This window comes from Triturus cristatus, chromosome 10 (assembly GCF_964204655.1).
Source record: "Triturus cristatus chromosome 10, aTriCri1.1, whole genome shotgun sequence".
In the NCBI taxonomy this organism is placed as follows: domain Eukaryota; kingdom Metazoa; phylum Chordata; class Amphibia; order Caudata; family Salamandridae; genus Triturus; species Triturus cristatus.
Genome location: NC_140593.1, coordinates 151,443,412 through 151,515,500, shown reverse-complemented (window position 1 = coordinate 151,515,500; position 72,089 = coordinate 151,443,412). Strand labels below are relative to the sequence as shown.

The window sequence follows — 72,089 nt, the reverse complement described above, 5'->3', positions numbered from 1 at the left end:
GATGCAGATTCAGGGAGCCATTTTATCTACCCCTGGAACTTCTGTCTGAGGGCCTGGAGCACAAAATGGTGGCCACCTGTGACATCATCAGAACCCACTGGAACCTACCAGAACCTTCTGCAACATTCTGGAACCCTGTGACAGTTGGAGGTGGTTTGGAATGTTGGGAAGCTAAGCCAGAGTTGACAGTTGGAGCTGGCAGTTGGCACCTGACTGGTGAAGAGAGAGCAGCAGAAACCTGAAGGAGGAAGGAGTGAGGCAGCAGGGGTGGAAACTTGTGCCTGGAGTGGGGTCCATAAACCCACCCTTGATACTAGTCCCTACTGACTGAGCCCAGCCTGGAGCCCTGTGTGGGACAAAGCAAGAAAAACCATCTTAAGGACCTGGACAGCAGGAACAGGCCTTAGAAGTAAAGAAAAGCAAGAATCTGACCTGTCTATTGGTTTCCCTGGAGTCCGACGTCGAGAAGCCTGAGACCTGGAGCCCGAGGTGGAGAAGCGGCGCTGACTGGAAAGCAGACGTCGTACCCGGAGCCGCCAGAGGTCGAGAGAGGGCGCCGACGGAGGTCGTGGAGAGTACCAGAGGTCGAGGAGGAAGACACCTGAGGTCGAGTGAGCGGCGTCGACGGGGGAGTGAAGTCCGCCCTCCGGAGTCGCTGGAGACCGAGGTGAAGCGTGCCGGAGGTCGGGAGTGGAGATCGCACTCCGGAGTCGCCGGAACCTCAAGAGAAGTGTGCCGGAGGTCGGGAGTGGAGGTCGCACTCCGGAGTCGCCGGAACCTGAGGAAAGGAGCGCCGGAGGTCGGGAGTGGAGATCGCACTCCGGAGCCGGCCGAAGTCGACATCGAGCCAAGACTGCCCGACGTCATCGAACCGGAGGTCGACATCGAGCCGAGGCCGCCGACATCGAACCGGAGCCGCCTATCGGCGTCGTCAAGAACTGACATAGCGCCGAGGCCACCGACATCGAACCGGAACCGCCTCACGGCGTCGACACGACTCCAGCGGCGTCGGAGCTTCATAAAAAGGGCAGTAAGTGGAATAGAGGGCGCCTAAGGCCCTGTGAAGCCCTAAAAGACTATCCTAGGGGCTAGAGAGGTGCTGGAACCAGCTTGATTGTGCCAGGGGTGAGCTGAGACTAATACAGAGGGGTTGTGTAGTGTGGGAGAGCCAGATCTCTAGATTCCCCCTTTATCTACCTCAGTTTAGGCCTCAGCCTTGTCCAAGCCAGGGAGTATACCCCTCAGGCCATCCAAATCTCTACAAGCTGGGATTGGGTCAAATCATCCCATAGTACCTCAGGATTGTGAACTGATTTACAAGTGTAACTGTTGGCTTTTATTATTTATTGAGAGCACTGTATTTCTTGTATTTATCCTATTTATTGCCTCACAGTATTTATTGTTTCACAATATTTATTGTCGTACAGTATTTATTGCCTCATAATATTTAATTGCCTGTAATGTAATGCACTTATATTTATGCCTTGATTATTTATGATCTACCTTATTCATTGAATCGTTAAGACAGTATTTAGTTGACGTACCCTTCCACAGAAAAAGCCTTGTGTACTGTGATTGTCTTATTATTTATTTAATCAGCAACTAAGAGAAAAGAAGATAAAGAGATATATTTTCAGTATAATTTTTAAGGTGTAGTGTCGTTTTTGGAACGGATGCACGCATGGTTATTGTGTGGGTATGTCGTATGCTTAACACGGTGCCTGACCCCTGACCACTCGAGCCAAGCTACCACAGTGTATGTCTGGGAAAAACCCCATTACCACTACCTCTTCCGGTGTGGGAGAGGGGTTTTTTTCTAACATAATTGGTGTTCAGCGGCGGGATTGAGCTGTGCCTACGTATACTCGACAATAACCGTGGGTAGTCCATAGGCCTACACCTGGAGTTTTCTCAAAGCGGCCTTCCTAATTGTGAGTTTTTGTTTTTCCAAATTTACTCTGGTGGTGGGAGGAGGTATTATATAAGGTACCCCCCTGCATAGCTTCTGCAAATAACTGTCCTCTGACCTGAGTGGGCAAAATGGAGTTTGTGCTAGAAGACCTGGAAACCTATACTGTGGCCCAACTCAGGGAGTTTTGTCAGCGGGAGGGGGTGTATTGTCCCCCAGGAGCAAAGAAGGGTGCACTCCAAACCAGCTTAAGGGCTTGGGGGGAGGCACGACGAGAAAGCAAGGCTGAGGAGGAGGACAGGGATAGAGAGCCCGACAGTGAGGGAGCTGGTTTGTACCAACCTGAGGTGGGGAACCTGTTAGCGGGGCCCAGGACACTTTCCAGGAAGGGCAGCAGTGCCTCTAGCGGTGGCTTGTCTGAAGTGGAGTTAACAGACCGGAGGGAGAAAAGACAGCTCACATGGGACTTAGCAAGGCTGGAGAAAGAGAAGGAGGAACAGAGGATGGCTCATGAGTTAAGGCTGAAAAAGATAGATCTTCAGATCCTAAGAGCTAGGGCACACCCTGTTCCTAATGGTGGCAGCGAAGAAAGAGAGTTCACCAGGGAACCCAAACCCTACTTGCCAAAGGACATAGTGGCTAGCTATGGTGTGGGCGACGATATTGCCAAGTGGCTAGCGGCCTATGAGGTCTCGTTAAGGGCCCATGGGGTTCTAGAGAAGTACTGGGGAGGGGGATTGTACAGGTACATGCCTCCAGCTGGTAGGGATGCTTTATTGGCCCTAGAGGAGGATGAGCAGACCCACTGCCCCACCATGAAAGTGGCGCTCATAAGAAAGTTTGGACTAACACCCGAAAAGTACAGACAGAAGTTCCGGGGTAGTCACAAACTGGGCACACAGAATTGGGTGGACTTCCTGGACTATGCAAAGAAGGCACTAGAGGGTTAGATTCAGGGCAGTGAAGTGAGGAACTACGAGGGGTTGTTTGATTTAGTACTGAAGGAACACCTGCTCGAAAAATGTTTCCCTGAACTGCGTCAACACCTGGTGGATAGCAAGCTGACCAATCCCCGGAAGCTTGCTGAGGAGGCGGACATTTTGGCTAGTACCCGGGTGTCCACAAGGGGGACTGGAGGGGATACTCAAAAGGCCGGACAGGGCGCCCCCCAGAAGAAAGAGGGAGGGGAAAAGAAGAAGGAGTTCTCCAAAGGCCCCCAAAATAACTTCCAAGGGAAGGGAACAGGATTCACCCCTAGGGCTAACCCACCCAGAAACCCTAATCCTGGCCAGAGTCAGCAGCCAAGGGTTGTCCATTGCTACGAGTGCGGTGGCGTTGGACACTACAAGGGAGATGCGAAGTGCCCAAAACAACCACCCCCTCCCATTGGAGGAAATGCCCCCGGAGTAGCTAGTGTAGTGCTCGGGGAGGAGATGCCTTTAATTAAGGGAAGGGAGTGGGCGGGTGTCACTTTAGTGTCCCTGGGAGAACGGGAGATGGTTCCTAAGATCCAGGTGCCCGCGAATACTATAAAGTATGGGCAGTGGGTCACCATCAACGGCCAAAGAGGGGAGGCTCTGAGAGACACAGGAGCCAGTATGACTATGGTGCGTAGCCAACTGGTGTCTCCGGAGCAGGTAATTCCCGATGTACTCCACCCAGCCGCGATGGCTGACGGCAGAACAGGCCACTATCCGGTGGCCGAGGTTCCCTTTGAATGGGAGGGGGTTGCAGGTTCACTTCGAGTTGCCGTAAGCCCTGCCGTGCCAGTTGATTGTCTGCTGGGGAATGACATGGAGCACAATGCTTGGAAGGAGGTGGAATACCGGACTCATACTGAGATGCTGGGTACACCTGACTGGGCCTGTGTGAGCACAAGGTCCGCGACTACCCGGAGAGGGAGTTCGTTTCGGCTGGAGCCTGGAACAAAGGCCCAGCCAGCTGCCAGTCAAGGGAAGAACCGAGGACAGGAGGAGCCTGCCTCGGCGTCCGCACCCCGTAGGACGGATAGGCCACCGGAGGTGGTGGACCAGGAGTCTGCGGTGGGGGATGTCACCGAACTGGAGGACCTACCCATCCCGGCCGAGTGGCACGTGGAGGGAGGGCCGACCAGGGAGGAATTCTGCAAGGGCCAGAGGGAGTGCCCTACCCTTGAGGGACTGAGGCGACAGGCCGAAGCCCAGGCAGCAGGGAACGTTGAATCCCAAGTTGTTGAGGTGGTCTATCTCCCTACAGGGAATGGACTTTCAGGTGGAACATCGGCCTGGAGTGGACCACGCCAATGCAGACGGTCTCTCAAGGTATTTCCGCCTTAGTGATGAGAACTCCCAAGGGGTTGGGTAGCTCTCCCCACTTTCAGCTGGGGGGGACGCGTGTTAGACCTGTCAGCCCTTTGGGTGGTCCCTCCTCATCATTATTTATTTTGTCCCAATTTTGCCTCAAACCCTGTTAGTATTTTTATTCCTTTTTGGTAACCACCAGACTTTTTAGTATTGATGCAGATTCAGGGAGCCATTTTATCTACCCCTGGAACTTCTGTCTGAGGGCCTGGAGCACAAAATGGTGGCCACCTGTGACATCATCAGAACCCACTGGAACCTACCAGAACCTTCTGCAACATTCTGGAACCCTGTGACAGTTGGAGGCGGTTTGGAATGTTGGGAAGCTAAGCCAGAGTTGACAGTTGGAGCTGGCAGTTGGCACCTGACTGGTGAAGAGAGAGTAGCAGAAACCTGAAGGAGGAAGGAGTGAGGCAGCAGGGGTGGAAACTTGTGCCTGGAGTGGGGTCCATAAACCCACCCTTGATACTAGTCCCTACTGACTGAGCCCAGCCTGGAGCCCTGTGTGGGACAAAGCAAGAAAAACCATCTTAAGGACCTGGACAGCAGGAACAGGCCTTAGAAGTAAAGAAAAGCAAGAATCTGACCTGTCTATTGGTTTCCCTGGAGTCCGACGTCGAGAAGCCTGAGACCTGGAGCCCGAGGTGGAGAAGCGGCGCTGACTGGAAAGCAGACGTCGTACCCGGAGCCGCCAGAGGTCGAGAGAGGGCGCCGACGGAGGTCGTGGAGAGTACCAGAGGTCGAGGAGGAAGACACCTGAGGTTGAGTGAGCGGCGTCGACGGGGGAGTGAAGTCCGCCCTCCGGAGTCGCCGGAGACCGAGGTGAAGCGTGCCGGAGGTCGGGAGTGGAGATCGCACTCCGGAGTCGCCGGAACCTGAAGAGAAGTGTGCCGGAGGTCGGGAGTGGAGGTCGCACTCCGGAGTCGCCGGAACCTGAGGAAAGGAGCACCGGAGGTCGGGAGTGGAGATCACACTCCGGAGCCGGCCGAAGTCGACATCGAGCCAAGACTGCCCGACGTCATCGAACCGGAGGTCGACATCGAGCCGAGGCCGCCGACATCGAACCGGAGCCGCCTATCGGCGTCGTCAAGAACTGACATAGCGCCGAGGCCGCCGACATCGAACCGGAACCGCCTCACGGCGTCGACACGACTCCAGCGGCGTCGGAGCTTCATAAAAAGGGCAGTAAGTGGAATAGAGGGCGCCTAAGGCCCTGTGAAGCCCTAAAAGACTATCCTAGGGGCTAGAGAGGTGCTGGAACCAGCTTGATTGTGCCAGGGGTGAGCTGAGACTAATACAGAGGGGTTGTGTAGTGTGGGAGAGCCAGATCTCTAGATTCCCCCTTTATCTACCTCAGTTTAGGCCTCAGCCTTGTCCAAGCCAGGGAGTATACCCCTCAGGCCATCCAAATCTCTACAAGCTGGGATTGGGTCAAATCATCCCATAGTACCTCAGGAATGTGAACTGATTTACAAGTGTAACTGTTGGCTTTTATTATTTATTGAGAGCACTGTATTTCTTGTATTTATCCTATTTATTGCCTCACAGTATTTATTGTTTCACAATATTTATTGTCGTACAGTATTTATTGCCTCATAATATTTAATTGCCTGTAATGTAATGCACTTATATTTATGCCTTGATTATTTATAATCTACCTTATTCATTGAATCGTTAAGACAGTATTTAGTTGACGTACCCTTCCACAGAAAAAGCCTTGTGTACTGTGATTGTCTTATTATTTATTTAATCAGCAACTGAGAGAAAAGAAGATAAAGAGATATATTTTCAGTATAATTTTTAAGGTGTAGTGTCGTTTTTGGAACGGATGCACGCATGGTTATTGTGTGGGTATGTCGTATGCTTAACACGGTGCCTGACCCCTGACCACTCGAGCCAAGCTACCACAGTGTATGTCTGGGAAAAACCCCATTACCACCACCTCTTCCGGTGTGGGAGTGGGGTATTTTCCAACAGGACGTATGTGGCATTGTCTGAAGAAGAAGAGGCAGAAAGTCAAGGAAATCCAGAGGGGACCTTACGGGAAGTGGTTGAGGAGGAGAAAACTGTTGGAGTCCTGAAAGTTATCTTGACTGACATTGGAGAAGAGTCAGATGCTCAGGATATTGAAGATCTGATACAATTTGATGTTGCTGAAGAAGAAGTGAAAAGTGATGAAAATCCAAATTGAGTGAACTAAAGGAGTCACTTAGAGAAGAGTGGAAAAGAAGAAATCTAAAAATTAACGGATTGAAATAATCTAGTGTTCTAGAGATTCAGTAGTGGAGTAGTGGAGGCTAAGTCAAAAGACACAGCCAAAGTAGTAAAATGGCTAACACAGAGAATAATCAAAGTAGATGTGCCTTTCTGAAAAGATGGTGTAGAATGTGCTGCAGCTGTACAGGATTATTAATGCTACTATGGAGTGTACTTGCTTTATTAGTTACTTTTAGAGTTACAATAGACACTTTTGGAATACATACTGAGAATATGACTAACATAGAGAAGAGTTCACAAAAAGTAGTGCCAACTAGAATTAGTAATATATACATACATAAGGATAGGTCAATTAATGATTTTTCTAGCAATGTTTTTTCAAAGTTGTTGTATGAATATGTAAAGACAATGGAAGTAAGGGATTGCTACGTCTGTATGCAATTGCCTGCATCCGTTTCAGAGGGAGTTACTTATCATCATCTTCCGGCTACGTATGGAATTTCATGTAGTGTGTTAAGTAGTATTTTTTATCTATTAGGGAAAATAGATTATGAGATGTCTAATAAGGATAACAGTTTTGGGCAATTGCCTATGAATAAAAAATTGAATCCTGCTAAAGAAGCTAACATTTTTGGTGAGATTTTTATTGAAACAGAAGAATTAACATTAGATTACATTTTTAGAAACAATTTAACCTGTAGTTTGAAAGAAGAAGAGAAAGCTTTCCTAGACATGGTAGAGAAAAGGAGAGTGAGCATGCATGAAAAGGCAGGAGGATACAAAATGAGTGAGACAGTGTGGGACATTGAAATGGGAAAGGAGTTGAAAAATGGGGCCAGTCCAACTTTGGCTTTAGATGCACCACAGAAGGGTAAACTATGCATTACCAGAAGGAAATCCCAATATGATTATCATTTTGTTGGGACTAGTGAGTGCCATGATACATATTTTATTGCAACAGGATGGGGATTTAAGGGAGGAGAAGATTCAGTTTTCCCGGGAGTGTATTATATTTGTGGGAACAAGCCTTATTATAGGTTGCCTGACCATTGGTATGGCACATGTTATGTTGGCCTGGTCTTTCCAAAGATTTTCCATATAGATAAAATAGAAGATGCAGAACAGATTATTCTACTAACACGCTTTAAGAGAGAAACTTGGTCAGAAATTGTAGGAGATATTTTTGGAGCTTTGATTCCAGCAGTGGGGATTTCATTAAATGCATATGGAATTTGGAAGCTGTCAACAGTGGTGGATCGCTTATCGACAAGCACCGCTGGAGGGTTTCTATTGGTAAATACGGAGATGGTTGCCTTACGCCCCATGTCTATGCAAAATCGACTTGCCCTTGATATTCTATTGGCCAAAGAGGGTGGAGTTTGTGGAATGCTGAAGGTTCAACATTGTTGTACTTACATTCCGGACGAAAGCAGAGATCTAAAGGTCTATATCAAAAATATTACTGATTTGCACGAAGAATTAGTACCACTGGAAGCTGAAAGTATCTGGACTAAAATGGCTAATAAGATGATTGCTGTTAAGAATTTTATTGCTAAGATAGGTAGTACCATTTTTGGTAAAATATTATTTCCATTGACATGTGTGATTGTTGCTTTATTGATTCTTAGATTAGGATGTTTATGTTGTAAATACAGAAGAAGTAAAAAGAACATAATGAGAGAAAATACTGAAAAGAGACAAAAGAGGTCAAGGAGAGACCCACAAGAAATAGAATTAGAAGAATTTAGAGACAGCATGTACTTAGAAACCAGAAGAGATGATGAAAGAGAAACTGGTGTATAATGTAACACAAAAAGACATTTGAATTTCTCCTAAGAAATGGGAACTACATTTTTGGGGTTGGATTTTTGTGGTGATAATATATCACCAAAGGGGGGATTGCTGGAGCAGGGTTTTCTGTTTAAACCCGAACATCAGCTTATATTTTTTGTATGTCATAATTAAAATTACTAAAGAATAATTATTAGATATTAATTTTGTCGAGTTTTCTGACTAATCAACCTTACTAATGAAAGAATTACACGTGGGAATGCAATTGCATGGCTTAAATTAATGCGTGAACTAAGTTGGTGAGCAGATTAATTAAATATGTGTGGCTAAAGTGCTATTTGTTATGTGTTTGCGCTTTGAAATAATATGCTTTAATGCTTTTTCATGTCGCAAATGGCTAGATAATTACATACACATAAGGGTATTATTGGGAATTAACACTGTATAATTATTACGATGTAGTAACGTTGTTTTGTGTTTCTTTTAATTAAGATTGTCCACTTTGGCCTATTGAAAGATGGCCGACATTTACAGCCTGCATTTGAGTAGATGAAATACGAAGAGAGGCCTCGCTGAATATGGTTGAAAACCTGACCTCGGCCTCTGTCTGTGTTAAAAGTTTCCGTGAGGACAGCAGCTCTGGGCTCATCGCCAGCTATCCTTGGAAGAGAACAGTAGCCACAATGAACATTTTGATAAACTTGCAGTGGCTTCACTATAATTTCGGAGAATAGCATCCATGAATGTTGCAGATTTAGTTTATGCTTCCTTCTTCCGTGTTTTTATTTTTGTGATATTCGAGAGCGGAGGTTTTTTCTAAATGTTGCGAGCCAACATCCTTTCCTGCTCGCTTTGTTCAACGGACGTTTAGAGCTTGTTTGTAACTTTTAATGTGTAAGTTTTAGTATAAATATTGTTAGACTAGAGAGGGTCTAAGGCCACTTCTTCCCGAACTTATGCTCGAGAGGATCGATGCTGATCGAGAGGACGGCGACTCGGGAGACTCTTTGAGAGACCTGTCCTGACATTTAGCTAGAATAGGTAACTATGAGAATAATGATTTTACTATTAGATGACTCTCATTTGAATTAATTTAGATAAAATAACCTTGGTTTGAATTACAGTGTCGGGTGGTTATTTCTTGTCATTTATTGAGATCTCAAATGTGTTTTTATTGTTTAAATCATGACTCGAGACAAATCAATTAGGTTGCATTGACCTCAGTTTAGATGCAGATTGATTTAGGAGTTCTCTCATATATTCAGTGTGAATAGAGTAATAGAATGAATATTGGTGTGATGGGCCCCAGTGTATGATGAGTGTATGTGCGTATGACTTTAAATTACTCTATCCGTGGAAGTAGGGAGAATTTATAAGTTCTGATCTGCAGCACATGCACCCCAGTTCCTGCACGGCATGGACTTTTCAGTTCATGCCATGCAGGATTTTTTTGTGGAGTTCCCATTGCGGTGCCCATTTTTAGACGCACCACTGTGTGAACTTTAAAAAACAGCCCGCCAAACAGGAGGAAACTCATAATCTGGCGGGTGGCCAACCATGGCAATGGCACTGCAGGAGCATGTCTGTGGCATACCGCCCGCTCCTGCTGCACCAAAAGTCGTAATCAGGCCCTCTATCACCTTGTGCCTAAAAGCAAACCTGCCTTTGTGTAATGTAACCGGTGCTCATGTAAAGCAGATGTCTCAAAGGCTATGAGATAAAATGTACAAGGTGAGGCGTTCAGCCTGGAAAAGGCACAAGTCTCCTGGTGATTGGTGAGCCAAAGGTTTAGAACACTTGTGAGTGAGAGAAGCCTTGAGTGAGGCACCCAGGCCTTAGGCTATGACTAGCACGTAGGCGAATAATGAAGTTGTAATGATGAGAAAAAGTGTGACTCAGTTCTTCAGTGGTTCAGATGTGGTGTCAGGAATCCAGAAATGACAACAGGAATCTCATGGAATGGACAATCATGTTTATTCCTTACTAGATCACCAACAATTAGCTCTCAATTTACAAGTCTCTTGTGAGAAAAAAACAACATTCTAAGAATAGAACCAGGGCAGGGGGAATTGAAGGGAGATACCAAAGGGGACCTTAAGGAAGGTGAAATTATATAAGGGACAATAAATCAGATTTTTGAAACAAGAAAACATTACTTCTCAAGAGTACAACAAACATTTTCCTTTAGGGATGAATGACCTCATTATATAATCTCTATGCCATAATGTTTTTTTGCACTCCTCACATCTGGAAGTGGTCCTGAAACCATCCCAACACAGGTTCTGCTTAGGAAAGGAACTGTTAGTGGCATTATTGCTGATAGAATATATGAAGACACATTAGCAATTCTATCCATGCTCCATGTTTGACCAATATCTAGTTCTACAACACTTTGCTTAACCTTGGAATAGAAACTGTAAGTCCCACTTTGTTTGTCAGGTTTTTTTATTACCTGCTATGTTATGTTAAATTAATTTTATAATGCGCACAGCTACCCAACAAGGGTTTCCCAAGGATACCTGAACCGTATTCCCTCCATGTATCTTTTGAAATGTAACTCCATCTAAATAATCATATCTCATTTTGTATTGTTGTTGGTGTGATTTGACCCTGCCCATGGCTTCCTTTCTGACAACATTAGAATACCCTCCACCGTTTAACCATCAGGGTGATAACTTAGTTCTTGGAAGCCTATATTATAACCACAAACTATATTCTAGAGCCTTTTCAATCAGAGTATGATTAGCACAAACCACTTGGATATATTCTTTATGCATGCGTTTGATTCTTTCAACCTATCCATTCGCTTTGGGACCATATAACGTTGTTCTGAAATTATGTACTGACATTTCTTGTATAATGTAACTCCTTCATGGGAACTGAATTCAGTTGCACACCATTATCTGTGACAATGCTGTCAGGAATACCTTCACTGAGGAAAACATCCCTTGGAAACTTTGTAAGAATGTGTGTGGTAAAGTCCTGTACAACCCTGGAGACTGTCCAGCTGGTGTGATAACCCACCAATTCAAGAATGCATTTTCCTTGACACCACATTTTTTTGTAGTGCCTATAATGTCCAGAGCCAGCTTGGCCTAAGGCTTTTCAGCGACTTCTACCAGAGATAAGGGAACCTTCCTTACCATCTTTGATTTATCAATATTGGCACAAAAAGAACAAGTTTTAACTTTGGATCACACCATAGAGTTCAACTCTGGCCACCAGTAATGTAATCTGAATTTACCTTTGTTTCAAGGCATACCAAGGTGCCCCTCATGCAAGATCAATAATTATTTCCCTCGATTGTACAGGAGAGACTAATTTGTCACCCAGATAAATCTTGTGATTAAAAATAAAAAGTTCATCCTAACTTCACAGAAACTTCGCAAGTCCTCCAAAAGTTCTCCATATTTTCTGGGCCAACCATTGAGAATTCGTTTCTGAAGTACACTCAAAATACCATCCTGTTCCAATGCCATATTCCACTCATCTTCTCGGAACCCACAAAGGCTCACAATCATCACCAATTCCTCACTCAACTCCTCACCCTGATCTATTAGCAGCATTCTAGAGAGACAGTCCTGCAGCTTTACCGAGTCTGGCAGTCAGTCTGTACCATAACTTGGGGTTTTTGCACTTCTATTTTTGGCCTTGATATTCTTTGTGATTGGTAGGATCCTAGTTTCTGGGTTCCTGGAGGTGCGTATTGTGCTGTTTGGGTTCTACAATGCCACAGCTCTGCCCCTGAAAGGCCTGACATAGAGAAATGTTCTCCCAGGTTTTGGTAATTCCATGTTCAGCCTCTTGCTTTTCGGCTTAGCAACATCTCGTCTTCAAGCAGCAATGAGGAGGAAAAGAAGAATTATTCCAAACAATCTGAGTCCATGGTCTTGGGGCAAATCAACAGTGCTTTGGACTTGTCCTTCTTTGGCTGTTATGACTTCAGCTACATGAAGACTATCAACAAAGAACCATTTGGGTCAGGATCAATGACATGTCCTACCTCTAAAATAGTACTACAATTACTTTAGTAACTTTGTCTTCTAATATAATCCTTATATATTTCTCATTAAGATAACCCCCCTTTTGTATTATATATGTTCATATATTCAGCTGCACATTTCAAAATGCAAATGCAAAATTGCTAATTTTGTTAACAAATTTGTCTCATTACAATGTAATAAATCAGCTTGTTTGAGTATATTATTTCATATTTTCCCTCTCTTTTTATCAACATATAAATATACAAAATGCACAAAATTAATCCGTTGATTAATTTAATGAAAATACATATTTCCTATTATGCCACATTATTCCTTTGTATAAAATCAAAGTTTAAATTCGTTTTATATCCCATTCTACCCCCCAAGCCTATATATACTATTCAACCACATGCTTTCTTCTCCAATCATGGCAATACATATTCCTTTAATAAAAACAAAACCAATGAGACACCAAGTGATGCATTGATATAAATTCCCCCTCTGTTTGACACACATACTATGCCCACTGCTGTTCTTTATTCTGCAGGACAATTCAGAGTGTCTGTCGAAACGCATTTCGGTGGCGGGCACTATAAGAAGCAGCCACCTTCATCCGTCCACACAAACATTACATATTCTGACAAAGACTGAGGTAGGGGCAGTGGAAGGAGGGCTACTATATAATTAAAAATGAGAAAATATAAATGAATACCCACCCTAGGTAATAATTCAGGAAATTATGTTTTCATAATGTGATCCTAAATTGATATATCCCTTGAGTGTAGCAATGTGCAAATCACTATTCCTATGTTTTTGATAAATGCAACTTCCTACACATAAAGCAGAATACAGAGGCCATCAATTTGTGTGGGGAACAGCCATTACAACGCGGTTATTACCACGCTGTGCAGTTACATCGCATGCGTTACAACGCATGCGATGTTACAACGCTATGCCATTAGAACGCAAGTCTGTACATCGACTTGCGCTAGATGGCGTGCTAACATTACAAATAGTGTAGTTTACTATCCCAACACCTTCCCTACTGTTAAGTGGATTGGAGTTGGAATAGTAAATTACACTTTTTTAATGTCAGCACGCCATCTAGCGCAAGTCGATGTAAAGACTTGCGTTCTAATGGCATAGCGTTGTAACATCGCATGCGTTGTAACGCATGCAATGTAACTGCACGCGTGGTAAAAACCCGCGTTGTAATATCATACATCCATTTACAGTATAATGCATCATGTCGCAAGGAATGACAGATACGTCAGTATTACTGACGTATCTGTCAGCGCAAAAGTGGCGCACTGCTGGAGTTGTGTCGGATGAGTGACGCAACTCCAGCAATGTTCCTTTCACATGGGGCAAGCCACGTGTGAAAGGGCCTGCGTCATCCTTACACCTACCATGAGGCAGGCGTAAGGTTTTGATCCATTGGCATCCTAAAAGTGGCACAGCAATATCTCATAGATTTCACTGTGCCACTCCTACGACCCTTTCTTGCAGGGGAAGTGACACATCTGCCTAGATGCGTCACTCTTTTTAATATGGCGCACCATGGCGCATTATTTACGCAGCCGCTGCATCACTAAAAGTGACGCAACGGCAGCTCAAAAGTGACGCAGGCCTTCATAAATAAGGCCCTCAGTACGTAAGGGAAAGGAGACAATGCATTTACCAAATGAAGCCATGAAGGAGTGCCATCAGAAACCATCACTAGTGCATCATAGAGTGCCATAACCTGTGTCATGCCTTTTTGGCTATCACCCTATTAGCTATAGTGAACTAAATACCTTCAAAGTAGGCAGCCGATTATTACCAATATTTTCCACTAACCTGATCCAGGAATTTTCTAAAAAGCTAGAACCGTATTCTTCCAACTTGTCTAAAGAAAAAACAGCCACATTTTGCAACAAACCTAATCTGCTTATATGAGTTAATGGCTAACAGATACTATTGACTGTCATGCTAGAAATACCTCTTTATATGGGAATTATGATCAGCACTGTGCACCCACTTCAAATTTGTACCTGCCCTGCAGTCAAAAGAATTGCTCTTATTCTATTACAGCTTCATGAGAAGCAGGGATTACACAGACAGTCGACCCATAACCCAAACATCACTTCCTCACGTACTAGAAGCAAAGATTCAATGTAAATAAAGGAATGAAGCGACCCACCTACTGAAACAAGGAGGACCAGAAGTATTCCCTCAGTTCTCTGAACCCAATAGTGCCTTCACACACCACAAATCATGATGTAAATACGTATTTATATATTGGGTATTAATACATCAGGTTTAGCACGTGCGCCTTGTCATGGTCCCACTGCCCCCAAGTAGCAGTGGCTCTACATACTGTCCACCCAGCCTCAACCAGAAAACAATTTTACCCTAAAAAGATGACTCAACTATACAAAAGCGTTAACATGAGACCGTCAAATTCATTATAGCCAAACATATTAAAGATGAAGGCTTACCAGGTAAATGAAACCTGTCACCATACAACCTCCCTGAGTCCGTTGATGGCATACTCATGCTAACAGCCCACTTACCATTACACTTACTTCTCTCTTGTGTGTCAGCTTGCACATACTCGCCAAATAATAACCCTAGTGTCATCAAATTGGTTAGTTAAATACCCCACAGTGATTGTAGGTGTTAGACAGGTGTAGGCCTACTCACAGATCACATGACCATCACAGGTGAAATGGTCAGCATCTTAGAACTATGTTTATCTACTGTATGCCAATCCATGACCTACTGGTCCACCATCAGAGGTCCAAACTGTGAATGCATAGTCACCTAATGTCTCAACACTTATTTCCCTCTAATGAAGTGGCCATCATAGCTTCAGCTTCAATTCCTCCAAACTAATGTCCAGGTGACACCACAACCAGCTGACATACTTTATGATCGCCATATTGTAATAGTGTTTTATTGGTGTATACCTGTACATAAACTGCATTAAGGCATTGTTAGTTAGAGAGGAACTTCAGCTTTAGCTGTAAACACCTTTCCTTGTTGACGAATGCGAAGAAAGCTAATCAAGTCCTTCGACAGCCTTATCTGCCTGAAGACAATACGGCCACTGTGGCAAAGACACTGTTCCAACAGCTGTCTCGTTATTGTAGTTGTAGTTATTTCACTTGTTCTGAAAATGTATGTAGGTGTGAGCAGAACCAAATAAATTGCTTCTGTAAGGGCTGTTTTGGTTCTAAGATTAGTTTATTTAGCCAAAGAGAAGGGAGGGTTTCTCAAACCAATGCAGAAAAATCTTAAATTACTGTTAGAATGTTATAATAATTGCTATTGTTCTGTCTAGTTAGAAATATAATTGCCACTATCTTATTTTCATAATAACTAATATTCTTATTGGTTGCAATGGGACATGTTTTTGACTTTAATGAAACATTAAGACATATTGCTAGGGTGGATTCTTTAGTTTGTCTGTTGATGAAAAAAGAGGGCTTGGAGTCCACAAAGACTGCTCCTGTAAGTCTCACGGGACTGATAGTTACCTAACACGAACCTTTCTCAAGTAATGCTAAGTGGGTTGTGGGCCGGGTTCGCTGTCTTATGTTGGTGCACTAAGGTTTTAGTATCAGAAGGTCCAGAGAATCCTTTCTCAGGCCATGTTCTGCAGCAGAAATCCACAGGACATATCATTGGTGCTCATACAGAGGGCCCTATCTTTAAGCAATGAAGTTTTTGCCAATTCTTACTAATGGTGGAGACATCTCTCGTAATATTGGTCTCTTCCATCAGTTCTCGCTGGTGCTCCCTCTCTCCTGTGGGTTTGTCAGGCACTTGAGTAATTAAAGGTAACTACCTATTAATTTCAGTTTTGAAGGTTATGTTTTGAATCTGGCAGTGGTGCAGAAATCTATCCCTACAGGAGTAAATTTCACCCCACCTCTTACTCGACACCTCTTGGCTAAGGGTTTTCCTAACACAGGAGTTGGGGTAAATGTCACTGTAAATACTCATGCTGCATGCTCTTTCAAATGTTTCACTCATCAGTGGAGTTTGATGCCGTGGATCCCTATACGGAGAGCTTTCATTCATAAAGACCTGCTGCATTATCTGCTAAGTATAATCCCTACCATGACGTGGAAGTCTCACTGGAATATCAAAAGCACCAACCGTGGTTTGGTGGATATCTACCGCATCTAGTTCAGAGTATCAGAGCTGGTCCTTTGATTAATGAAGGGGCTACCGGGCACACATTAGCCGTGTATACACCATATCCAAGTCCAGATTTACGACATTTGCTAACCCAAATAGTAGCCATGTATAGGCAACGCTGATAGTTTGTTTTACAATCAACTGTGATCGGGTATTTATTTCCGTCCCTGCACAACAAGTGCATCCGCCAGTGCAGGCAATTATTAAACAGACTATTAATGCTTTCATGAGCAAAGAGTCCACAAAAAAAAGACAAGTTTCCATGTTGGATTGCTCGTAAAACTATCCAGCTAGAAGCAATGCAACACCCCAGGATAAGTATATGATGTAACCATGTGTATTCTGCTTGGTATGGTACCACACATACAAGTATGTACTACATGGGGTACATTGTTTGTAAGTATTTATACTACTACATATGGTACACCCTCATTGACAGTGTTACCAGAGGTGTTAAATCAAATACAGAATGAGCTGCATTAGCTCTTGATTTAGGAATTCAATTAATAAGTCAATTTAGAATGGCTTTCTCAATAGTTCTGAGTAATATTTGTGGAGAAGCCGTGGTTGTGGTATTGCGTCATCACTTGACAGCAGTTCATGAATAGATTATGAAAGGGAGCTTCCGAAAATTATTTCAAAATTCTACACCTCTGTGAACCATAAAACTCTAGGTTCTCAAATTATAACAACCATTGGCATAGCCAATAGGTCTCGCTTTTGGGACCTTTTAAGTATTTAGTTATGCAGCACAATATCCTTGGTCAACCACATCAACTGTTGCATGGCTAAACACTTATAAGGTCCCAAAGGCAAGACCTATTGGCTATGCCAATGCTTCTTCTTTCTTATGATCGTCTACATAGGTTTCAATTTAAAACATGTCTTGCATACCTCCAATGTACATTATCTGTCCTCACTGTACCATCATCTCTGAGAAGCAAACTCCACAGAAAGATATAAGGAAATTATTGACCGGCTTAAAGATCCAGAATGTTGCATCTGAATTACAGTGTACAATCTATCCTTGACTGCTGTATGTGGCTCCTCTTACAGTGCAACTAAAACAATGGCAAGCATGCAGTGTCTTACCCTGTAGTGTGCGTCCTGTGAAATGTCCTATTCCGAAGAGTATGACACAAGCTCTCTATCTGTTGGGCATTCCGAGTTCAAGCCCACCTACGTAGCGACCTAATTCCTGAGTTGCGACATGTTAGTATAGTGCTGCGCTTGCACGTTGCACGCATCAGATACCACAAGCCTTTAGTTATCCAGGTCCCAGTCTTATGGGGTTAGTAATCGGGGAGGTAAAAGGGCTGAAAGGAATGGCTGAGGGTTTTTGGAAAGAAAAAGCAATGACGGGAGGGTGAGGGGTGCGGGAACTGAAGAAAAGTAAGGGAAGGATGAAAGCAGAGTAATTGAACACAGCGACGGGAGGGGGCACGATTGAAAACAAATACGTAAAGGCGGAAAGGTTAGAAAGCAGCAAAAAATAATAAATAATGGCAAAATCAGCAAGATTGAAAACTCACCAAGAGCACTCTGTAATATCACATGGTGACGCGGGAAAGCGAAAGTGTTCTGCTTCTGCTTAATGAGGAAAAGGGGGGGCGGGTTGGCGCAGCCCTGAAAGTGACGCGGGAAAGCAAAAGTGTTCGGCTTCTGCTTAATGAGGAAGAGAGGGGGGGCGGGATGGCGCGGTCCTGAAAGTGACGGCACACGCGCACACAACAGCAAAATTGAAAGCAGGCTGGCAAGTGGCAAATGGCAGCTGTGCACATTGTGCATGTTTGTGCGCCTAACAGCAAGCTGGTGGCTGGCAAAAGCATGTTGGTAGCGCTTTGAAAACCCGCTTACTAAATGTCTCGCCAGTGTAGCGCATGCGCTGGCTCAGGCGAGACCTAATGAGTATTACACTGAGGCAGCACGTGGTACTCTTCACAGAGCAGAGCTTAATTACTGTCACTAAATTGGAAGCAAACCTGGGTTCTTCAAACATGCAGTCTATAATGTAATAAAATAAAGAAATAGCACAATCTCACCCACACTGATTAACAAAGTATGGTGGACAATCTGTTGCATCAGTTCTCTTGGAGTATCTCCTTTAAGTACTGTACATGACAGTGGGGGATGGCAAAACTAACATTTTGGAAAGAGAACCTGTCTTCTCGTTGTCTTGTCCAGGAGGGGGTGAGGAGCCCTACCCCACCCTGAAAGAGACCAAGATGATACTAGAATACTGCATGCCCACCCCTTGCCTACCATGGGTGGTTCCTGTGCCCGACATGTGGTGGATCCTGTCCCCCCCTGTGATGGCTCCTGCCCCTCCCCGTGATGGCTCCTGTCCCCCCATGTGGTGGCTCCTGTCCCCCCCCCCCCCGCCTGTGATGGCTCCTGCACCCCCCCTTGGTGGATTCTGTCTCCACCCTGGGTGGCTTCTCTCCCAGTTATGGGATGGCTCCAACAGCAAGGGGGAAGTTCTTGATGGGCCTCTTCTGCAACTCTGCAGACAAAGGCTCAGCTCAAAATTAATATGAAAAGGTGGGTGAGTGAGTAAGTGAAGGGATGGCTGGATGTATTAGTGAAAGGGTGAGTGAATGAATGAATGGAAGATTGAATAGATGGATAATGAGAGAGGATGGGTGAGTGAGTGGAAGGATGGATGAGAGAAAAGGTAAGTAGCTGGATGTATGGGTGGAAGGGTAGCTGGATGGGTAAAAGGGTGGATGGATGAGTGAAAGGATGGATGGATGAGTGAAAAGATGGATGAGTGAAAAGCTGGATGATGAGTGATTGGGTGGATGGATGGATGAGTGAAATGATGGATGGATTGATGAATTGATAAGTGCAAGGGTGAATGGATGGACGGATGAGTGAAAGAGTGGATGTACGGATGGATGAGTGAGTGAAACGGAGGGTAAATGGACAAAAGGATGAATAGATGAGTGAAGGAGTGAAAGGATTGATAGGTGAGAGAAAGGATGGATGAGTGATAGGGTCAATGGATGGATTCATGAGTGGATGAATAGATGGATGGGTGGGTGGATGGATGGAAGGAAGGATGGCTAACTGAAAGGGTCGATGGAGAGAGAAAGGGAGGATGGATGACTGAAAGAGTGAATGGGTGGAAGGATGAGTGACTGGGTGAATGGATGAGTAAGTGAAAGGAATTATGGATGGGTGAAAGGGTAAATGGCTGGATGGATGAGTGAATGTATGGATGGGTAGAAGAGTGGATGGATAAGTGTACAGATGGATAGGGTGAAAGGGTGGATGGATGGATAATGGATGGATGCGTGAAAGTGTGGATGGAGGGATGGATGAGTGAAATGATAGATGGAAGGATACATGATGGATAGGTTTACAAATGGTTGAATATGTTTGGATATGGATGGGCTTACTTATATACTATTGCGCAACCTCCTCTGATGTATCTGTAAAACTTACCTTTTGTCCTGAAGTTTTGTCCTGAATTTTGACCTCCTGTCCAGAATTTGTGTCCTGAATTTTGACCCTATGTCCTGAATTTTTACACTCACCGTCCTGAATTTGCACCAATGCCAGTTGGTCACTCTAGTGTGAGGGGGCCTGAAGCTGTCTCGAGAGGCCGCAACTTTAAACAAAACGCGCGTCACGCAACAGACGTCCTTCCCGCAGGGGGTGTGCTCGTCGCACTTCACCCAACTCCCTGACTGAACACCACAAGCCCCTCCCTAGTACCTCTGAACTAAGGGCCGATGGTGACGCAATGTCCGTTGCGAGAGCTGTGATGTCACAGAGCAACGTTTGCTCTCACGCAGAGGCTCTGCACTCGATAACTCCTTGACCCTCCGGTCACTTCTGCCCCAAGAACAAAAAAAACTTGAAAATAAAGGAATAATGGGTGAATGTCGTTATAGTCAACATACCTATGTGTCACCTGCAGGCCAGAGGATTGGATTCCTTCCGGTTCACTCTTTCTCTTTTCTGAGGTCGATAAAGTAATAACAATAACATTAATAATATTAATAATGATAATAATAATAGATAATTATTATAATAATGATGACACTAATAATACATATTGTATTAGTATTACTTCACCTACTGTCACTACTGAAGCTAGCATGAATAACTAATACTAGTAATGTTCCCATTATTATTACTATTAATTTCCATTGTAGTAATAATACTAAGAGCACAAACATGTATACGAAATTGTAATACTATTAAGAGGAGTTACTAGTATGCGCTATTTGATATTATATATATTTACTGATAAATATTACTGAGGTTATTATCGTTTCTAATTGCTTTTGTATTACAAACCTACCTACAGAAGGTGCAGCCGCTTAACACGACTTGCAGGTTTTCGTCTCCTTTACTTTGAAACCTGCCAACATATTCGAGTACTCTACAAAGCACAATAGACCCGTTGGAGTGTGCTGGTGGTTAATTTCGAGGCACAAGTAACTGTTCTTAGAAGGCGGCCGGTCCCGCGCATGCTTGTTAATAATGAGGGGGAGGGGGAGGGAGAGGGGCACACGGAACAGAGCCGGAGAAGGAAGGAAGGAGGGCTGCACGCCCCCCCACGCACTCTCCACTTCCTATTTGCTCAGTAATCTCCGCCATCCTCGCTAAGTCTGGGAGCGTTCGTGCACTTGGAGTTGTCGTTGACTCAACGTCAAAATTCAATCACTGGGGGTTTTGCATCAGCCGGGCCACTTATTTGTCTAATAAATCCGTCATTTTGTAAGAAAAATATTTGAGGAGCTGCTCTTGACCCCTCGCAGCCGGCGAGTCCCGTTCACCCGGCCGGCTCTCAAAGAAAGAGAGGAGCTTCCAGCGCCCGACTAGGAATGTTCGCTTCAAAGCCCCCATCCGCCTACAACCGGACAAAGGCGGACGTGGCTCCCTTCAAAACGCCCATCTTAAGTGGACAACTTATTAACACCACCTTCTAAACCTGTCTAATAAAAAAAAAGAAAAAAAGACAGAAAAAAATACAAATAACAGCTGCGGCCTGTGTGGTGTGCGCTGATATTCTGTTTAGCGCCATAATAGATAATAGTAGTTATTTTACTGGCATATTGGATTTTTATTCGTCAATACAACACTTACCGAAATAGAGAAAAATAGCACGCCTTAATAATAAGCATCATTGACCTCTACGACGTCGTCCGGTCAGATTATGTCTTCCGGCCCCTCTGACACAAACCTGCAGCTGGGGCTACCAAAATATAGATGTTTAATAGCTGTGTTTTCCTGCTGGAACGCGGGCAGTTTGTGCACGTTTTCCCTCACACTATTTCTAACAAGCACTCGATATGACGTTTTCGTTTGCCTTTTACTGCCGTCCCACTTGGACGGCCTCGCCTGCTAAAAGGTTTCTTATCTTTATGGGGCCATGTGTTTGCCACCATAAAGATAAGAAACCTTTTGCGATGCAAGTAAGGCAGACAAGCCCGTCCAAATGGGACGGCTCAGAAAGACGAGCAGAAAGTCACAAACACCTCTTTTCCAATGGCTGGCCACCGTTTAGCATAAACGGTGACGCCGGCCAATTGAAAAGAGGGGCGGGGCTTCATGCCCCTTACAGAAAATAACCAAAGTCATTAAATCTCGCCAGCGAGACTGCGCATGTTCGCAGCCTACGCTAGCGAGACCTAAAAACGAGAATGAGGGCATCCAGCAACGGAGATTATAAAAAAGCATAAAGCTAAACAGAAAAACAGAACTGAACATTGCAGGAATTTAGCATGGTTGGATATAATTTGAGGTACTGTAATAAATCGGAATGCCATATTGGTTTCAGTATTATTTTCATTCTTTGCAGGTCTCGGGGGGGGGGGGCGCTAAAAGTACAGTAAGAATAAACGGACTGAGTATCGCAGAAAGGACAAATATGTCTGACAGAAAAGTGAGCCAGCATGTGAGGTTGAAGTTAGTGTGAAGAATTAAAAAAATGGTTCAGACTCACTAATTTAAGAAAAAGAAAGTGTTTGTTTTAGCCAAAAAGCATGCCTCAGTAAATACTTCTGCCGAACAGGAGCGTTTCTAAACAGTAGCACTTCTGGACAGCATAGCAGAAGTGACATTAGATCTCCAGACTCTCAAAAGCATCTGGGGTAAATCCAATGAAAATATATGTACCGGTTGAGACATCAGTTAGACACATATACTCTGCAGAGACAGTTTATGAGGTAGAGATACAAGTTGAGGGGGACATATTGGGCACATTTAAAAAAAAAAAAATTAAAACTGTTTTTATTAGAAACAAAACTGCAGCAATAATGACATTACATAAGCATCTCAGTTGGGGATACAAGCATTTTAGCATTACAATGTGACTTGCAATCCACCGGGAGCACTCAAAAGAACGCAGAGGAAAAGGCAGAACAGTAAAATGAGGGTTACAATTACGCCTTCGGGTCTGGGAACACCACTTACACACATTGTTCTTGGTGGCTTGGAGTCTCATGACATCATGTCTGCACTTGCCTCCTCCAGTATTGCGAGTCTCTCCCGTCTAAGTTCCACCGTGGGCGAAATACAAATGTCCCCCCTGCATATTGGGCAAAATTAAAACAATATTCTGGTCTCATTTAGTAGATGCCCATGACATCATTCTTGCAGAAGGTGATTGGCCTCCATCATTTACAAGGGATGCACGTCGAGGTGAGGAGGTTATAACGCAAGACTTTTCCTCATTAGTACTTAAATAACTCAGGGAAAAATATGTACGGAAGTGGGCTTTAAGACAAGCTCTGAAGTTGTATAGAAACCAAGCAGGGTGTATAAAGATTCTGTCCCCATGTGATTACCTTCAGGCTTAAAATCCTTTAACGTCAGAAGCTAAACATGATATGAAAACTATAGTAGATCAATTACAATATCAAGGTGTAATTTTGCCTAGTCATTCAATGATAAATACTCATCTTTTTCAGTGTTAAAAACATGATACATCACATACAATAGCTTTAGATTATAGGAATTATAAAATTATAGTTTCTATCTACAGTAGAAGCAGCAACAAAGTTTGTATTCACAATAAACATACTCTATATCTTCAAGGGTGAAGTTGGCTACTTCTCTAAATGCAATCGACGTAAAATTTGAATATGAGCCAACACTTAGGACTAGATTTAGCTGCAAAGACAGTAGATCAAACTGTTAAGGTAGCTGCTGCAACTTGATCTCAAATTTAGATTGATGCCAACATTTTAATGGCAATACAAGCAACATTGAAAGTGGAAAAGCCTCCTTATTGTTTCCACTCCAAGTCTTCTCACAGTCGCACTAAATATAACATTCCTATGGCTGTTGTACTTGGGATCGGGGATAGACACATTCCTAATGAGCGAGCTGAATTGGATTTAGCCAGGGCAGCTCAGGAAGGGATAGGCTTGGCTCATGCTGGCATCAGTGCTGTTGTATCAATGCTACAGCAACAATACTGTTGGCCATATTGTACCAAAACCTACATAAAATATGTACAGCAATCTGACATTTGTCAACAAATATAGTATTCAACTTTTGTAAGCTGAGAGCCTATTCACCTTACCATCACTGACAAACGGTTCGGAATAATTTTCATCAACAATATCGGTTCATTACAGAGTGTCAATCAATATAAGTAAATATTGGCTGCTGACAATTCATTCTAGATTCCTTTGTGTTTAGCCATAAAAACTGCGACTGTTCGAGCCATCATAAAAGAGTTGCAGTGCCTAGTAGCAATGGGAGCCATTCATACCTTTCATTCAGACAATGACCCGGCATTCACCACTAGGAATTCATGGATGCCTTGTCTGCTGTAGGAGTACAACCTCTATATTCGCACCTGTTCTGAACAGTATTTGTAGGAAGGTGGGGTCCTTCTAGTATGGTTACCCACACTTTTTGTCTGGTGTCAGTGTGTTTTTGACTTAGTTTTTGACTGCTGTATCCTGCTAATCAGTACCCCCATAACTGCGCTTTGCCCCCTAAATTGACATGGTAAGTACTTTTGGTACCTTCACAATTGGCTACTGGTGTACCCTTGTACGTCCCTAGTGTATGGTACTAAGGCACTCAGGGGTCTCCCATGGGCTGCAGCATGTACTGTGCCACTCATGGGAGTCCACACAAACTGTGACTACAGGCCTGCCTTTGCAGCCTGTGTGAGTTAGTGCTAGCTCCTCTCACAACAGATATACGTTTGCTTATATCTGAGGTCACTGCCGTTAAAACCTATAAGTCACCGCTATGGCATACTCTTCAGTCCTGAGGGCAGGGTGCCTGGTTATAAGTGTGAGGGTGCCCCTGCATGAGCAGGACACCCCTACAAATCCCAGAGTCAATTCTCCAGGCTTTGTAAGTCCAGTCAGACATTTTTAGACAAATAGTGGACATCAGTCATTACGAGATGTCTAACTATATAGTGGCTGCACCGAACCGGTCATGTTTGATATCAAACATGTTGGAATCATACCCCAACACCAATTTCAGTGTTGGAAGTATGATCCCATGTACTGGGGTACTATTTGGGGGATCCCCCTGTACTACCAGAAAGAGTCTTTCAGGGTCTGCAAGCAAGCTAGTACTACAGAGGACCACAGACACGATTCTGCCCTCCTGCTGCTGAGCTCGATTAGGGGAAGGTAGAACAATAGGTTTCCTGTCAGAATACTTAGTGTACTGGCTGGGGCGCTTGCCAGTGCCACCAGACTGCTCTGAAGGTAACAGATGTCGCACTTCTTACACTCTCCAGTTTGAAACCAGTTCAGGAACCCTTGGTTCCCACTCTTGTGTGAAACTGGACAAAGGACATGGGAGTGTCCTCCCCTCTGTCCAGCCCTACCTCTGGTCATTCCAATCCTTTCCTTAGGGTACTTAAGGGCTGCTCTGTGGGTGGGTCCTCGGATTCATCCCTCATTGGAACTGCTGGGACCAAGCCTCTGTGCACTCTTAGATTCTTCGTAGTACAAGACTCAACCCTAAAACTACTTTGCTCTTCAACCGTCTGGACACTTGGACTTTGTTGGACTTTGACTGGAACCGAGACTGCACCAAGAAGGACTCCTGCTGCTCCTGGTCTCACTGTTCTTCAAGTCTTTTTCATCCTCTGTGTCTGTGCTTCATCCAGGTTTTCCAGAAGTCCTGTGGGCATCAAGGGCATCCAAAGAAATCTCCCTTGGAGTGAAGAAGTCACTCCCCTGCATCTGCAGGCAGCGCAATAAAGCTGACCGGTCTGCTGCTCCTGCCGTCCAAATGACTTCCCGAGGTGGTGGTTGGGCAACTCCCTCGAGGCCTGACCTGTCCTCTCTGTATCCTTGTTGGAACTACTGGGACCAAGCCGCTGTGCACTGCATCGACTTGCTGTTGCCAGGGCTTGTTGGCTCTGCACTCCAGAATCTTCAGGCTACAAGAAGCTCCAGCACCTTACTTCCTGAAGTAGATGCAATGATGCAAGGACTTTAGGGAGGATTGGCTTTAAAGAAAGCAGATAAAGCGACAAAAGATATTACAGCTTCTCAATAAAAAAGACCTGCCCTTATTTAAAAGACGATTTCTACACACTTAACTCCACGCTTAACAAAACTAACACCTGGGGGAGATTTAAAAAACAGACAAACGTTATATTTTCAGACTCATCAGTTGGTTCGCATGATTCTGACCCACAGGAGGGTGCCAGCAGCGATTTAAATTCAGCACAGCAGACCTTTTTAGGGAGGGGACAAAGAGGTAAAGTAGGCAGAGGCAAACAATGAGAGACACCAAACCAGAGGGAAGTAGTATAGATGGGGACCAGAGGGTCTGTGAAAACTGTTAAACATATAAATACTTCCCCTTGGACAGAATATCCAATAATAATCAGACCAGTCCCATTTTTAACTTGTCACAGCATCTCCTATCCTCGGCACAGGTTCAGCTTCTTAGCAAAGGCCATCTTTTGTTATTCCAGAGAGAACCGATGTTTTTGCTCTACAAACAGAATTGCAAAAGTTCTTGCATAAAGTTTGCTTTGGATTCTATTTCGCTTATAAGGAAGATTCCACTGCTGGTTCAGCATCAGGACTTGGGCCACCCTCCTCATTCTTTCCTCCTACCAATGGAATGCCCCATGAGATACTTACATTCGAAAAATGAATACTTGTTGTTTTCCTTCTTTTTTTTCCTTTTCCACACTTGTAGGTGTTAATACATACAGATGCAAGCAACACGTTTCGTCCCAGACAAGGGCTTCCTCAGGGCATTATCGCTTTTAAGCAGATGGTGATTGACGTAAAAGAAGAAAGAAAGTTCATACTGTTTAACATACCATTACCAGACAGACAGGCTCTACAGACCCTCAAAAAAGATTCTACCATTTTTGTGAAACCTGCTGATAAAGAGGAGATATAGTCATACAATCTGTTGAAGACCACAATGCAGAAATTCAGAGACAATTTTCCAATTCCCACCATTATCTGAAAGTATACCAAGGTCAAACTTTTTGAAGTAACTAGAAAGGCAAAAGAGGAAGGTTTTCTCTCCTCTCAAAAGAATTTACTTTTTGAACAAGCCATACCCTAGGACGTCAGTCCTGTATACGCTTCCTAAAGTACATAAGAGTTTGGAATGCCCTCTTGGCAGACATATTTTATCCAGTTGTGGTTCTATAGCCTTTAGGCGAGCACCTTAATGTGTTTATCAAAGACATATGACCTAATTTAGATCTCGGTGGATGGGTTACCTTGTCACAACAGTGATGGACATCCCATACGCCAAAATATACATCCCATAGGATAGGAGGGGATTTATATGTAGGCGGACGGGATATCTGCTACTGTTGTGATGGAGTAACCCATCCACTGAGATCTGATTCAGGCCATAGTTGCTACACTGGAAAAATGTGTTCGCGATAGCACACAAATGAATAATCTGCCTCCCCTTTGACTCACAGAGGGGATTACTGGTTACTCTGGATATCATCTCGCTTTACACTAGCAAACCACACCAAGAAATCATACAAATCATGAACAAGTGCTTGATGCAAGCCCATGACCTCTTGAAGTGCCCACTGAACTCATAATTGATCTTTTGATGATTGCTTTGACAATTCATTATTTTAAATATGAGAATCAATACTATCAGCAATGTGGCAGGACTTCCATGGGTGCATTTTTTGCCCAAAATCTAGCCAATATTTCTGTAGACTCATTTGAGCATCAATATGTTCTGACTGAACAAAATTCTTTCAAGCCCGCTATTAAGTGCTGCAAGCATTACATGGTTGACGGTTTTGTCATTTGGGATGATTCCAGTCAGACTTGAGGAATTTGTGGAATACCTCAACCAAACACAGACTAATCGACAGTTCACATGCCATTGGGACAACCAGCAAATACATATTCTAGATCTTCTAACTAAAAATGATGATGGGAAACTGGTATCTTCCCTCTACAGAAAACTGACTGACAGGAACACCCTTCTGTCATACACCAGTTTTCACCCACGGTCCCTTAGAGATGGCTTACCTGACGGCCAATGTTTGAGAGTAAGGTGTAATTGTACCTATAAATAAGACTATTTTAGGGAAGCATACGTATTGAGAGACAGATTACTCCAAAGAGGTTACCCACGCACAATTGTTAAATCTGCATTAAAAATAGCCTGGTATAGCCACAGAGGACCCTCTAAAAACGAATGCAAAGGAAGATTGTAACAGACTTACATGCGGCACCACTTTCTGCCCACCTTCTAGTAAGATTACAGCGTCCATTAGGAACCACTGGCACAATCCACAGAGTTTAGATCCTTCAATAGTAGTACTTTCGTTTTTCTTCAAGAGAGATAAAAATCTTCAAGTTCATTCAGTTCACTCCACGGGTCCATTACCTTCAAAGACCCACTCCCTGGACAGTATTTTGGGCTGCCCCACCTTGAGAGGACACTCCAAATATGGGAATTGCATTGTGTGTCACTACACCTCCAACACCAACGTTTTTGAGCATGATTCTATTAATGTAGTAGTGAAGGACTTTTCCAATTGAAATTCCACTAAGGTGGTTTATTGTATATGGTCACCTTGCCCCTTGATCTATATTCGACAGACGACCCAGGAAATTACGATTCGGGTTGGACAGCACCGAAGTACGATCAGTGGTGGGGTGACCACAGCCCCTCTGTTCTCACACTATATACAACATCAACATAAGGCCGATGAAATCAGATGGCAAGTGCTGGAAGTAGCGAAGATGCCCATTAGAGGAGGGACCTCTCCCTCATTTTACAACGACTTGAGTGAAAAGGGATCCGCACGTACAATTCCATCACAAACTGACGTAGGGGCATATTATCAAGCACGGCGTTAAAATTATCGCCGCTTTAGCGGCAGAAAACTGCCACTGAAGCGGCGATAATGGGTTTGATAATATGCCGCAGAGAAATCCAATAGAAGCCCATGTTGACACCAGATTCTATGGGAATTCTCAAGGGCATATTATGAAGCCCGCCGCTAAAGCGACGATAATTTTAACGCTGTGCTTGATAATATGCCCCTACATTCTTTTGGCGAGTGGAGGGGTTTTGTCATCCGACTTCATGAGTAAGACATGCTATCCTCTGATGCCCTTTCCTCATGGACTTTACACCGAGCTACTCACCCCCTTAATTTCAAGAAATGATCATAGGAGCAAGCTGGAATCTGGACTATGATTTGTATTATTACTGCAATGAGGATTCAGCCTTATGATTCTAATTATGGGCACCTTGCACGCTGCTTTGAAGATGCATGACTTCTATGATATTGTTCTGGTAATGTAGATATGCATATACATCGTGATGTCTGTCTTGAGGCTCACATCTATTTATTGATCATATCTGTTTATTAATTTGCTCTTTGGATTTGACACACAAAAGCTCACCTAGTGTTTTCCTTCTTTAATTTGTATGTTATGTTTACATTCCTTCTGTCTATATATTTCTCATCTTTATGAGGAGTTCCTAATTTTGAAGCATTGTTGTTCATACTTTTCTCTTTGTAAAGGAACTCTGGAATTATACATTTATTGAAACTGATATTTTCTTCTTGTAGCTGAGACGTTTCATCCTTTCAACTCGTTATCTTTTAGCAACAAAGCTTGGAAAACACCGCGCATTTCAAGCCTTGCTTTCATTTGATTCTAGAAAGCGCATTCTAATCATGCGTTCCTACTTGCGATTGACAGTGACGGTAGTCATCGTTCAATAATAAATTAGGGTGTGAATGCGTGCCACTATATGCCTTGCACTATATCTACGATCCCCAGATTTCAGGGGCTTTCAGGTAACTGCTGGTATTGCTTCTCTTAATTACCACACCACAGAAGCAACTTTTTCTATCCTGTACACATTCTTTCGGTATTTCTGGATGTCCCTTTATCTTCTTAGTCCTGATGAGACCCTAGTATCCTAATCAAAAGGTCGAAACGTTGCCAACACGGTTAGGTAGAAAATAAACATGGAACCTTTCTCATTGCAACACAGAGGGGCCAATTCCAATCCGTGTCAGAAGGCCACCGAACGCGATCCGGCTGGAAAAACTATGCGCCGTACACGTGTTTTCCGGCCGACTCGTACAGCTGTACGAGCGAGCAAGTACGATGCGAGCTACATGAAATTCACCGACCGACTCGTTTCCGGGTCCGATCCGCTCCGTACATCTCGGTCGGAAGCTAACCATGGCGTGCAATGGATGCGATTCCCGACCAAGCCAGTACGATGCACGCGTCGGACAGCCTGTGCGAGCCGGAATGTCCGGCTCGCGAATCGTCTGTGTGGTTGCCTTTGAGGGTCCGCGTCGGACCCCCTGTCACCTGCAGCCCTACGACTCGGACACAGGGGGAGACCCATGGGTCTCCCCAACACAGGCATGTACGGTGCGGATGGCACCGATGCGTACTCACTGTAGGGGGGGCACTTGTCCGCGACGTACCCATTTAGTCAATGGGAGCCCATGTACGCGTCGTACAACCGGCTCCCATTGACTTCTTTGGGAGTCCGACGAACCGAGTCCGGCAGCATACGACCGTATCGTACTCACTCGGTCGGACTGCAGGACTCCGGCTCGGTTGGAAAACACTCCGGATCCGGCTCGGTCGGAGTGCTTTCCGACCCGGATCGGAATCGGCCCCAGAATGTTTTCAATCATTTTTGGTTATTTGTTACTTATACATTAGTCTTTGTTCACCTTTTGATTGATTGGTATATTTGTTTACGCTTTGGCTTTGGCACTGAGGGCACATTGCACTGTGTTCTAACTTGTTACTGTGTTGTTTTTTATATCCGGTTTAATTCCTATACATAAATTGCTTTTCTTTTTTTAATCAAGGTGGCTTATTGTGGATTAAATTCTGTATGCCCTTAATCGCATAAGGCTATTTAGTCTGTCCATTGAAAATATTTGCTGTATAAATAATACCAATCTGAACTAATATTGCTCTAAACATCCATTTTTTTTCAGTCACAGTCTGTCCGTCCTCAGTGTCGTCTTTATCTACAGTGCTGGGGCACTTCTTGGGGTCTGCATTTTGAACAAAAACTATATTCCCATGGGACCTGCTTTATTCAATGTATAGTTATGAGTATATGTACAGCTCACCTCCTATCTTTGTTGGGGGAGCTATGGTGTAGTTTGTAACCTACCATCACCACCAGTGGATGGAAACTGATTAATACAGCTCACCATTGGCTTCTCAGTCCTAGGGTGGTCACATTATACTGACGTTAAGCAGAAGCACATGAGAATCCTCGAGAAGGTGTCAGACTGCTATAAAATGTGATCTTTCAAGATCATAGGCAACAGTGCCTTCTTTCAAGGTGACTGAGTCACACACTGAAAAAGTATAATGTGGTACCAGCCTATCAGCTGTTTAAGATTATTTGTATTATATCAGATGCTATTGTTTTTAAGAAAACTTAGTTCTACGATTCTGAGACAGACAATACCGGGGTATAATATTAAGCTTGGAAGTAAATATGGCAACATTACAATTTTAAATGATTTCTTAAAGTGACATCCAAATATGAATTTAAACATTTAAAAAAAAAAATTTGCACATCTAAATACTTTATGAAATGTTTTTGTTTATGAAAGGAATGGCACAACATTTTTTAAATCAACAGTCAATTAAATACAGATGGGCAGAACCAATCAAACGACAGCTGAGCTAAAGCGCCATGGTACGATTCAGTGAGCTACGTGTTTGACATGAATCCTCAGGGGTGGTTGTGATCTGTCATGTGATGAACCAGAATCAAATTGGGGTCAACCACTCCAGACTGCTCTAACTATAGTGCCTCGTAGATGAAGTGCTATGAAGAGCCGTAGGATCTTTTGAGGATGTAAAATGGCTTTATTTAGCTTGTGAACTGGATACAAGATTGAACTGATGGACTGATTTAAAAAAATGGTGAACGACATAGGTTCAAACCTGAGTTTATTCATATACAAAATACCAAAAATAAAAAAATACATTGATTAATACACATATTTTGAAAACCTGCTAATAACATGATGCACACATTGAAACAATCTCAACAATGTGATATGGAGCATATTAAAGAGTTTTAGTACAGGTGTGCACTATCAAACACTAGTGATGCAGTGAACCCTCGCGAGGCAGGCGAGGTCACGACCATTTATGACTTTGCAGTGATCTATGACTTTGGAATTATCGCCGAAGATGGTAAAGGTTTTTTGCATTTTTATTAATGGCACCAGACTTTTCGGGTGCCACTACATTCCACGATGAGTGTTTATTTAACCTGTCGTAGGGTTGGGGTTCCTTTCTCCTTGCTTCGACTAGTGTCACTGGCACCCTTGCTGTGCCACTAGGAGGCAGTCTCCCCACACAAGTCCATCACAACTTCTCATCCTCCATTGACGTACGACTGCTGGGAAGGGTCCTCGGAGCTAATGGAGAGCGTGTCATCTGTGATGGAATTGGACAAGTATGGAGGCTCCAAGGGGACCTCGGTGAAGGCGCTGGACATATAACCGGAGCTGTGCTTCATCTGGACCTGCTTGAACAGCTGCAGCACCTGCAAAGAGAGACACTGGCGCCATTACTGAAGGAGCAATGTCATGGCTTCTCACCAGGGGGTCTGGACAAAGTATGACTGACTGTAGGCCTCCCCCTCAGAGAGAGCTAGAATGGAGTCTTCCACTCTCCCGACAGTGCATTCAGGCTGTAGTCAGAAGCTGTGCCTGAACGTGAGGGCTGCAGTAATTCAGTGTCTGTTCTTCTAAGCTAACTAATGCATATCTGCCAAGGTTTCAGATTGCTATGTGTGACATTTTCATAATTTCAGAGTAATTATGAGTGACATTTTAACAACTATGAGTAACACTTTCTTGAGAGCTCACCTCAGTCGTCTACTCACTAGTCCCCTCTCTGAACTCACTACCTTCCCTGATATGCTCAACTAGCCCTTACTTCAAACACCTACTCTTGGCATCACAGGAACACAGGATGCACTCCTGCTGACATGTTTATGCCCCACAGTTTCTTCTCCCCAGAGCTCCTGCATTTTACTTTATTGTCAGCATTGTAAGTGGCTTCAAAGTAAAGCGAGAAATGTCCTTAAATGTGGCCCCTGAGAGCTCCAATCTTCAGGTTTGCTTCCTACCTAGATATTCAAACCTCCCCCTTGTGATGGCCCTCCTCCAACTCCACATGCAACCCCCTAGCCCTGGACATCCAACATCCTAGGCACCACACTCTCCTGTCTCTCTCTTTCTCCTCCACATGTTCAGATGACATTGAACGCTCTCCTACCCACTCTCGCCTTTCAATTTCCAAGAGCACGTGATCAGTTACCTTCCTTGTATTTGCCACTGGATGACACTACACACACACATGTAAACAAAGGGACAATCAAACAGACAACCACACACAGAGACACACAAATGCACCAGCACGCACACACACACTCTACTTACGTGGGATTTGGGCACCATTCCTATCCTGAAGAACTCGATGGTCCCACTGTCGATCTTGGTACAGTTGACGATGGTGGAGGCGATGTTCTCTGGAGAAGGCCCATTGCAGAGGACTCCGTCCACCTGAGGAGCAAAGCCACAAGTGAGATCACCACCCACAGACTCCCATAACGCAAGCAGCTGTGGGGCTTCCATGGATACTAAAACAATGGCTCCATTATCTTCTTTTCAGGGTCTGGTTGGACCTCCTTCTCACCAAAGACATGGTGGCCACCTCAACAGGGAGCTCTCTACTCTACTGAACAATTCTGTTGTATCATCATCCAGTCATTACTCTCCGGAGTGTTTAAGAATCACTGAAACCTCTTATTAAATGTAAGGTTCCATCTCCCCTATCGACCAGGATTCCTCCACTAGAGAAGCTTCACTTTCACTGCAGTATGACTGACATCACACAACACCTTCGCTTATATCCACCATCTTTATGTCCTACAAATACCGGTCACAACTGCCTGGAGGCTTTGCATGGACAACAATCCATTCTGATCCTCTCTGGAAACAGCCTGCATCTTCACCATCCAGCTCTAGGATCAGAACTGATGTTCCAGTTCTTTAAATAAGCATTGGTCAATCTTGGAGCCCCCAGGATACAGCATGGTTATTCAGCATCCTGCTGTGGGGATCACCTACAGGTACAGTACACCCCTCAGCCATTTCCACTAGGGTTCCCCTCCGCACATCTGAGATATCTTCACCATCCTAATCAGAGGACTACCCTCAGATACTGTGTGCATCTCCTCACCCTGTTGTGGGTATCCCCCACACATACTGTGCACACCTTCAACATCCTACTCTGGGATCTTCCCTAGATATAGAAAAGGTGACCATCACACCATTTTGAAATGCTTTGCAGTCCGTAAACTAAGTTGTCAAAGGTCACCTAGTCCCATTTAACAATTTTTTTTTAACCAAATCACATTTGTAAACTTTATTCAGACTTTATCCAGTGTATATTTGGCAAAAAAACGACTAAATATTAGCTACTGAATCAGAACTATCTAGAAAAACCTACTTTCTTCTTGATAATCGACAGTGCAAATGGGCTATCCCTGGTAAATGTTGTCTGTTCAATGCAGGCCACGCAGAAGACTCCTTGGTCTATTAGGACTCTAGGTTCTGAACACAGTGTCCTCAGATACACTTCTTGTGTTTGTAATGGTAGTTACCTTGTCTCCCAACTTGGCGTACACTTGGTTGTGGTGAGTTGTGTCGGCTTCCCCGCTCGAATTGGCTGAGGAGACCACAATGGGCCCAACCTGGTCAGAAACAGAGAAACAGAGTGGGATATTCCTTATTTCACAGTCCTTGCACAGACACATGCCCACACACGCACACATATACACACACACAGTCACATATACACACATGCAACCAATATTACACATTTTGTCTGAAATATACTTTATTCAACTAGAAAATATAATTATCTGTTGAGAAGAAAAAAAAATGTGATATCCTTGAATACAGGTGTATGATAGTAAATGTCCATTTAATAGCACATACTTCTAATGAGCCTCAACAATGGAGGCTTGTCAGACATGAGTTGCTATGGCACCGAGATCTGTTTAAAAGGAAGTGATGGATGGAGTGCTTGAGTTGATGAATTATTGTCAGACACCAGTGATTACTCTAGGTCTGTGTTCCAATAGGATCCTCCAGTGCACAACCACAGCAGGTCACTGTGCCCAGTAGTTCACTGCACAAAAAAAATATCTTGGCCCATCATTAGGGTTGCCACCTTTTTCCCCAGCCTGTACTTAACTGCAAATGCCAGGCTGGGAGAAAACAGCCAGGTGGCATCTAGGCCACTGTGACTTGAAAGAACTAATGCCTGAAATGTACAGGTTAATGGTACCTCCAGACGGCTGTTTATCTAATGACCGTCTCATGCCCTCTTTCCTGATGCTTTCAGAAGCCTTGTTGCAAAACAAAGTTCACAACAGTAAAATGACGAAAGAACCTGGGTTTCTAAAGAAACAACTAGGGGGCATATTTACAATAACTGGCGCATCCCTGCATATCAGCAGAGATGCTTTGGGAAAAAGGGGGTGGTGATGGACAGAGTTTCTGAATGATGCAGAATACTCTTACCAAGTCAAGAGATCATAGTTTTAATCCATCACCGTTTTTTTAGCTCACTGCACCATCCCAGCTCAGAACCTGGCTACATGCAAATTAGTCTGTACCTGTCCCAGTGCATGATGGGAACAGGGCAAACCAAACTACCAAGCCAATTCTTATACTGGGAAGGAAACAAGCTTCCGGGGACCGGTTTCTGGCATCACAGCCTTCGTCGGCCCGGCTTGCCTGAATCCTGATGGTGCAATGAGCAAGGGACTCACGTCTGAGCATGCCCTCCCACACTGAGTGTGGATAAAAACGATTTGGGAAAAAGGGGGTGGTGATGGACAGAGTTTCTGAATGATGCAGAATACTCTTACCAAGTCAAGAGATCATAGTTTTAATCCATCACCGTTTTTTTAGCTCACTGCACCATCCCAGCTCAGAACCTGGCTACATGCAAATTAGTCTGTACCTGTCCCAGTGCATGATGGGAACAGGGCAAACCAAACTACCAAGCCAATTCTTATACTGGGAAGGAAACAAGCTTCCGGGGACCGGTTTCTGGCATCACAGCCTTCGTCGGCCCGGCTTGCCTGAATCCTGATGGTGCAATGAGCAAGGGACTCACGTCTGAGCATGCCCTCCCACACTGAGTGTGGATAAAAACGATTTGGGAAAAAGGGGGCGGTGATGGACAGAGTTTCTGAATGATGCAGAATACTCTTACCAAGTCAAGAGATCATAGTTTTAATCCATCACCGTTTTTTTAGCTCACTGCACCATCCCAGCTCAGAACCTGGCTACATGCAAATTAGTCTGTACCTGTCCCAGTGCATGATGGGAACAGGGCAAACCAAACTACCAAGCCAATTCTTATACTGGGAAGGAAACAAGCTTCCGGGGACCGGTTTCTGGCATCACAGCCTTCGTCGGCCCGGCTTGCCTGAATCCTGATGGTGCAATGAGCAAGGGACTCACGTCTGAGCATGCCCTCCCACACTGAGTGTGGATAAAAACGATTTGGGAAAAAGGGGGTGGTGATGGACAGAGTTTCTGAATGATGCAGAATACTCTTACCAAGTCAAGAGATCATAGTTTTAATCCATCACCGTTTTTTTAGCTCACTGCACCATCCCAGCTCAGAACCTGGCTACATGCAAATTAGTCTGTACCTGTCCCAGTGCATGATGGGAACAGGGCAAACCAAACTACCAAGCCAATTCTTATACTGGGAAGGAAACAAGCTTCCGGGGACCGGTTTCTGGCATCACAGCCTTCGTCGGCCCGGCTTGCCTGAATCCTGATGGTGCAATGAGCAAGGGACTCACGTCTGAGCATGCCCTCCCACACTAAGTGTGGATAAAATCGATTTGGGAAAAAGGAGGTGGTGATGGACAGAGTTTCTGAATGATGCAGAAAACTTTTACCAAGTCAAGAGATCATGGTTTTAATCCATCACCGTTTTTTAGCTCACTGCACCATCCCAGCTCAGAACCTGGCTACATGCAAATTAGTCTGTACCTGTCCCAGTGCATGATGGGAACAGGGCAAACCAAACTACCAAGCCAATTCTTATACTGGGAAGGAAACAAGCTTCCGGGGACCGGTTTCTGGCATCACAGCCACGTGAGTCCCTTGCTCATTGCACCATCAGGATTCAGGCAAGCCGGGCCGACGAAGGCTGTGATGCCAGAAACCGGTCCCCGGAAGCTTGTTTCCTTCCCAGTATAAGAATTGGCTAGGTAGTTTGGTTTGCCCTGTTCCCATCATGCACTGGGACAGGTACAGACTATTTTGCATGTAGCCAGGTTCTGAGCTGGGATGGTGCAGTGAGCTGAAAAATGGTGATGGATTAAAACCATGATCTCTTGACTTGGTAAGAGTATTCTGCATCAATCAGAAACTCTGTCCATCACCACCCCCTTTTTCCCAAATATCAGCAGAGATGCGCCAGTTAATGTGCGCCACAGCTCCACCAACATGGATGCGCCGCATTTACAATGCGGCGCACCATGGGGCAAATACGACGCATCTGTGCCGTAAACGTGGCGCATTGCTTGAGTTGCGTCGCAAGCGCGACGCAGCTCCAGCAATGCTCTGGGGGGCCCTATCTTGCTAATGCTGCGTCAATCCTTACGCCTACTTCAGGCAGGCGCAGGGTTTTGACGCAGCATGGGCCTAAAAGTGACTGAGTGAAATCTTGTAGATTTCACTCAGCCACTTTTAGGAGGCGTTCCTGCGCCGGAATGCCCCCCCCCCCGCGCAGGAACGCCTACATGTGGCACAGGGCTTTACAACGTGACGCATCTCCCTGATGCGTCACGTTGTATGTACCTCGCACCATGGCGCAGGATTTGCGCCGCCGCTGCGTCACAAAAGTGACGCAGCGGTGGCGTAAAAGTGGCGCAACTCCAACATTGATCTGCCCCCTTGTGTATAAATGTGTCAACACGTCCACCTTCTTGAGTATCAGGAACATTTCTCTGTCCTCCCTCGTCTCCATACACCAAGCAGATGTCCCTTATATTCACACCTTTTTGTAGAGATGTACAACACACTCTTGTGTTCTCAATGGGCTTAGAGCTGTGTTCAGGCATCTCCAGGCTCCTTGCTCCCCTTAGGCTTGAAGTTGTTTACACACTTAATCCTCCTGCACAGATTGGTTTATCACCTGAATTTCCAATAGGTAATGGATATGTGCAAACGTCCACCATCAGACTATAACAGACCTATGTCTACCCTCCCCACTCATAGAGAGAAGAGCAATATTTCTACTTGCTGACATGCTTGATGGACATGTAGATATCTGTAGCCCTCTCACACACCACCTTTTCAAAGAGAGCAAAACAGAAGGCCCTATTCATGTGGACATGTGCCCAAACCCCAAACGTTTCTAAGCCGTCTGCCTGTGTGAGTAGTTCTGCCTTCTATAACGCATGGAGAGGTGTCCTCACTCCTACACCCTCTAAGGCCTGGAGCTGTGACTTCCTTCCCCGTCCTCAGAGAGCATGGGAATATTTCTGGTTTCCAACTCACTTTTATTGTGCACATAGCAGTGTACTCCTCACCCTCTCCAAGACACAGAGGGCTGTGTTTACATATCTTAAATCTATGCTGATGTATACACCACCCATGCTTGAGCAGTACTGGCAGCTCAGTGCCACTCATGCCCCCGCAAAGGGTGCAGCAGACTGGCAGCCATGCTCATCACTGGTGGCAGTGGTGCAGATTGGGGTGTACAAATTCTCCCTACTTCCACGGATAGAGTAAATTCACAGATACACGCACATACACTCATCATACGCTTGGGCCCATTTCACTAACATATACTCGATTACTCTATCAGCACTGAACCTGTGGAGAGAAAACCTTCTAAACACCCTGCATCTACACTAAGGTCGATAAGACCTAATTGACACTGTCTTGAGTCATGATTTAACCAATAATAATCAACAATAATCAAAATAGAGTACTCAATAATTGACAAGAAATAACCACCAACACTGTATTTCAAATAATGGTAATTTATCTAAAATTAGTTCAAAGAAAATCAATTCAAAAGCAAAATCATTATTCTCATAATTACCTATTCTAGCTAAATGTCATAAACGAGTCAGGACAGGTCTCTCAGTCTCCCAAGTCACCGTCCTCTCAGCATCGATCCTCACCACCGCAAGTTCGGAAAGAAGTGGCCTCAGAATTCAAAATGCAATGACCACAGACCCTCTCTAGTCTAGTATATTTATAATGAAAATTACAAAATAATAGCAACATAAAATGTTCTTGTTTTCCGTTGAACCGCTGAGCAGAGCGAGCAGGAAAGGATGTAGCATCGCTACATTTGGAAAAATCTCCGCTCAGAAAAATCACAAAAATAAAAAGACGGAAGACGGAACTAAAACTTGCAAATGTTTCTTTTTATGTTCATATTTCCTCGGAACCAGCATTGTGATCACAAAGTTCATTGTGGCTCCTTTGTCCTCCAAGGACACTTGGATGTCCGCCCAGAGCTGCTGTCCTCACGGAAAACTTTTTAACCAGGCGAAGACTGTGGTCAGATGACTCTCGACCATGTTCAGCAAGGCCTTCTCATCAAAAATCGACTACTCAAATACAGGCTTTAAACGGCAGCCATCTTTCACTAGGCCAAAACGTACCATCTTAATTAAAAGAGACAAAACAACGTTACCACAGCATAATGATTAAACAGTGTTAACCCCACTAATACCCTTATGTGTATGTAATTATCTAGCCTTTGCAACACAAGAAAAGCATTAGTACACGACATTTTAAAAGCGTTTTTGTGCTTCAAAATAAACAGCACTCAGCAACATTTATTTAATAAAACCTGCACATTATTAATAAGCAACACGAATGCATCCCCACGTATAGTTTTCTCTTATTAGTACGTATTGATTAATCAGAACATTTACACAAAACAAATAATTAGTAGTTATAAATTAATAATTTTAATTTCTTTCGACAATAGACAAACCAGAGCTTAAAAACCCAATAGATTTTCAACAGAAAACTCTGCTCCAGCAATCCCCCCTTTGGTGATATTATCACCAAATAAACAACCCAAAAAAAAAACAAAATTGTAAAATTTAGTCCCCTTTTTAGGAGAAATTGGAAATGTCTTTTTCTCCTTACACAATACTACACACCAGACACCCTTTCATCATCCCTTTTTGTTTCCAAGTAAACACTCTCCCTCAATTCTTCTAATTCTATTTCTTGTGGATCTCTTTTTCTTTTATTTCTCCTTTCAATATTTCTTTTAATTAATCTCTTTTTCCCTCCCCTGTTTTTACAACACAAACACACCAATCTTAGTATCAATAAAGCAACAATTATACAAGTCAAAGAAACAATATCTTACCTATAATAGTACTACCTATTTCTGCAATAAAACTCTTAACAGCAACTATCTTATTAGCTATTTTAGTCCAGATATTCTCAGCTTCTAGTGGTACTAATTCTTCATGCAAATCAGTAATATTTTTGATATAGACCTTCAGGTCTTTGCTTTCGTCTGGAATGTAAGTGCAACAATGTTGAACTTTCAGCATTCCACAGACCCCACCCTCCTTGGCTAATAGAATATCAAGGGCAAGTCGATTTTGCATAGACATGGCACGTACGGCAATTAATTCCGTATTCACCAAAACAAACCCTCCAGCGGTATTTGTCGATAAGCGATCCACCACTGTTGACAGTTTCCGAATTCCATATGCATTCAAAGAAATTCCCACTGCTGGAATTAAAGCTCCAAAAATGTCACCCACTATTTCAGACCAAGTTTCTCTCTTAAAACGTGTTAGTAAATTAATATGTTCTACATCTTCTATTCTATCTATATGAAAAATCTTTGGAAAGACCAGGCCCACATAACACGTGCCATACCAATGGTCAGGCAACCTGTAATAAGCCTTGTTCCCACAAACATAATACACTCCTGGGAAAACTGGATCCTCTCCTCCTCTAAAACCCCATCCTGTCGCAATGAAGTATGTATCATGACACTCACTAGTCCCAACAAAATATGTATCATATTGGGATTTCCTCCTTGTAATGCACAGCTTACCCTTCTGTGGTGCATCTAAAGCTAAAGTTGGACTAGCTCATTTCTCAATTCTTTTCCCATCTCAATGTCCCAAATTGTCTCACTCACTTTGTATTTCCCTGCCTTTTCATGCATGCTCATTCTCCTTTCCTCCACCATATTTAGGAAAGCTTTCTCCTCTTCTTTCAGACTGCAAGTTAAATTATTCTTAAAAATGTAATCTAATGTTAATTCTTCTTTTTCAATAAAAATCTCACCAAAAATGTTAGCTTCTTTAGCTGGATTCAGCTTTTTATTCATAGGCAAATGCCCAAAAATACTATCTTTGTTAGACATCTCATAATCTATTTTCCCTAGCAAATAAAAAACACTACTTAACACACTACAAGAAATTCCATACGTAGCTGGTAAATGGTGATAAGTAACACCCTCTGAAACGGATGCAGGTAACTGCATACATACGTAGCAATCCCTCACTTCCATTGTCTTCACATATTCGTACAACAATTTCGAAAAAACATTGCTAGAAAAATCATTAATTGACCTATCTTTATGCATGTAAGTATTACTAATTCTAGTTGGGACTACTTTTTGTGAACTTTCCCCTACATTAGTCTCATTCTCTGTATGTATCTCAAATGTACCTATTGTAACCCTAAAAGTAACTAATAAAGCTAAAACACCCCATAGTAGCATTATTAATCCAGTACAGCAATAGCACATTCTACACCATTTTTTCAAAAAGGCACATCTACTTTGATTATTCTCTATGTTAGCCATTTTACTACTTTGACCGTGTCTTTTGACTTAGCCTCTACTACTCCACTACTTGAGTTTCTAGAACTCTGGATTACTTCAAACAGCTAAATTTCAGACTTTCTCCTTTTCACTTTTCACCAAGTGATTTCTTCAGTTCACTCAATTTGGATATTCATCACTCTTCACTCCTTCTTCAGCAACATCAAATTGTATCAGATCATCAACAACATCTTGTGCATCCGACTCTTCTCCACTGTCAGTCAGGATAACTTTTAAGATTCCAACAGAATTTTCCTTTTCCTCAACCACTTTTCTCAAGATCCCCTCCGGATTGTCTCGATTCACTGTTTCTTCTTCTTCTCCTCCTTCAGACAGTGCCACATAAGACCATTCCGGTGATCTGTACTTTTGGTTGGGTCTTCTAATTCTCTTTATCTCCTCCGGTTCTTTTGACTCCTTTTGCTCCTTTCTTTTCACTTCGTTTGGACTCGACACCTCATTCACTTGTTCAGCTTTCGATGTATTTGCTCTTATCAGTCTGTATCTCAGCCTCTTTACTCTGTTGTTAGGCCAAAAATCTCCTCTTACAACCTTTTTCGGTCTTGTTTCTGTATTATTTCTTTCTCCAATCCAAGTTCTCTTTCTCAGAACTCGACCTTCTGATTTCTCATTCTCACTTTCATCCGATTCTGTTTCAAATGCCTCTTGTTCTTCAGCAGTTTTCTTTCGCTCCACAGTCTTTTTCACCACTGTTTGAGACCTCCCTATTTCTTTCCCTCCTCGGGTCTCCGACACGCAATCTTCTTGCTGTCTACTTGTCCCTTCACCTAACTTATCAGGAATATTCCGTACACCTCCTCGGGGGTCTTCCGCAATCTGTCCCTCTCTATCTTCTTCTGACCCTACTTCTTCAGGTATAATCTCAAGTGGTTCTTCAATCTCCTCTTCTGATTCAGGAGTAGTCTCTGTGGAACTGCTCTTTTCTCTTCTTTTTCCTCCACTGCTTTTTGTAACTTCAGGCTCTCTTACAGAATCTGATCTCCCTTCTGCGATTCTCAATGGTTCTCTTTCTGAAGTTTGATTTTTTCTCACTGGTTCTGTATCTTCATCATCACTGGAATCTGACTCTTCAAAATACTCCTTACCAGTCCCATCCTTTGGGTTTGGAACTCTCAGAGTATGACTCGCATGTACCCAGTTTTTCACACCAGCACACTTCACTGCAGTTGTCGTAGTCAGAATGACTTGTCTTGGCCTTCCCCACCTTGGAACCAAGCAATTTCTTCTTCTGTGTACTTTAATCCTCACCCAGTCCCCTGGACTCAGATCATGAGCTTGCTTCTTCTCAAGTGTGGTAGCTTCTTCTCCAACCTGGTGAAACACAGAATGAACTGCGTCAGCCGGGCCTTTACAGTAATCCAAAATCATGTCATCAGTTATTGTCATCAACTTATTGACAGGTACAAATGCATGACGCATTGCACGTCCCATCAAAATCTTGTGCGGACTCAACCCAGTAGTTCTATCTGGAGTAGATCTAATAGTCATTAGCACTAGAGGCAAGACATCAGGCCATTTCATTCCAGTGGCTAAACACATCTTACCAATCCTGTTCTTGATTGTGCCATTTATCTGCTCAACAACACCAGAAGCCTCTGGCCTGTATGCACAATGTAGCTTCTGCTGTATGCCCAATGCTTCACAGATCAAACTCATGAGCTCATTATAGAAGTGTCCACCTCTATCAGACTCAATCGTTACTGGAAATCCGTACCTAGGAATCAACTCTCTTAACAGTAACTTTGCCACTGTTATTCCATCATTTCTCCTAGTCGGATAGGCCTCCACCCATCTTGAGAACAAACAGACTACTACTAAAACATACCTCAATCTGTTCACTTGGGGCATTTCAATGAAATCTATCTGCATTCTCGTGAAAGGACCACCTTCTCTGCCTATCGTTCCCAGACTCACCACTGTCTTTTTCCCAGTGTTAAATTGCTGGCAAATCAAACATCTTTGACAGATGCTCTCTGCAATTGTCCTGAACTTTGCATTGTACCAAGTCTGTTTAAAAGACCTGATCATCGCATCCCTTCCCAAATGTCCCTGGCCATGATACATCCTTGCCATTGTCGACAGCATAGAGTTAGGCATGACTGGTCTGCCATCTCTATAGACCCAAACATGGTCTGTTTCTCTTGGGGCACAACCTGCCTTGATCCAGTCTTTCTTTTCTTCCTTTCCTGCCTCATCCTGCAACTGTTTCACTTCATCCCACGTCTCTAGGACATTAGTAAACATCACAGAACAAAAAGACATTTCTCCTTCTAGTTCCCTATTAATTGAGTGATTGTTTTTCGCGCAATATTGTGCAATGTCGTTGGCAAATCTGTTTACAACTGTCACAAAATCATCTCCTTGTCCATGAGCAGCACATTTCACAACTGCTAATTCTTTAGGCAGCTGTATCGCCTCAAGCAATTTCCCAATCACTTCAGCATTCTTTATTGGAGTCCCACTCGACGTCAAGAAACCTCTCTGTAGCCATAATTGGCCAAAGTCATGCACAACTCCAAATCCATACTGACTATCAGTCATCACAGTCACTCTCAGATCTTTCCCAATTTCACAAGCTTTCGTCAATGCCACCAATTCTGCAACTTGTGCAGATTTCACTCCTTTCAATGGTGATGCTTCCATAACTTCTGAAACCTTGCACACTGCATATGCTGCACTCAGCACACCTTCATCATTCCTCAGACATGATCCATCTACAAACAACACATGATCACTCTCAAGCAAGGGAAGATCCCTTATGTCTGGTCTCGGTTTTGTACAGTAATCCAGCACATCCAAACAATCGTGATCATCTTCTGTCTTCACACCCACATTTTTAATATCCGGCAACAATGTCGCTGGATTCACATTCACACATCTCTCCAGAGTCACATTTGATGCTCCCAGAATGACTTTCTCATATTTAGTCAGCCGACTATGTGACATATACTGAGTTCTGCTTCTTGTCAAAAGAATTGCCACATTATGAGGTACGAATACCCTTACAGGATATCCCATTATGATTCCGTCACTTTGTTCCAGACTTCTGCATGTTGCAGCCACAGATTTCAGACAACCTGGTAAACCCACAGCTACAGGGTCAAGTGTCGATGAGAAGTACGCAATAGGCCTTCTCAGTAATCCATGCTTCTGAATTAACACTGAAAGTGCACATCCATTTCTCTCACTACAGTACAACTCAAACTCTTTCTCATAGTCTGGCATACCCAAAGCAGGGGCTTCACACATTCTGCTCTTCAGCTCCTCAAATGCTGCCATTTGTTCTCCATCTAGTTCCAATGGATCTGTCATCTCACTTTTTGTCAGCTTAATCAGTGGCTTTGCTATCAGGGAGAAATTAATTATCCACTGACGACAATAACCCACCATTCCCAGGAACATTCTCACTTCCCTCTGGGTCTTTGGGGCTTTCATTTCTCTGATAATTCTGATCCTGTCATCAGTCACTTTTCTTAGACCTTTTTCAATATTATGTCCAAGATAATGCACCTCTTTCTTGCAAAATTGCAACTTAGCTGGAGATACCTTTAACCCTCCATCTGCCAGATGATTCAGTAAAGCTATGGTATCTACTTCACAAGCTTCACGTGTCTTTGATGCCACAAGCAAATCATCAATATACTGCACTAGTACTGAATTTTCAGGCATAATCAAGCTCTCCAATGATTTTTTCAATAACTGATTGAATATCGAAGGACTCTCCGTATACCCCTGTGGGATACGACACCATGCTAATGCTGGAGCAGAGTTTTCATTTAGAAAATTCAGGGGCTTTTGAAGCTCTAGTATGTCTATGCGTTTTATTAATTATTAATAAATATCAAATTAATTATTTGTCTTGTGCAAGTGTGTTTTTATTAATCAATCCGTTTGTCTTAACATAAGAGAAAGTTACATGAGGGTTAGCATGCGTGTGCTGTTTCTGTTTTCTAAAGAATAACGTGCAGGTTTCCATGTTTAAACGTTGCTGTGTGCTGTTTATTTTGAGCACAAAACGCTGTCTGAATTAATGCTTTTTTATGTTGCAAAAGCTAGATAAATACATACACATAAGGGTATTAGTGGGGTTAACACTGTTTAATCACTATGCTGTAGTAACGTTTATTTTGTCTCTTTAATTAAGATGGTCTATTGTGGCCTATGGAGGCCTGTATTAAGATGGCTGAATTTTGAAGCCTGCCCGTGATTTGTAAAATGAGAGACGTGACGAGGGAGACCCCTGCTGGAAATGGTCTTGAAGTTGACTGACCATGGTCCTTTTATGAAAACTTTCCATGAGGACAGCAGCAGTTTTGGAGGATCTCCAAAAGAAATGGAACATCCTGGGTAGCCTTGGAGAACAAAGAAGTTTTAGAAATGAACAATGAACTGTGGTTCGGCTGCCGAGGGAAGTTGGATAAATCGGATACTTTAATAGTTTCTTGGTTCCTGTTCCGTAGTCTCCGCCTTGTGACTTTTCCTGAGCGGAGATTTTCAGATGTAGCAATGTTACATTTCTTCCTTCTCGCTCTGCTCAGTGATTCAGTGTTTATTGCAAACTTTATGTGTGTTTCCATTGTAATTTTTACTATAAAAATGTTAGCCTAGGGAGGGCTTTGCCACTTGCCATTTTGCCTTTGCCGCATGAATTTGCGTTGCTGAGGATCGATGCTGAGGGACTTCGTCTTGAGAGACTTTACCGAGAGACTTGTCCTGACCCGTTCTGACACTTAGTTAGAATAGGTAATTATGAGAAATGATTTATTCTGATTGATTTACTTTGACTAATTTTAGATAAAGCAATATAATTTTAAACATGGTGTTGAATCTTCTTTCTTGTCAATTATTGGGTTTATATTTCTGATCATTATTGTAAATGTTGTGTAGATTGTGTTATTGATTAGGACAGTCACAAAACCAGATCTGATCGATCTGATATCGATGCAGGGTGTTTAAGTGTTTTCTTTCCACAGGTTTATTGCTGGTAGAGTATTTGAGCGTATGTTAGTGAAATGGGCCCTAGCGTATGATGTATGCATGTGCGTGTAACTGTGAGATTACTCTATCCGTGGTAGTGGGCATATTTTAGATACCCTGATCCCTATCACTAAAATACGCTGGCCAAACCTAAATGCAAAAATCGGCTGGCTGTCATGATGCAATGGAATTGAAAAGAAAGCATGACACAAATCAATCACTGTGTACCACTCAGCATCATGTGGAATCTGATACAAAATCACTGACGGATTTGGCACAATAGGACGACATGCCACCACAATTTTGTTAACTTTTCTCAAATCCTGTACAATCCTGAACTTCCCATTAGGTTTCTTTAGCCCCATTATCGGTGAGTTACACGGGCTACTCAGTAGTTCTCTCAAAACTCCTTGCTGAATCATTTTCTCAATTTTAGGAGTTATTCCTTCAATTATTTCTGGTGTCATTTTGTACTGAGGAATGTTAGGATAAGTAATTCCTTCTTTCACTGCAATTTTCACAGGATCTACATTGTTCATCAATCCCACATCCTCTCCAGTAAAATCCCAAACTGTCCTTTTCACTGTGTCTCTCAGCTCTTGAGGCAAATCCTCCGGATCAAACACAGCATATGCACCAATTAACTCACTCTCTTTATTTTCTAGAGTCATTCGGTACAAAACATCCTCATCTGGTGTTTCAAAAGCTATTCCATCCGGTGTACAAAAAATTGTACAGTTCATCTTACAAAGCAGATCCCTGCCTAACAAGTTCACTGGACTAGTGTCACAGACAATAAATCTGTGCATGTCTGAAAATTTCCCTATTTGTACCCTTACTGGTTCAGTAAGACGTGTCTTGATTTGTGTATTGGCTACACCAACTACTTGGATTGTTTCATCCGAGAGAGGAAGATTTCTAATATCTACTGACCTGACAGTTGATCTTGTCGCACCTGTGTCTACTAAAACAGTAACACCTTCTTCATTTATTTTCCCATCCACAAATGGTCCTGCCTGGTCTATTTCTAGAGTTGCACCAAGTATGCACTCTTCCTCCTCTCTTCGGCACCGTCAATAATCACCTTCAGACTCACTCCCTTCATTCTTTAACAAGTACTGCTGTACCTGGTTAGAACGCCTTTGTTTGTTTACCTGCTCATCATTGTAGAATCCTGAATCCTGATTGTACTTTTGTGATCCTCTATTCTGCGGCAAGGGCGGTTTTGGCTCTTGACTCTGCTGTTTCACAACAGAAGGTTGTTGCTGCTGTCGATTATTCCCTTCGTTCTGCACCTGTTGATTTAATATTTTACCCTCATTATTCGCCATGTACCATTATTCGATTGGTACATTCAGATCTCCAATGTCCCAGTTGGCCACAGTTGTGACACGGGAACTTCTTTTTGGCTTCCTCAAGATTCCCCTTTCCTTTCCCTGCATACCTGGGCCTATTCCCTGGATTATTTCCTGCATTATTCGCCTGTTCCACCAACTGTGCTTCCTGTCTTTCCGCAACTTTCACTTGTGCCCACATTGCTTTTTCTTTCAGCTTTCTCTGTTTTGCTTCAATTTCATCACTGAAGTATTTTGCATGTCTCAGGATCTCATCTATTTTCTTACTCTGCCAATCCACTGTATGCTCACGAATTCTCTCACTAATCTCAGGTCTCAGGCCATATACAAATCTGTATACAAAATGACTCAAATCTTTGTCACCCAGGTGTTCATCCCCACTGAATTGTTTAAAAGCCAGTATCAGCCTCTCATAAAAAGCATGAACTGATTCTTTTGCTTCCTGATGTGTTCGATCTATTTTAACCCAGTCTGTCTCTTTCGGAGGTACTTTACTTTTCAGGTATACGATCACCTGCTTATACTTTCTCATCACCTCTGGATCTGGTGCTCCTGTTCTCTGATCTTTTGGATATTCCTCAGTAGGCCAACTTACAACTATTTTACACTCAGCCCGCAAATCTGCTGGAACAATTATATCAAACAGACTATTCAGGTCAATCCACAGCACTTTTGACAATTTCACAAACCTGTCTACCTGCCTATACCACTCGACGGGCTTTTCTCTCAATCGAGGGAAATCATTCGTAAATGATAAAATATCCTGTCTGGTCCATGGAACATGTACATATCCTCCTACAGGTATTTCTCTCATAGGATAAGCATCCACTGTTTTCTCTTTTTCTCTCACAGGAAATGCTGAATAAGTCCTATCCCCTGATTCTTCCCTTTTCTTGTACCACCTATCCTTCCACTTCTCAACATCACCCCATTTTCGCAATAAAGCGATCATCTCTTTAATCTGTCCTGTTCTACCAGCACCATTCAGATTCTCAATATCTTTATCCGTGAAATCCATCCTGTAAGACTTCTGCAAAGCTTTCACTTTATCAATGTCAACTCCCTGCTCATTCGCTATTGCTCTTAACCTGTCATGTGTATTTTTAGCTCTCCAGGTGATGTTTTTGCACATAAACAACAGTTCACCATCATGATGATTTTTCAGAATTTCCGTAGGAACTGTCCCTGCAACAAGCTCTTCTAATTCTACACGTAACCTAGCCACATCAATTGCCTGTGAATTTTTATCCCTCTTTTGAAGAACTTTCATCCATTCATTCAATCTTCAGCTGTTATTTCAGTAGATTTTCTCACTGGAACCACTTTCTTCTGTGGTTCTAAAATCGGCATCCCTGAACAACTAGCTTCACTAGCATCCAATCTCAAATTAGATTGTACCTCTAATCCTTCACTACATGTATCATGTCTGGATTGTCTCAAATCATAATTTTCTGTCCTTTTTCCTGAATCTCCTGAGGGACCAGCCAAACTTGTCAATCTATTCCCAACATATGGGATCACCAAACCATTCTCACCCGTCCTCTGCTTATCAAAGACAGGCATAACCGGACCTATGGTTACAGGCACCGTAACAGCTTCTAGATTCTTCGTCAGCTCTCTAATCTTTTCAGTCAGTTCTGATGTAGTTCTGGCTAATTCTCTCGTATTCTCGTCACCACATCGATTCTCTGTCTCTTTGAAAGGATTACCACTTCTTAACTCAGGTGTCACATTCTCTGTCTCAATGATACGCAATGTATCTCTTATCGGAGAAACAACTGGTGTGCTCTCTTCTGGTTCTGGTCTATATGGAGGTGGTCTCTTGTAAATCATGTCATTCAAGACCTCATCCTCATACTCATTAATTCCATATCTTCTCACTTCTGCCTCAGGAACCCTTTCCACACCCTTCCTTTCTTCCCTCTCGTCAACTGTTCTCATAGGATATAATCCCTCTGACATACTAGCATCTCGCCATCTCTTCATTCGATCATGATGAGTTTCACGATCATGTCTCCTCCCAAACATGTATCTATAGTTTCCTCCATATCTCTGTTTTTCTCGCTCATGTACTTCCTCTTCCCATTCCACTAAAGCCTCAAACTGTGTCGGCCTTGGTCTTGGGTCAAGACACAACATCTTTTCCCGTAAATTTTTCAACACGGCCAGATTAAATGAACCATGTTTTGGGAATGCTAGGACACCATCTTCTTTAGTATACCTAACCCAATTCTCCAACCATATACAGGTATGATACCCATATCTCGCAGCCATAAAGGATGCAGGCGTTTTCGATGGAGGTAACAATTCACCTTCTCTCGTTTTAACATCTTTATCCTTGTCAAACCAATTTTTAATCTTTCTGAACAAGGATTTTTTCTTTTTCTCTTCTTGGTAATACATTTCCTTGTCAAACCAATTTTTAATCTTTCTGAACAAGGATTTTTTCTTTTTCTCTTCTTGGTAATACATTTTAGCTTTTACCAAAACTTTCTAATCCCTTCCGTATTACAACTGTACAGTACGAAATTTAATCCAATAACAGCGCAACTCACACTAACGCACCAATCCTGGAGCGTCTACGTCACTAGAATACAGAGTGACTCTTTCCAATCCTTGCGCTGCTCACACCAACGCACGAATCACAGCGCGAGCACTGTACTGATCTAGTATCCAATCAGAGCGCGGTCTGTTTTACGTCAGCAGTCGCTGCAGTCGTTCCTGTCTCCTGTCACTCGTCTACCCCTCCTTTACAAAAATTCTCAGTAGACTTCGTGTCATATTATACAAAATCTATTAGTTACAACATATAAACATCTCCATCGTCTGCTTCGCTAACCAAAGAATAGTAAAGAAAATCTATTTCACAAGAATCCCGTCTTTCACTCACTTCTGTTCCAGTACGGAATTAATACTCTCGTTGACACAGTAGCACATCCCTCTACTCTGCCCTTCTAACATGCATTCATTAACTGTTTCCTCTAGGACTGATCCAAAGAGTTTTACAACCAACTAAATGCTCGTACATTCACGCACATTCATACAAGAAAATGTAGTACATACACACAGAATCCTGCCTTCCCCAGAACAGCGAACAATCTGTCCCACTACAGAGTTATAACATACGTTAACCAAGCAGTGTTTTCCTCTGCCCAGTCCTCCAAACAAGCTCAGAGAATACCTATTACTTCTCCCGCGATAAGCTTTAACGGTGAACCTTACGGATCCCTGGGACTTAAGACCAGAGTTTCACAGATAACCTTCGCTACCATACACACTCCTTTTATACCAGAAATATTTCTAATAGTAACACACAACGATGTCACTAATTCCGAACACAGACAATGTGACGCGCAACTTCAATTGTCACACGTTTTTCCTGCATACGTACAGGACCAACAATCCCGTCTTTCCCGAGAGCAGCATATACTTCCCTCTGCCCTACTACGGAACTGCTACCAGCTCCCAAATTCCAGAAGCACTACATAAAACTCAACACGACGACTCCAACATATAGTATTAGTACATATACCAACATCAATCAATAATCAATAAATCAAAAAGCCAATGTACAAGCAATCTAATCAGATCAAGACAATCATTAAAACCATCAAATTCTGCTACCAGGAAATTGGTGCAGATTGGGGTGTACAAATTCTCCCTACTTCCACGGATAGAGTAAATTCACAGATACACGCACATACACTCATCATACGCTTGGGCCCATTTCACTAACATATACTCGATTACTCTATCAGCACTGAACCTGTGGAGAGAAAACCTTCTAAACACCCTGCATCTACACTAAGGTCGATAAGACCTAATTGACACTGTCTTGAGTCATGATTTAACCAATAATAATCAACAATAATCAGAATAGAGTACTCAATAATTGACAAGAAAAAACCACCAACACTGTATTTCAAATAATGGTAATTTATCTAAAATTGGTTCAAAGAAAATCAATTCAAAAGCAAAATCATTATTCTCATAATTACCTATTCTAGCTAAATGTCATAAACGAGTCAGGACAGGTCTCTCAGTCTCCCAAGTCACCGTCCTCTCAGCATCCATCCTCACCAACGCAAGTTCGGAAAGAAGTGGCCTCAGAATTCAAAATGCAATGACCACAGACCCTCTCTAGTCTAGTATATTTATAATGAAAATTACAAAATAATAGCAACATAAAATGTTCTTGTTTTCCGTTGAACCGCTGAGCAGAGCGAGCAGGAAAGGATGTAGCATCGCTACATTTGGAAAAATCTCCGCTCAGAAAAATCACAAAAATAAAAAGACGGAAGACGGAACTAAAACTTGCAAATGTTTCTTTTTATGTTCATATTTCCTCGGAACCAGCATTGTGATCACAAAGTTCATTGTGGCTCCTTTGTCCTCCAAGGACACTTGGATGTCCGCCCAGAGCTGCTGTCCTCACGGAAAACTTTTTAACCAGGCGAAGACTGTGGTCAGAAGACTCTCGACCATGTTCAGCAAGGCCTTCTCATCAAAAATCGACTACTCAAATACAGGCTTTAAACGGCAGCCATCTTTCACTAGGCCAAAACGTACCATCTTAATTAAAAGAGACAAAACAACGTTACCACAGCATAATGATTAAACAGTGTTAACCCCACTAATACCCTTATGTGTATGTAATTATCTAGCCTTTGCAACACAAGAAAAGCATTAGTACACAACATTTTAAAAGCGTTTTTGTGCTTCAAAATAAACAGCACTCAGCAACATTTATTTAATAAAACCTGCACATTATTAATAAGCAACACGAATGCATCCCCACGTATAGTTTTCTCTTATTAGTACGTATTGATTAATCAGAACATTTACACAAAACAAATAATTAGTAGTTATAAATTAATAATTTTAATTTCTTTCGACAATAGACAAACCAGAGCTTAAAAACCCAATAGATTTTCAACAGAAAACTCTGCTCCAGCAGCAGAACAGTGCCAGCCATGCCCGGGCAGTGCTGGCATCCCACTATCACCACACAACTTTCCAGGTCAATCAGGGACGTGGTCACAGAACAATCGGGGATCCTGATGGCGATGCTCTCTGCGGTGCCAATGTACTTAGCGGAGTCCTCAAGTCAGAAGCACTGCAGCCACTCGCCTGTGGGTTCAAGCAGACAGAAAGGTGTGAGCAGGGCTTATTTTGGGCAGGTGCCATTGAAAGACACCAGCACTCATTTTTGAGGTCGGAAGCTTTTTTATTTCATCATCAAACTTGGACCCTCGAGCAAGAGGAACAAAGGCAGAAAAGAGAGAAATAAGGAAGAAGTGAAAGAAAGGAAAACATTGACAATGAAAGAGAGTTCTGGATGATGGAGAAATCTACACAAAAACAGTGGCAAAGTGAGGGGGTACCCCAAGAAATACCCCAATCCCATGCAGTCATTGTGCGTGACTGTGCACCAGTTGAACGTGGGGCCTTTGCTGAGTTGTCACAAGAGCACCCCTCGCCTCCCAAGCAGCAGGAGGATCCTATGGCGTGCACTAAACCTTGCAGCGTGCCCTGCTGCTGTTCAGCTCATCCCTTGAAGCCAATATTCAACGCGCCCATGGCCCGTAGCCTCCATATTACCCACCTTCAAATTACACAGGTGCTCGCACTATAGGTAGGAAGGGTCAGATGATGAACTAACATCTCCTTATAGGCAAAAAGCATGCAAAGGACAATATTCACCCTGTAGACGGGGCTCAGATAATGGAGAGGATCCCTATCGGTATACGTCAGGCAGTGTAAAGATGTCACCTTATAGGTGTGGGTCAGATGATGAAGAGAAACTGTCATCTATACCAGATACAGACAGCAAAGTGCGCACATCCCACAGGCGGGGTCTGATGATGGAAAGGTTCACTCCCTGTAGACAAACATACAGGACAGGAAGAGGACAGTGTTCATCCTATGGATGGGGTCAGATAATGGAGAGGTTCACTCCCTATAGACAAAGATCCAGGTCAGTGAGTGGACAGTGCTCATCCTTTGGGTGGGGTCAGATAATGGAGAGGTTCACTTCCTGTAGACAAACATACAGGATAGTGAGAGGACAGTGTTCATCCTATGGATGGGGTCAGATAATGGAGAGGTTTACTCCCTGTAGAGACAAAGATGCAGGTCAGTGAGTGGGCAGTGCTCATCCTAATGATGGGGTCAGATAATGGAGAGGCTCAGACCCTGTAGAGAAAGATAGAGGTCAGTGAGTGGACAGTGTTCATCCCATGGGTGGGGTCAGATAATGGAGAGGTTTACACCCTGTAGAGAAAGATACAGAAAGATACAAGTCAGCGAGTGGGCGGTGCTCCTCCTACGGGTGGGGTTAGATAATGGAGAGGCCTAGACCCTGTGGAGAAAGATACAGGTAAGTGAGAGGGTGGTGCTCATCCTATGGGTGAGGGCAGATAATGGAGAGGCTCAGACCCTGTAGAGAATGAGAAGGGGCAGCGAGCAGGCGGTGCTGATCCTGTGGGTGAGGGCAGATAATGGAGAGGCTCAGACCCTGTAGAGAAAGATACAGGTCAGTGAGCGGACAGTGCTTATCCTATGAGTGGGGGCAGATAATGGAGAGGCTCAGACCCTGTAGAGAAAGATACAGGTCAGTAAGTGGACAGGGCTCATCCTATGAGTGGGGGCAGAGAATGGAGAGGCTCAGACCCTGTAGAGAAAGATACAGGTCAGTGAGTGGACAGTGCTCATCCTATGAGTGGGGGCAGATAATAGAGAGGCTCAGACCCTGTAGAGAAAGATACAGGTCAGTGAGCAGACAGTGCTTATCCTATGAGTGGGGGCAGATAATGGAGAGGCTCAGACCCTGTAGAGAAAGATACAGGTCAGTGAGTGGACAGGGCTCATCCTATGAGTGGGGGCAGATAATGGAGAGGCTCAGACCCTGTAGAGAAAGATACAGGTCAGTGAGTGGACAGGGCTCATCCTATGAGTGGGGGCAGATAATAGAGAGGCTCAGACCCTGTAGAGAAAGATACAGGTCAGTGAGCGTACAGTGCTTATCCTATGAGTGGGGGCAGATAATAGAGAGGCTCAGACCCTGTAGAGAAAGATACAGGTCAGTGAGCGTACAGTGCTTATCCTATGAGTGGGGGCAGATAATGGAGAGGCTCTCTGCGGTTATGGACCAGAATATTTACTAGAGCTCACAAGATACAAATAATCACTAAAGATCCTCCTTAGATTCACAGAACAGGCAGTATGTAGGCGCCCGACGGATATGCAAGGGTCAGGCATTGTAGGGGCCGCCTCCATAAAGGCATGTGAAGGATAAAGCACAGGTGTTGGCCAAATAGGTGATTCTAATGTAACAGGTCAGATCACACTGAATTTGTGGTGAATGTTTGCAACAGGAGCGGCAAAAAAACAGTACATAAGGGAACATGGAAACAATGCTACAAAGAAGCTGAAGAGCCTGTAGGGTCTGTGTGTACACATGAAGCATTGAAGCCTGGGTGGGGGTGGAGAATGAATGTTTGTGGTAGGTTTTTATCCAGATGATGGGTGTTACTTTTCTTATCTTTCCCCCCCGTTTGTGGTCATGAACTGGGATCTGCTGGTCTTTATGTGAATTCACAGATACAGACCCCCACTCACCTCTTGGTATGACCAGGCTCATCGGCGAAGGCCAGGCCACCTGCATGAAGTCCCGGAGCAGAGGGCTGAACAGGTGCCTAGCCGGCTCCAGCTGTTTCAAGTTCGAGATCCAGATGGACATGGGGGCGTCCTTGGGCTTCAGCTTTGTCCTGGAAGGAAAGAAGACAGAGGTCAACTGAGTGAAGGGAAGAGATCCGTCTTACTGGGATTGGAGGATCTATAGTTGGGATTCTGGCCAATCTCAGACCACCAGCAGGGACATTATGATGGAAAAAGAACATTTAAGATCACATCTACTATCCATCTTTGGCCTGAACAATTTATACAGCCATATACAGCAAGACTCTGGTCAAAAAATGAACCCTGGTTTTTAGGGGGTTTTTCACCTGGCCCAAAAGGTTCAGAAGAAGAGATAGTACTGCTGGTCTGTTCTCAATTTTATAAGGAAGTTTGGTTTCTTCTTTACAGGAGTGTCTACGGTTACTTGTTTGTTGTTGCTTCATTTCCAGGGGTGCTCTGCTCTTGGTATATTGTTGTTTCTTTTTCGGGTTTCATCAGTGTAATTGGTGTTTGGTTATTTCATTTCCGTGGTTCTCATTGTTATATGAAGTCATCAATCTAAAATATTCACTATTGATTGAAAATAAGGGGTTTGATGATAACACTCACCTGAACACCTTCTCCACGGCCACAGGACGGTTACAGGCTCCCACCACCACATACACCGTGTCTGTGGGGACACCACAGATTCCTCCGTCCTTCATGATTTCTGCAACAGAAGAGCAAGAACCCCATGATTATAGGTGAACAGAGCCATCATACTGAGCTCACTAAAGTAAGTTCAGTCCTGAAATTAGTGAATGTAGTCTGATCTACTTGGGGATTTCGTAAATCACTACTACCCTCCCTATGGAACTTCCCAACTCCGCTCAGGCCTGGCTGTAGAGCTACTAGCGTACTCCATGTCATGAGGATTGCCCTCATCCAGGTCTAGCTTTTTAGCCAACAGCACTTGGCATCCTGTGGCTGGCAGGACCCAGGAATAGGAGGAACTATGAGTCCCAGAATGCAAATTACTGTTGGCTAAACAGCAGGAGTGGGGGACACTGGGCCTCATGACATGGGGCAGGTGACATTGGTGTCCAAGTCAAAACTGTAGAGATGGATATGAGACAGAGAGTAACATATTCCTATCACCCAAGAGGTCACAGTGGGATCCTAATACAGGACCACCCCAATGCACGCTGGGCACTGTGGTCCTATCACATCACACCACAGGGCTGCAAGAGCAGGATACATTACAGTGGTAAACTGACAGCAAGTAGGTCAGAAATGTGTGATCTGGGTTTGGATTGGCAACAGCTTGAATATGCAAGCACAGCCCTCTTCCCTGGAGCCAGGCTCACCCCGGGGGTGCTAGCAGCAAACAATATAAAGGGTGAGCTGAACCTGAGTTTTCAGGGCCACACAGGTCCTTGCTGTAGATGGCAAGCACTATTATTAAGTCTTTCATTCGGAAAGTTTCAGATTTTTCAAATTCTAACATAATTTCTCCATTCAATATTTCATCTAATTTAGACAGAATTCTTATTAGTGAAATAACTATACATATATATATATATATACGCAGATCATCTCATATTTTTTAAAAGGGGGTCCCTCAGGGGTCCTCATGCTATTAGACCCGACCGCCATCTTCAGAGGTAGGCGGGTTGACGGTCTAGTTGTCGCTCCTCCAGGCTATTTAAACCGGATGTTGGAGCGAGCGTGCTTGGTTGTCCCCTGAGGCTTGAGCCGGGTGGACGCTGTTGAGCGCAATACTTGGTACTTTTAACCTCCTTTTAACCTTTGTTTTTATATAGTAATTCTGTGAGTGCTGTCATTTTACCTTGCACAATTTGCACAATCCTTCAGCCCCTCGGGGGTCCTCATGTTATTAGACCCGACCGCCATCTTCAGAGGTAGGCGGGTTGACGGTCTAGTTGCCGCTCCTCCAGGCTATTTAAACCGGATGTTGGAGCGAGCGTGCTTGGTTGTCCCCTGAGGCTTGAGCCGGGTGGACGCTGTTGAGCGCAATACTTGGTACTTTTAACCTCCTTTTAACCTTTGTTTTTATATAGTAATTCTGTGAGTGCTGTCATTTTACCTTGCACAATTTGCACAATTCTTCAGCCCCTCGGGGGTCCTCATGCTATTAGACTCGACCGCCATCTTCAGAGGTAGGCAGGTTGACGGTCTAGTTGCCGCTCCTCCAGGCTATTTAAACCGGATGTTGGAGCGAGTGCGCAGCAGACGTGCGCAGCAGGCGCGCCCAAGGCAAGCCCGTCTGCGCCCGTCCGCGCACTGTCCGCGACCAGAGCCAGCCCTAATGATGGTTCTACAGCGAAATAAACTACACGTTGGACATACTCTAGCCAATCGTTGCATAAACTAAACAGTAGGATACACAATTCCGGCTGTATCGGTCTATTTCCTGACACACTTACTATTATATCACCCTCACGCGCTAGTGAGCACACAGTCCTGGTCCAAAGGAGGTAGGGGGGTAAAGAAAAGAAGCCATTTAAATGCCTTCTGCTAAACACCAGATCTCTAGTCAAACATAGCATTGAATGCGCACATCTTTTGGAGAACGAAGGGATTAAGATCGCTTTTATCACTGAGACCTGGATGGATGAGGCATCGGGTCGAGATTTGGTAAAAGCTACACCTCCGGGGTTTAGTTGTCAAACTCTAAACAGACTGAACAGGTAAGGAGGGGGGCTTGCAATAATGTTTCACGAATCTCTTAACGCTATGTTCAAGGGTTCGTTAAGGCCAAATTGTGAAGCACTGGATTTTTGTTTCTATCTTTCCCATCAACATACGTTTAAAGGTACTCTTCTGTACCGGCCTCCAGGTCCCAAATCTCAGTTCTTAACCCAAGCCGGTAGCTGGGTCGAGAACGAACTAGGGACAAGTTCTTATACGATACTAGGGTATTTCAATTTTCATCTAGAAGTAGAGGGAGATCCAGACACTAGTAAGTTAGTAGATCTTATGAATACTATTGAGCTGAAACAATTGGTTTCGGGTGCCACACACAATGCGGGTCATACCCTGGATGGAATATTTTCTAATAACGAACTGGTTACCTTTATTGACACTTATCCAGTAACCTGGTCGGATCATAACGCAGTGATATTCACGGTTACTTCCCCCTCACCGAATCTTTAACAAGGCATGACTAAATATTTGGTAAACCGACCTTGGAGTAAGGTGAGGGAAAAAGACTTAAATAACCTATTAGCTGATACCTTTCCCACTCTCCCTATCGATTTAGATGACGCCGCCACATGCTATTTTAATTGGCTAGAAGCAGACAGCAATAAACTGGCTCCAAAAAAATTATACTGTAACACTAGAAAGCGACCAACGTCCCCTTGGTATTCTCCTGAACTCAGAGAAAAAAAACTCTGCTGTAAAATTCTTGAAAGAACCTGGCGAAGGAATTCAGATGAAAGAGAAAAAAAATTACACAAAGACGGTTTGAATGAATATAAGAAACTTCTTTTTAAAACTAAACAAGAGTTTTTTGCTCTCAAAATCAATTATGCAAAAAACTCTTCCAAAGAATTGTTCAAAACAGTAATGGCGCTGGCTCACCCAGTTCCCCCCCCTATAAAATCTACTCAAGATCTTTGTGATAAGATAGCCACTCACCTTTTTGATAAGGTGGATGCTATCTTCTCTACTTTTTCAAATTCTCCTAAAATATCCCCACCTAGGCTGACAGATAAGAAAGGTATAAATAAATCATTGGATCAGCTACTCAATTTCACACCTATCACAATCTCAGAAGTCGGAAAATTGCTGGATAAAATTAGATCAGGATCTCCTCTGGACCCCTGTCCCACTTCAGTATTGAAATTGGCACAGGAACCAGTTACGGTAATCTTAGCATCTATGATTAACTCCATGTTCGAAAAAGGCTACTTCCCTAAAGATTGGAAATCAGCATCGATCCTTCCGCATCTGGACACCAATGATCCTAACAATTTTAGGCCCATATCTAGGATCCCGCTGCCTGCCAAAATTGCGGAAAAAATAATAAACACTCAACTCAGTAGTTTCTTGGAAGAAGGCCACGTGCTGGATCCCACTCAACATGGTTTTCGGGCAGGACACAGCACCGAATCGGCGCTCATTAAGTCTACTGAGGAGATCAGAGCCATACTGGATCAAGGAGGAAAAGCGGCTCTGATCATGCTGGATCTATCAGCGGCCTTTGATACGGTCCATCACGGGTTATTGATGGACCGTCTATATGAAATTGGAGTCAAAGGTAATGCCTGGAATCTTATCAAATCTTTTTTGGAAGATAGAGTACAAACGGTTACTTTGGGGGATTTCTCCGCCAAACCCTTCTCTTTTCCCTGTGGGGTTCCACAGGGTTCCTCCATCAGTCCAACCCTTTTTAATGTTTTCGTAATACAGTTGGCCCCTTTGGTAGAATCCTTCGGGTTTCATCTTACATCTTATGCAGATGATACCCAGATAGTGGTGTCTCTGCTCCCGGGGGAACACCAGAATACCATTTCTTGATTTAAGGACTGTATGACGGAGGTTGGTAATTGGATGGCTCAAAACTGCCTTAAGTTGAATTCCAACAAAACTGAGGTGGTCCTTTTCGGTAATGATTTAAATTTCTGGACCCCAGAATGGTGGTCAGATTCATTGGGACCACTTCCATCGCCTAGTAGGAAAGTAAAAACATAGGTATATTGATAGATAGCCAGCTGTCCTATAAAGAACAAGTCAATGTGGTAGTTTCTGCCACCTCATTTACATTGAGGTCATGTAAAAAAATCCTGCCCCTGCTGCCCAAAGAGAGTCAAAGAATTGTGGTCTCTGCCCTTGCCCTTTCAAAATTGGACTATTGTAATAGCCTCTATCTAAATATTCGGGAAGGGCTTTTAAAAAAACTTCAATTATTCAATGCAGCCGCTCGACTTATCTCAGGGATTCCAAAATATGCTGCTATCTCGTCTGAAATCAAAAAATTGCACTGGCTTCCAGTGAAAAAACTAATACTGTTTAAAGACTTGTGTGTCGCGCACAGGTCACTTCAAGGCAAGGGGCCTTCTTACCTGACTAAGCACATTCTGTGGTATGCGCCCAGAAGAATGTTACGTTCTTCTGAGGCAAAATTGGCCTCAATTCCTTTTGCAAAAAAAAATAACTGGGGAGGAAGAAGTTTTTTAGTTGGAGCAACTAAGGCTTGGAATACTCTGCCACGGTACCTCAGAGACACTTCAAATCACATGAGTTTTAGGAAGGCACTGAAAACCTGGCTGTTCGCGCTCTAGTGGTACTATTCATATCCTACTCAACCTAAGGAGGGACTTCTTCTATAGCGCCAGGACACCTGCGGGTAACAGTTGCGCTTTACAAATTCTATGACATTACATAAAATAACATCATTAAATAAATAGTTATAAAAGGTATTCTGAGGTAAAACAAAGAAGTACGAACTATAATACGACTAATGCTATATAGGATTCAATATGTGACTTGGAGGTAAAATAGAAGTCTTATTTTTACCAAGGAGAAAATATTCTGCTGGAAAAATCATGTTTTCACTAACAAGCACATGCATCAATGTTAAAGATTGCGATTCCTTATTTGCGATTTTTAAGGAATCGCAAATAAAGACTCGCAAAACGTGATGCAACAAAAAAATTGCGATAAATTAAAGAATCGCTAAAAATCGCAAATATAATAGCGATTCCGGCAATTGCGTACTCGCTATTAGCGATTTCGCTATTTGCGAAATCGCAATTACCGAAGTCGCATTTTGATGCATCTTGATGACATCAGAACCAGGAAGTGAGCAGCTCCAGCCTCATTTTCAGTGCACAGTCTCAGGGAGAGGAGGGACCTAGCTCTGGGAGCTGAACAGGGGTGGGAAAGAGACATTTGAAACACCTGGAATTTCAAATAAATGGAAGCCTCACAAACAGCAGAGGACAGCCAAACAGGCAGGAAGAGGAAAATAAAGTTTTCTGAAAATGAAATTGACACCCTCATTGAGGGAGTAGTCCACAGCCATGATAAGCTTTTTGGCAAGTTATCCTTAAAAGTGCCAGAGCAGGAGAAAAGAAAAATATGGCTCCGGATCCAAACAGGGTCAATGCCTTTGGGGTGACACACCGCACCATCGAAGAGCCGAAAAAACGATGGTATGACTTGCGCAGTTGGGCTAAGGTGCGCATTGCTGACCGGCTCAAGGAGGCAATGAAGACAGGAGGGGGAACACCGACAGACACAGGGGAACACTCCCATGGAGGACTTGGTAGAATCCACAATCCAGCCTGAAGCTGTTGTTGGTGTGACACAGCTAGACACGTCAGGCGCAGCAAACACATCTGAAGGTAAGATGAATGCATGTTACCATTGTCCTAAATTATAAAGGTAGAACATGAACTCAGTACAGCCCAGGTGCACACTTTGAACATCCAGTACACAATGTATTCATAAAGGGAGGTGCATTATGGGAGATGTAGTCAGGTCAAGCAGTTACTATGACAAACACACAAATCTGAGATAAACAACTCTAAATAGTGTAATATATTCTCAATTTAATAACAAAGCAAAAAATATATTACTGTGACATGACATCACAGACATTAATTAATGCTGTTTTGCACTGTTTAACCTCACAGATGCACAATGTGTAGAAGCTGAGGATAGTGATTCCCAGGACATGCAGGACACCAGCGCAGTTGAACATATGGACACACCCGTGTTGCCAAAAAATCCATCACGTGCCCCAAACTCACGCAGGGCAACTGTCCCATCACTGGTCACCATGGATTCTGATGATGAGGCTGATGCAACACCAGATGCCAGCCATGGCCAGGCCACTCCCATCCCAAATCCACAAACACAGGTCCGCAGAAGCAATGTCAGAGTCCGGCGTAGAAGAGCTAGGTCACTCGGAACACAGCAAGAGGAGCAACCAAATGATGTCTGGGGTGCTCTTGAGGGACAGATGCTCCGTATGCAGCGCCTGCAGACAAAAAACACACGTGCAGTACAGTTACAAATTGGGAAGATGGCAAGCAACATTGCAGTACTGTCCGATAGTGTGCAGCAACTGACCAAGGTCATGCAGGAGAGACATGTATCCCAGAAAAGACACCCTTGTGAACTAATGCAGCACCTCAAAATGTATGCTAAATCAAACAATAGGCTGGCCACAACAACTGCACTGCTGGCACGTAGGTCTGTGACCATGCAAACAGAAATGTGCCATTGGAGCGGAGATGTGGCTAAAGCACTGGACCAGGTGACCAATGAAGTGGAATTGATTAATGCTTCCAGTTTGGCAATGCCAGTCGCCACTGCAGGAAGACGCAACACACGCAGCAGTACCCCCTCCGCTTCCAACATTTGGGATGACGATGCTGGCTCTGATAGGCGTCTGGGTGTTCATGGGAGAAAGCGCTAGACTGCCATGTACAATAATATTCCAATATGGTGACGTAACCATTGTTGTAATCTGACCTTTTGACTGACTTACAAGTCATTATTAATTTTCAATACACTTATGACCATTACTCAGGAGCCTGTGCCACTGGTCACATTAAAAGTGTGCTTCAACACTCATGTCATTATTTATTTAATTAAAGATTACTTTGATTGCAATATGAAGTTTCTGTGTCATCATTACTCACCTCAGAAATAATTTTGTGTGATGTCCAATCTTCTCCTGCGTCCTTCTGCTGCGCTTGCCCCTTGTGCTGCACGGTGGTGTGGCACTTGCTGGTTCCCATCCTCAGAGTCGCTGTCAGACACCTCAATTTCCATTCCTCCCTTTGTCGCAATATTGTGCAGCATGGCACATGCTGCTACTATCTTGCAGCATTGTCCAGGGTTGTATTGAAGTGCTCCACCGGTCTTATGGAGACATCTGAATCGGCTCTTCAGCAGCCCAAATGTGCGCTCTATGATGTTCCTTGTTGAAATATGTGCTGCATTGTACCTCTGTTGATTGGCAGATGTGGGATCATAAGGTAGTTACGCAAGGCGTATGCACTGTCACCTACATGTAAGTAAGCAAAGGGTCAGTGGCAGTTTGACATTGACATACGTACAATGACTGTGAGAATCAATTACACATATTTACCAAGCAGATGTCCCTCTCCAAATTCTCCCCTGACAAGACGGGTGTGTATGCCACTTTGCCTGAATATATAAGAATCGTGCGCACTCCCAGGAAATTGCGCAACAATGTCAGTTATTATGTTTTTGGCATTGCAAACAACCTGAATATTGAGGGAATGGTAACATATCCTATTTCTAAATAAATATTCCTGTGCTGCAGGGGGACATATTGCCAAGAGGGTGCAATCAATACAACCCAAAACATGTGGGAAGCAAGCTATCTGGTAGAACTCCGGTTTAGTTTTCGCAAGGTCAAGCGCGGTGGTAGGGAAATTGATGTGTGACCCGATCAAGGCCATCATGGCATCAAGGAATGCTTTGAATATTCTTGAAAGTGCGCTTTGTGACACACCTTCCGCTACAGCAATGGCCCCCTGAAAACTGCCTGACGCCAGTAGGTGTAGGCAACATAGGACCTGCACATGCGTTTGGGATAGCATTGGTCCTACGTGTCTGTCATTGCAGAATGGGATCCAATTCATTGATTAGATCATGGATCATTGCTGCATTGAGCCTATACTTATCGTATATCTCATCCTCTTGCTGTCCTAGCAAAGTTATGCGGACTCTGAAAATATGCTCATTTATTCGCCTCTGTCTGTGTCCAGCAGCCTGCAGCCTCATCCTCCTCGCCATCAGGTAAATCCCTGCCATTGTGAAATGTGCTAGCTCATTCTGGGTGTGTTTAAATAGGTTTAAGTTGATTTTCAGCTGTATCTGATTTGCACTCATGATTACCACCTGGTTGTGATCCTTCTTATTTAGCTCTAGCAAAATTGCGATTTTCTGTGAAATCGCAATTTGCGAGTTTTCATGCATATATTTTGCGATTCTTTATTTGCGATTCGCTATTTGGGAGACGCAAATACAGAATCGCAATATGATTCGCAGAATGTTTAGCGATTCTTTATATTTGCGAAAACTTGTGTTTTCGCAAATATACAGTTGATGCATTGCTACACGGTATTTTGCGATCGCAAACGGCCGATTTTTGCGAATCGCACCGTTTGCGATCGCAAAAAGCTTTGATGCATGTGCCAGTTAGTCTTTTCTGACAAAGTTTAGCAGTAAACAATGTACAACTTTGTTAAACTAAGAATGGAAACATTTAAAAATTGCAGACATAACTGTCAGCAAATTAGAAGAGTTTTAAATTTCCCAACATTCAAAAGAAAAAGGATTTCCCCCCAGAATCTCCTTACCTGCGATCTGCTTGACGGATGTGGCCCTCCTGGCAGGAAGGTGGGGGCACTTGGAGGCTCCACCCCCAAATCCCGGGAGCTGCAGAAGTGGGCGGCCCATGGGCAGCTGGGGTTCTTCAAAGGTGTTACTGACCAGCCCAGCCAGGAAGCAGTAGAAGCTGACCACGCCAAAGATGATGGTGACAGCAATGTCATACCCAACTGGGAGGGCTGCGAGGGCGTCCAATAGAAAACTGACGAGGACGAGTTCAAAGGTGAGGCAATACAGGAACCAGGCTTTGCTTAGGAACAGCGTGCAGAAAATAATGAACCCATTCAAGAGCATGAGGCAGATGATGCCCACAGCCACGTGGAAGCCCCTCATGAGGCCATAAAGGCCACCGTACCTGGTGAGACCCCAGATTATCCACATAATTCCATAAAGAATAAAGGTGCTGCTCTCAAGGGTCTTACCACGCGAGAAGGCCACAGAGCCACAGACAAATTTCAGAAGCCCTCCAGCTACCACCACCCACGGTAGGACGACAGTGGCATGTGCATCTGTTGGGTCCACAGGCATGGTGATTGTACAGGCGGCCAAAATGCTGCCTGCGTGGCCAAGCACCTCTCCGTCAGCATACTTAGAATAGCCGAGGTAAGAAACATGCAGGTATTTTTCTTGACGTAACTTGAAAATGCTAATAGGTGTGAACAGTCTCTTAACAGTCCCCTCCCCAGTTGGAATCTTGGTGGCCTCTTTCATGTTGTAAAGTTTAATGAGTGTCATAAGTGCTGAAGCCGCGTAAATAGCCACATTCACTCCTTGGGGTCCACCTTGGAAGAAACCAGTGGGACGCGAAGCCAAAGCGATGCAGTAGGTCACATAAAACAGCAGATACAGCCCATCCACTAGGTTCCTACCAGCCATGAATACAGCCAAGACCATAAATAGGAGCAAAAAGAACACCAGTAATGGGACAGGGAAAATGGATTCAATTGCCTGCCAGAACTGGTAGAGCAAGGAATACCCTTCAGCGAACCGTAGGATAGAGGTGAAGCCAAAGAAGGTGGCCGCCAGGGTATCCAAGGATCGATACGACAGGATGCAGACCCCAATCTGGAAGAGCCCCACCATCCATAGCCAAGGCACCTGCCACACAAAAAGACTGGTGGTCACTCCCAGGACCCTGCATCCAAAGACGCTGGCGGACACCATATTCATGGTCAGCCCAATGATGACCAGGTCATTGCTGCTGGAGGCCATGTGTGAGCCCTGGGTGATGGCTTTAGATGTAGCCTGGTCTGTACCAGGGAGGGTGACCAACTTCCCAGTAAGCATATGAAGAAGCCTCACTCCACCAAAGTATGCCCCAACGAGACAGACGATGAGGTGGTTAGAAGCCACAGCCGAGGCACCAAAGCTACTGTCATAGTATGTGGTGGTTTCATGGCCAGAGGAGAGCAAGATGGCCAACGCCATCATGGCGAGGGCAGCCACCTGCTGAAGGGCGGCCACCAGACTGATGATGAGCAGTCCCAGGGTGAAGGCTACAAGACCCGGGACCATGGCATTACGAAGATCAAGGGACCCACTGAGGACCCCGTGCCCGTCCATGATATGGATCACTCCCTTAGAGCAGCATAGCGCTGAGACCGTCAGGCAGAAGGAGACAAACAAGGGGACTGGACCACAGCTCCTCCGGATTCCTGCAGGAGAGAAGAAGGGAGAAGTACATAAAGGAAGGAAGAAAATTGGAGACCTAACTAGATGACAAGGTAGAGATTGGAAAGAGATTGAAATATATGGAAGGAAGAAGTTAGTATAGGAAAGATTGATTTAAAGAGAAAGAAATCTGAAAGGAGGAAAATTTAGAGGAATGAAAGAAATTGGGTGAGATGAGACAGAGACTGAGAAATGGGAGACATACATTTAAGTAACAAGCATTGAAAATGCAATAGGTCTCGCCTTTGATTAAGTTAAAGCCATTTGCTTTGCTAATGGTATTGTATAGCAAAGCAAATGGCTTTAACTTAATGAAAGGCGAGACCTATTGCATTTTTAATGCTTGTTAAGTGAATGACCAGGTACCAGTCTGTTTAGATTAGGTAATACCATCTGACGAGAAGCCCTTTGGCAATTAGAGTACAATTTTGTCTAACTGTCCTAGATCCCCCTCCTTTACATTATATTCAACTACCAACGTTGGTAATGCGTAACGGGGCACAGTGTGGTGCAGTCCAGGGTTAATGTAGTGAGCAGTACACATACTTCATGGCACATTAACTGGCATTCCGCAATATAGATGCAACCCGTTATGAGACTTACAGTAATACGTTTGACATCACCCTGAACACCATTGTACGATTATAATCAGGTCCTCGGTTTTTAAATCTTGGTTCTCTGCAACTCCCCATTATTGTATTTGCCATCACCCCCCCTCATGTATTACAACCTCCTTCTTTGAAACTATACCCCTGCAACCTAGAAATATGTGATCTCCTCTCGCCTATCCATGTACCCCACCAACCATTTACATGAACTCACAATCCTCACTGATGATCACGACTCCCTCTAATTAATCTACCACAGAGAAAATTGAGTACATGTTTGGAATGGTTTACTTGACACCAGAGAATTCAAATAACCAGTACCAGGCAATAACCAGGGCGACTAGTATTATGTGCCTGGGGAGGACCAAATTATGTGGCAGGGTGACAAAATTATGTAGAAATTATGCGGCATAATGTAGAGCATTTTATGATAGTATTAGTTCATTACTTTGACATGTTTACACATGATAACAATGTCTGTAAAAATATGTCATCTTGTTTGTACCAGTTTAACTTACAAATACATCAGTAAGCCAGTGAAAGATGGCCTGTCGATCTTTGTGATGTTCCTTCCACTGTGCAAGAACAGAGAGTGATTAAACAAATGCATTCTGGGGGTTATGAGCTTGTGTTGCTTCCGTTGAAGTAACTGGACTAGCACACTAGAAAGCAATGATTTGGAGGTTTGGAAACAGCGTCGTTGCAAGAGTGACCCATGTTAAGACTGTACTCATCAGACAGTCTCCTTTTTCCACATGCGGGCCTATGTTTACAAACTAAAATAACAAGTCCCAGTAAGCTTAAGGCGGTTGACTTAAAACCCAATCAATCTCATAGTGTGTGGCGACATGGCCGCTAGAACAGTCAAATCCAATGTTTAAAATGTGTCTACGTAAGTGCCTTCTGTCCTATAAAACCACAAGGGGTTATTGCATGAAGATGAGAGAGGAAAGGAAGCATTGTCACCTTTTTACAGTGCTGGACTTTTAATGTATTACCCTTGGTGTTCTGGGAATTGTAGTCTTGGGTTTCTTCCTTTGAACCAGGTAGAGTAACTTCAAAGTAAGAAGAGCCCAGGTCTAGACTCATGGATTCCTGCGGTGAAAAGCTTAATGGAAGGCTGACCACACTGCCCAGTTACACACATACGGTGCCGACACCAATTAAAACCACGTGTAGCTTTAACAAATTACAAGTAGACAGCGGAGCAAAGATCACATGAATACGAGGCCTGTTATTAATTCTGGGGAGCGGGAAGGAAATATCACCTTGGTTTCGAGCAGCGCAGGGAACAAGCGTGACAGGCAATGGAAATGAAAGGGCAGATTGGCACATCAGAAAAAGTAAATTCACTATAAATTGAATTTCACTCTATCAGCGCTCTCAAAGAGGGATCGGAAGATACATTCTCGCTTCAGACAGTTGGGCACAATGGTGAGCAGGTAAAAGAAAAACAAATTGGCTGGCTTAAGATAAAATAAAAAATAACAGAAACGTGTTGTCAACAGGGCTCAGTTATACGTGTAGCGGCCAGAAACACTCGGCACAGTGACGGGACAGGGGAGACAACTCAATGGTAGGTTTGGTCTCTGGCTCCACCTTAGAAGGGGGCTATTTTAAACGTGCGCCTGTGTTGCAAGTTCACGACGAGGCGCCGAGGGAAGCGTCACCGTCGGTCTGAAGGGATGCCCGCCCGCTGAGGAATAGAGGTCAGATTGTCAACAAGCGCGGCCCATCATGGTACGGACAAAAGATGTGCACGCGGGGACTGCCTTTACTGGCGGCGAAAAAAAAAGTCCCCAGTGTATCACGCTGCCAGTAAAGCATCCAATCCCCACGTGCACATCTTCTGTCTCGTTTGTCTCCCCGCGTGCATGCTGGAATCGATCGATTCCAAAAGGCCTCTGCATGGCGAGGGAAGCGTCACCGTTGGTCGGTAGGGACGCCCGCCCGCTGAGGAATAGTGGTCAGATTGTCAACAAGCGTGGCCCGTCATAGGACAGAAGAAGTGGACGCGGGGACTGCCTTTACTGGCGGTGAAAATAAAAGTCCCCAGTGTATCACACCACAAGTAAAGCATCCAATCCTCGCGTGCACATCTTCTGTCTCGTTTGTCTCCCCGCGTGCACGCTGGAATCGTTTTGATTCCAAAAGGCCTCTGCATGGCAGGGCAGCGCTTGCGCTGCTTTCGCCAAGCCGAGACCTAAAAAGGAGAACTACACAACGAAACAAGAGACAACGTGCTAATAAGAGGATTGAGAGAGGAAAATAAGAAAGAGGAGGTAGGAAAAGAGAGAGATAAATATAGGAAGAAAGAAAATCAGACAAGGGAGAGGATGGAAAAAGAGAAAGGAGGAGTGATGAAGAGAAAGAGGAGGAACAAAGAGAGGAGAGAAAATGAAGAGAAGGGAAAGGAAAAGTAAATAAAAAATAAAGAAAACTATACAATGAAAAGTGTGGCAAAGGAATAAAAAGAGGGACGGCAGAAAGGAAAGAGAGAATGGCAGGCAGAGCGACTGAGTAAATAACAAAAATAATTTAAGGAAACGGGTAGTGTGAGGAATGAGATAAAGATAGTAGATAGAGAGAGGAAGAGAGACAGAAGGGAGAAGTGACTAAATAGGGAAAAGAAAATCATTGAAAGAAAGGAATGATAAAAGTAGTGGAAGTGAGAAAAAAAGAAAGAGTAAAATGATGGTTCGAGGGAGGAAGAAGAGGTGGAAACAAGATCGAGAAATTGAAAAAGAATAAGGGTGAGGTCTAGGGTGACCAACTGGCATGGTTGCAAATTCAGGATGGTGAATGTAAAAATTCAGGACAAAGGATCAAAATTCAGGACAAAAAATCAGGACTGAAGGTCAAAATTCAGGACAAAAATTCAAGACAAAAGGTAAGTTTTACAGACACATCAGAGGAGGTCGCGCAATATTACATAAGTAAATAGACAACCAACACAAGTACAAGTCAAAAATAGTTTATATTAGGTTGAGACAATCGTGCATTTCATGGTTTGTTGGTAGGCATGCAGCTTTGATCAACTGTGCAGGTCTTTTTGTGGTATTTCATATGATCAGGATATATTTATATGGTTACTGCACTGGGATGTCCAGTCTGATAATTTGTTTACAGTTCATGGTCCTGAGCAGGCATGTTTGGTGAGAGAAGTGGTCAGGAAGATCTGCTCGGGTGGACTTAGTTACTAGCATCTCATATCTGAGTGCCATTGTGAGATGTAAAGCAGCATGCACAGAATATAGGTAATTGGGACTGCTAGTGGTGGACTAGAGTGCAGTTCTCCAAGTGGCCAGCCAGAAGAGACTGGGTTTCTGGTGCAGTACCCCCCACCTGCCCCCCCCCCACATTTTGCCTGGCTTTTGATGCAGGTGTACTGGGCCACTGCTGTCCAGGTTCCCAGTACCTGTGTTCTTTCCCTACAGTCATGGCTTAAGGCCAATAACAGCTATAAACTACCTTCCCTTTTTGTCCACAGTTGAACATAAATGTGTCCGCCTGCTCTATGTCATCACTTGATGAGTGCAGTCTGCGGTAGTGCACAGATGCTGTACAGCACCTGCACCCAGCTGCACATGAAGGCCCTCCTTGAGAAGCAAAGACATGATAATTTTAAGTTCTAAAACAGTCAACCTCTCTTGCCGCACCCACACCACCTCTCACCTCAGGGAACTACACTGGCTCTCATTCAACAAGCGAACCTGATTCAAACTGCTCACACACATACACAAAGCACTTCACAAAACCAGTTCTGCGTACCTGAATATCAACACACACTTCTACACACCTCCCAGAAACCTCCACTCAGCCAGACTCTCACTAGCAAGCCGGAGGCCTTGACTTCTCCCATGTAACCCCCAAAGTGCGGAACAACCTCCCTTTCCACGTCGGAGCCTCCGATTCAATTCTCGTGTCCTGCAAGAAGCTGAAAACCTGGCTCTTAATGTCTTTGCTGTTTTTTCTTTACATCCTGGTATCTGTAGTTCACCATTCGTAATAGAAAATAAATCACAAATATCAGATTTAAATGAAAACATGAAAATAAATAGATTGTTTACTTGTTTGCCCTGGTTTATCTTGAGTAGTCCCTTTGGTTTTCACTGGGGTTCTAAATCTATATCTGGCCACATCAAGAGGACTGGACTGGGACAGAAAAGAGGCCCAGGCATCAGGAATAAAAGTGGCTCCCATCAGCGAAGCAGATAGCCAAAAAACAGGGGTCCATATTTACAAAGTGGGACAGTTTTGATCTTCTGAAGAAACATCAGAATAACAACATGCCCACCAGACATTAAAGCAGGCCAAAAAGCAGACAAAAACACTGACCTGTCCGGCCAGCCCTTCTCCACTGCCAGATTGCCCTAGTCTGACCCTGCATGCCAACCAATGCCGGTCAGCCAGAATGGTTCAGCAAGAAGTGTGCGGCTAGGAGAGTGCTGACCCAGCCCACCCTGATTGAAATCAGCCAATGGAGAGTTAGTGTCTCTTCCTGCTTGCGAGTGTGGGGCTCAGGGGGATGGCTGGTGGGGCATTATTGCCGCT

The 72,089-nt window shown here is 43.8% G+C and overlaps 1 pseudogene; it reads right to left on the bottom strand.

Annotated features, from left to right (window-relative positions):
- Positions 1-32,282: 32,282 nt before the first annotated feature.
- On the bottom strand, positions 32,283-68,624 carry LOC146789074 (uncharacterized; annotated as a pseudogene).
- Positions 68,625-72,089: the final 3,465 nt, after the last annotated feature.